This window comes from Canis lupus, chromosome 11 (genome assembly GCF_011100685.1).
Source record: "Canis lupus familiaris isolate Mischka breed German Shepherd chromosome 11, alternate assembly UU_Cfam_GSD_1.0, whole genome shotgun sequence".
NCBI lineage: Eukaryota > Metazoa > Chordata > Mammalia > Carnivora > Canidae > Canis > Canis lupus.
In genome coordinates, this window is record NC_049232.1 from 69591748 (window position 1) to 69663836 (window position 72089).

A 72089-nucleotide genomic window follows, 5' to 3' on the forward strand; every position below is an offset into this window, starting at 1 on the left:
TCCCCAGGGGGCATTTGGAAATGACTGGAGATATTTTTGGCTGTCACAACTTGGGTGGGAGTGCTACTGGCAACTAGTGGATAGAGGCCAGGGATGCTGTTGAACATCCTGTAATGCGTCCCATGCAAACCGAAGGCTTATGCAATACAAATATGCCAATAGGGCTGAGATTGAGGAATCCTAGTTTATACCCTCTAGCACCTCACACACATGCACATAACATGTACACATGCACACTGCACACAGACATGCTCACACTCACGTACGCCCCAAGTCCCTTGCCCACATGCAAGGAAGAGTGTGAGCAGATCTGAGCCCTGGTGAACTCCAGGATGATGTCATGCTGGGGGAGACCCACACAGGCCTGCGGTGAGACACATTACACGTGGGGGATCTCACCATTTCCGCACAGACCCCTTACCTCGGGATTGCCGCCGCCTCATATCCTGCTCTGGTCCCTCCTGGGAACATGGGAAGGCTCACAGCAGATGGGGTTTCACTTAATCACATTCTCTGTGGTCAGATCGGATTACATCCACAGCAGCTCTGGCTCTGAGAGACCCACAGTTGCCTTGTGCTCTCTGGGCTGGCCTATGACCTTCCAAACGCAAATGTATCCCAAGACAGGCAAGGAGAGGGGCTCATTTGCTGCTCTAGCTATCAAAGGAAAGAAAGGTGAGAAATAGAAGCCAAAGGATGCTGATATCCTCTTTTGAGGGCAGGGACTGGATGTTTTTCTTGTGCTTTCCAGGTGGCAAGTAGTCTATAATTAAAAAAAAAAAAAAAAAAAAAACAGAAATGTTACAAATTTTGTAGGAGTTTGTATTTCATAGGAAAGAGTAAAGATGGGTGCTAATTATTGAGTGGTTATAATATTACAAATATTGTTATGTGTTTAACAACTATTTTTTCATGTGACTCTGAAACAGAGATGTGTAGGTTAGCATCTCCACTTGAGAGCTCTTCTAATCCAGGGCAAGTGAAGCTGGCTGACCCTAGGGCACAGAGCCACTAAGTGACAAAACCAGGATTCGAGCTAGGTCTCACTCTCTTCACGGCCTGGGTCTTCACCATCAAGTTAGATGCCCCTCACTAGCGCAGAAAGCATGGCTAACCCAAGAAGAGTTACATGAGGAGTGATGGAAGGATCTAGGACCCCTCTTGGAATTGCCCTCTAGCAAACAGGTGGCCACTGCCACCTCTGTCTCAAGCTTTGGGTGTTTTCTGCCCTCATTGTGGCCCATCCTCTTAAAATCCTTGCTCTTATGGTTATCTGATGAATAGTGCCATAGGCTCAAGGGTAACATATGTGTAGGTAGAATTAAACAGTTGCTGTAACAGGAACAAAAATAACTTGCATAATTTCTGTGGCTTAACACAACATAAATTTCTATGTTGTCCACACAGAGCCCTGTTAGAGGGCTGACTCTCCATCAAGCAGTCATATCAGAATGTTTCCATCTATAGCTATATGTCCTTGACTTCCATGGAGATCATGCTTACTTGCAATAAGCCAGCAGAAGTAAAAAGGACGAGGAGGAATGCATGTGTGGGATTATGGAACAGTTGTAGTAGTGGCATTCCATTGGCTAGAATTATGAGTTTATCTAGGGGTCTTAGGAAAGTGAGGAAACACATTTTATGAAGAGCTAGACAGTCCCTGCCACCGTGGGGGATCAATGAACTTGTTCCTGAATGTGGAAGATCTTGGTCAGGGATATGGAAGAAATTTTGGTAGGTAACAGATCTGGCCATGCCCCTCAGATCTTACCTTTTAGTTGATGACTAATTCTTTCTATGTGTAGACCTCTCTCCTGGGTGGCAATATGACAGGGCGGCGAGCAATACTCCCCTGAGGTTTGGAACAATTTATAGGATGAAAATAGAACTCTTTAGGAATAAGGATCAGTGGGGCCCTCTTATCTCTCTGTTCCATGTGAGTCTACCCATATTGTAACTGGTTCATTGGCTCATTTATTCCACAAACATTCATTTGAGTATACTATGTATGATGCTAGGCAATGGGGACCTAAACATCCAGTCTCTGCTCTTGGGGCATGTACATTCAAGTGTGGAAAAGATGAGTAATGGGGCTGTTACAATCCAGCAGAACGAATCCCATGGCAGAGGTAGGTACAAGCTAGGGTCATCTAACCCAGGCTAGACAGAGGATTAGTTGACTTATCTCTACACTGAGTCTTAAAACATCTTGAGAGCAAAGCAACTGGGAAAGGATGTTCTAGTAGAAGACACAACACGTGCAAAGGCAAGGAGGCACGGAAGAATGTTCTGGAGCAGTGAATAATTCAGGAGGGATGAATATGGGATCCATAAGGGAGATATATGGCTGGACTAGATTATGATGAATACGGTGTGCTCGGCAGAGGACAAAGCATTTATTCAGCTTTGCTGACCTTCTGGAAAGGACAGTGTCTACTGGGGAATAGGGAGTTTCATGGAACTCAATGGATCTGCCCATGGCTGGCTCTGGTGAGAACTGGCTGCTTGCCTACAATGACTTGGGCACCACCAGCCTACCCATGTGCACCCCACTAGGCAAAGGACTTCCTGTAGTCACGTGCCCTTGCAGCTGTAGTCCACACACAGTGTTTGCTACACATGCTAGCCTTTTATAGAACTTATGCATGCCAGAGAGGCTACTGATTCTCTACCCACTTAGGGTACCACTCTTGTTTTTTCCCAAGGACTCTCCAATAAGATGATGTCCTTCTTTCCCTCCATCCCCAGGGGACTGATGGCTGTTTCCAGTCTCCGGAGAAAAAAGATTGAGTCACCGTATCATCACTCTGCAGCAACTTAACACCCTGTAGTCATTGGCATTCATGAAAGAGACAAATTAATGAGGATGCTCTGGGAACTAGAATCTCAGTTTCTCGTTTGTAATCTATTTTTGGATAGGAAACAGAAACACATGGAAAAGATTTGATAATGTTAACAAATGACACAATAGTAACTAGCTGAGCCAAGAAATGTGTCTTTCCTCACTCAAGTGATGTGCTTCAGTTACACAGACTTTTGGGAAGACAGCCTTGTCATCCTATCTAAAATGTCATTTCATTCTCCAATGCTCAGCCTAAGTGCCACCTGCTCTGTGAGTCATTCTTCGATAATCCGCTCAGAACGCCTCTCTGTATTTTACTTGTGTCTCTGTTCCCTGATCACTCCCTTTGCCAGGATCGTAAATAATCCTTCCATATGTGCCTCTCCCATGCGATTATAAAATAAGGTAACATTTACTATGAACTTGCATGTGCCAGGCACTGGCATAATTGTTTTACACATTTCTTTTTTCATGGAATCTTCTCAAATTGCGGGCAGATGTTACTAGTTCCATATTACAAGTGAGTAAATGGAAGTTCCTAGATGTTAAGCCCTGGAGGGTTTAAAACCGTGCATCTTTATCTCGCTCCGTATGCTCCGTCGGTATGGCATAACAACAGTTCCTGAAAGTGGTGGGAACAAATATCCTTGGAATTCTTTTCCCTACCCACGTAATGCAATATCCATCCAAGGCTTGTTTTATATTAGAATAGAAATACTCGGAAAGCTCAACAGTGGTGTAACCAAGGAGTCAGAGCACTAAATCTTGGGCTTCTGCCACAGGCATTTACCATAGGACGCGTATTGTTCTGTGCTTCATCATGATAAAAAGAATGTTCAGTGACGTCATGATATATTTTAGGATCAGATTTCCAAAACTTCTCCCAAACAGCTGTGTGTCACAGTGTGGAAAGAGCTTGGGCATCTGGACCACCCTGTGTCTGTCCTTTTTCATCTTCTTTCTTGACCTTTAGCCAGCCCAGTGTGCCTTTTCCTTGAAAGAACTTATGAGACACAACCCTTCTTTGGGTCAATCCTTGGTTAAAGGAAATCTTCAAATACCTGCTTCTCTTTCTCGATCTTTGTGTGTGTGTTGGGAAGGAGGCAAAAGTGAGGAAGTGGGTTTCCACTCAGTAGCCTGGGGCCCACAGTATTGGAAGATTTCCCCAAAAAAGGAAAAGTTGCAAGAACTCTTCTTCTGCAGAGCTTGGAGTGGATTCCTTTCTGTTTTTGGAAAAGCAGGTGTGAAAAATCCATTATGTTCTCATCCACAGTCAGAAGGTCTGCTCAGACTTTTAAAATTGTGGAGAAAGCATTTGTTAGCCTCTGTTTCCAATTAGCAGGATGAGTTGGTTCCCCTGCTAAGGGAACATGGTCTCATAAAGACAATGAAGCCTCTTCACCATGTGCAGAAGAGGGAGGCTGGGGTGGCCCTAGTGAGTTAATGACAAAGTTCAAGCTCATTTAAATTTTGCAATCACACTGTTTGCAAATACAGCATCCATTATGAGAACATATGATGTCCATTATGAGGTGAAGATGACAATGAGGATATTTAATACATAGATTCTGATCATTTGTTCTATATTTAGCTCTGTTCTGGGCAGTGAGGAATTTAGATGAACCACAGGGTTTGCCCTGAAGAGGCTTATAGCTCAGGGAGGAGACAGACAAAGGGACAGTTGTGATACAATGTGATGAGTGCCATGATGAAGCAGGTACAAGATCTACGTGGGTGGGAGTGGAGCAAGGTTGCTAGAGAGCGCTACCCCTGAACAGAGTCTTGGACATGATGAGTTATAGTAGAAAGGGAAGGAAAGAAGGATGGGAGTTGGAGAAGGGCAGAGGGATCAGCATGTGGAGGTGAGAAAGGGCATCCTGCATTCTAGAAAAGCTGGCAGGGAACAGAGGGATAATTGGGGTTGAGCTGGTGAGAAGGGCAAGGTGGTTGGTAGGTTCTCATGCAGGCCTTGAAAGCCATGTGAAGGATTTCGATCTCTCCTGCAGCCAAGTGATGAGAGGCCATTCCAGGATGCCAACAAGGCAGGGGCAAGGATAGATTCATTCATGTCTTAGAAATATCATCCTGGCTGCAGGATGAAGCAGAGTTAAGAAGGCAAATTGGAGTCAGGGAGACCACCGAGGAGCTGTCAGAGTCACGTATGCAAGAGATGATGGTGTTTTGGGCCAGGGTTGGAGCTGTGGGGATGGAAGGATATGGAAGGTTTTAGTGATACTAGAGACAAGCTTGCCAGGGTTTGGTGATCGATCAGATGTGGGAAATGAAATAGAGAAAAGCAGCATCCTGGAGGTGGAGGCTCAGTAGACAGTGATGCTATTTACTGAAGTGAGATTAGGAGAGGAACGAGGATGACCATCCTTTGGACCTGGCAGTTCCAGCTCAGGAATAGAAGCAATAGCAGTGAAAAGACTCTCTGTGACCCTGGCCTCAGCAGGACCTAGAGCTCATGTTCCTTTCATCTCCAGACTTGGCCTGTGAGCACATATGTGTAGAACCCCTTCACTTGCAAGGAGCCAAGGGCAGGCCAAATTCATCTCTAGAAGGGTTCTCCTCACTGGTTTGATGTGTTTTTATTCTCACAGTCCAGAACAGTAGAATAGTTCGTGTAAGCCAGGCTGCCCGGGTTTGCAGAGAGTCTAATTCTTACAGCAGTCTCACCTTGGCCAACTTACTCAGCCCACCTGTAACTCAGTGTATACGTTACTAAGGTGGGGCTCATAGTTCTCACTTGACAAATATATTGTAGAGAGAAAAACAATGTGTGGAACCACATGTAAGGGACGAGGCACTGATAAACACTGATAAAACAAATGAGTAGCTAACTTTCTGGTTCATTCCCTCCTCTTCTTAGTATAAAACATTTACTGGATGCACTGAATGCCATAGAATCAGAGCCTTTTTGAAGAAGAAGATGTTGTTGAGAGGTCAGCTAAGGGTTTCTGGAGAATCGGTTTGCATCCATCACTAGGATAAACATTAAAAAAAAAAAAATCTTTGAACCCATGAACACCCAGACTCATCAGCCTAGAATCCTGATCTAGTAGTCATGTACCTTCCCATTGCGCAAAGGATAAGGCTTTCAAGGCTCTCTGTGACCTCTCCCCAACTTCCTTCTTGAGCTACATCTCCTGTCCCTGCCTCCTGATTCTACCCACTGCATCAGCCACAATGTATTTTCCATTCTTCAGATGTCATGATGGCACATGCTGCTGCCATCTTACAGTATGTACTGTGCCTCCTGCTGGAACTGCTCTTACTTCTCACTTATTTAAAACCTGTTCAAACATCACCAGCTCTTACAGGATAGGTCTCTCCACCCTTCTCTGATCCCTACCACCTTGATGGTTCTTCTAATAAAATGCTTACTGCAGAGTATCTTAATTACTTCTTGACCTTTCCCTTAGTAACCTCTGAGCTCTTCAGGGCAGAACCTGCATCTTCTTGGCCTTGGGAGTTCCAGATCCTAACCCAGAAGTTGGCACCGACTGAGTGTTTAGGTAAAGTTACTGAATGAGTCAGTGGATAAATAAACCCCACTTAAAACTAAAGCAACAGCAGAGAGATGACACACATTTTTTCCTCCTACCACCTCCTTGACTTGCCTTCACCCCAGTTCAGCAATCTTCCCAGAAAGGAGAGCACATGGAATTGACCAAAGAAGGCAAGAGCATCCTAAAAAATGATTTTAAAATATTTATTCCTTTGCTTGTGTTCTCCAGATAAGGCATTGATTCCAAAGCGCCAGCATTATATTTTATAATTAAATATATATTTTTTTAATCTCTCAACAAAAGCCCTGGGTTTAAAAATCTTTCAATATCCTAATCAAGCTATGGTGCCCAGTTACAAAGGGTAACTTTGTAGTTACCCTTGAAGGTGGGTTCAGGTGTAGCAATACTGGACTGAGACTGACAACCAGGCCCAGATCTAGTCCGCTCTCAGCCCAACTTGACAAGCAACATTTATACTTAGAAAATGTGTCATTCTTACCGCCTTTACACAGATTAGTTTATCAACAAATAGAGTCCCTTTAAACACCTGCCATTTGATCTGTCCTGTTATAATTATTGAAAAGATGATAAAATACAGTAAAGGTAAATACAATAAATCTTCAAGTGGTAAATATAGTAGTCTTCAAGAGTTTGTTTTGTACCTCCTAAAGTAATCTTGGAAAACCATTTACCTTTTAAGTTGACAAATGCTTTTGTTGTCTGTTTAAGTAGTTGCAAAGGATATAACTTCAAGTATATTAAAAATACATTTAAAAATAAAACTCTTTTAAATAGATTTCACAAAATCTAAATTCCATAGTGATTTGGTGCTATTTATCCATTAAGAAATATGTGAATAAGATGTTTCTTAACAGTTGAAAACTTACATAGTTTCTTTTCCTCCTTGAATGTGTATTTCCATTCCACTTCCTCCATAGGAGTTTATTATGTGTATTTTTATATTTGAAAATCTTTCACTGATCACGTTATCCTCTTCCTCTAAAACATAAGATGTATATAAATCGATATTAATTTTTTTTAATGTTCTGTAAGTATAAGGCTCTAGCACAAGGCAATTTCTTCTGATTGAATTATTATAGCGATTATTAGAAATAATAAATTGATAAATCCACTATACACTTAATAAAATTTTGATGAATATTTGTGACATGAAACAGAGGCTTATTGGAAATGCTTGCTTGCTCTTGCTTTCTTTTCTTTCTTTCTTTCTTTCTTTCTTTCTTTCTTTCTTTCTTTGTCTCTTTTTCTTTCTTAGAAGCAGGGGAGGAACAGAGGGAGAGAGAAAGAATCCCAAGCAGGCTCCACACCCAGTGTGGAGCCCAACATAAAGCTTGATCCCATGATCCCGAGATCTGACCTTAGCCAAAATCGAGAGTTGGACGCTTAACGGACTGAGCCGCCCAGGTGCCCTTGGAAATGCTTTCTGAAAGAGATGGATTTTTCTTCAATCTTCTGTTAAGGAATATACATTATTGGTAGCATGAGATGGTATTATATAAATTCCATTCCTGGTTTTCATTTTTTCATTGTAAGCACTGAGAAACTCATTCACAGCAATTAATAGATGAGACAAGGAGAACTATTGTGATAGCAATGTTATAATCTTCTACCAGGTTGTATGCCAAAAATCATTCAAAATGCTTTTTAACTGACGTTCTAATTAGGTTGCCCTCTGGTTTTGTTGTAACCAAAGCACTGGAAATCTTCTGACTTGCAACACGGTTTGCTACTAGATCAGCAGCCATTCACTTTCTCAGCAATTAAAACAGAACTCTGAATTGTACTGTTGTTTGGTCTCCCAGAGAAATTTATACCCCAAGGCAACTCAAGATGAGTGAGAGGTGTGGCTTCCTTTCGTAAAGTGGGTGAAAGGTATTTATGAAAAGGAGACTCCTTATTCTCAGATTCTTGAGAAAGAGTGCAAATGAAAGTTGAGAATCTAAAAATTCCCTTAACACTATCTGCCAACTGGGGACCTTGGAAAACCCTTGAGTACCTCTGTGGGTATAGTGCAGTGGACTTTGAAAATTGCCATATGAGATAACCTTTCTATAATTAAATTAAGGCTCCCCAGAGAGGCAGCAAGGTTGTACAGGTCATGACAACGAGATAATAATGGAAAGCAATTAGAAGTCAAGTTCATATTGACTTACATGGATCGCCAGATTCTACAACTCAGAAGTGGGAATAACTCACATGTGTTTTTGCAATCCGGCTTGACTTCGTGAACAAGCTTGGATTCAGATGAATCCTTGAATTATGAAAACGGTATGTTAAATCTGGAATAAAGTTTAGAGATCATCTAGTCTGGAGGATGCAATGAACGTTATCTTTAATATCGGCTTGGAGTCATCCTTGGTGACTCCTTGGAGTTCTGTATCAAGAAGGATTCGGAGGAATCATCTGGGATCTGTTGGAGGGAATGCTACGATTGATTAGCCCTGTGTGTCAGTGCAAGCAGGGAGAGAAGTGGCGCAGGTGCTCTGTATAAGCCTCTCCCGGCATGCCACGGGACTGACACCCAGGGAGAGCAGAGAGCTCCATCAAAATTCCACAGCTGATTAGTGGCAGGGTGGGAAGAATGATTTTTTTCTTCAACATTTGGTGCTCATTGTGAATTTGGTCACATTTGCAACTGGAAAACGTCTGGATATTTTAAAGCTGGAAGAGGGAAAATTCTTTTTGTGCAAATATGAACTTTTCTTTCTCTTAGATTCCTTCACATTTGTTCTCTGTGCTATTTGGTGAGAGAAGGAAATGGGTCAACCATTATGATGATGCTGAAAGTACTCTGAGTGGTCTCAGTTGCTCATCCAGAAGGAGCTCAGAAAAAGTCAAAAACCATATACTCATCTCTACTCATCTGGCTGTTGATTCTATGTCATCCTGGCCCAGGGAAACCGACACACAGGATGGAGTTACAGAAGCTTGCAAGGCTTCTCACTCTACTGTTCTACCTACGGATGGTTTCCACTTACTCCCAGCATCTCACACACTCATAGGTCCCTACATGAGTCCATTTGCTACATGAGTCTTATCAGATCCTAGAAGTGGAGTGGGATTAGATGGAAGTATAAGCAGAGATACAACAGGACATATACACTGATGGAGGGATTAGCTTCATAGCTAACAAATGGATTTGACCATCCATACTGAATTGCACATTGCCTTACTCCTTTTTCTTTTGGACCTCTTTCTACATAAACCTATGTGTGCCTCATTCTTTTTAGCTATACCATAACATTCAGTTGATTCTAGACTTTTGCTATTGCAAACAATGCTGCAGTAAATATCCCTGTGACTTTATCTTGGTGGACTTCTGAGAATTTACTCAAAGGATAAATTCCTAGAAGTGGACTGGCTGCAACAAAGCTTTCAATTCCCATAGATATGGTCACGTGGGACTCTGAAGAAGTTACACCCATTTACCCTTCCAACTATGGTATATGGGATGCCGACTTGCTTACATCCAGCCAACACTGGGTATTTTCAGATGTGAATAATAGGATTTGAAGAGGTATAGCTTTGAATTAGACTTGAGGTCTCCCTCCTGGCTGCCCCAACCTGTGTCTCCCCAAAGCAGTACAGCTGGGTGATGGCTAATACCACAGACTCTGCTCAGAAGGCTGAATGCTCCTGCTTCAGTGGGAACAGGGGGTGTTTCTTCAGTTTGTGCCCTACTTGGCATCTGTCCCTGACAGACCCAGCCAATGTGGGGAGCCAGCCACTCTGACGGTAAGAAAGAGTGGATTGGAAACAAATTGATCTTTTCACAGCTGGCCGTTCCCTTCTTTCCCTTCAGCTTGAATCCAGCTCAGAACAAGGTCACTGATGTTCTGCTGCAACAAAGATGGCATTATTGAGGACTGCCTCTTTTGGGGGGAAGTGTCATTCCCCAAGAATTGCCTCTGTAGTGTCAACCATGACAAGCCCGGAGACAGCATAGCTACGAGTCTCCAAGGATCTCCAAAGCGACACCCAAACTGTCCATCCTGTTGACCATGGACTCTTCTATTGGTGTCCACAACTTTATTTAAAGGATGTCAGATGACTCAATTCAACAGGACTATAACCTCTTGTTTATCCTTCCTGGAGACCCGTGGTCAGAGGGTGGGAGACTTTGGGATTCAAAAAGAGAAGAACCATGTGAACAAAAGGAGAAAGAATCAGTGTTTATTTCTAGCACCGCCATCTTATCACTGTTCATCCTATTATTCTGCTTTTTTTTTTTTTTCCACAGAACTTGCTCCAGCTGAGAGAAATCTTTTGGTTTATCTTGTTATTGCCTGCTCCCCTACTATTGTACAGGATCCAGGAGGGCAAGGCATTATTCAGTTCCCAACTGTATCATCAGCCCCCAGAATACCTCCTGGCCCACTGGAAGTGCTTGATACATATTTGTTGAGTGAATGAGTGAATGAATGAATGAATGAATGAAGCTAATGAGTAACCCTTGGGCTGGATAATCTCATGTATGTCATGTCATTTAAAATTTAAACTTCATAAGATATGGATATTTTCACTTATGGCTAAGGAATTTGGGTTTCAGAGATGAAATAACACTTCAAGAACCATACAACCAGTAATTGGGTAATTGATAGAACTGAGATTTTCATTTAGGCCCAACTGGTTGGAAACCTATCTTCTAGGCCACTAGGATTCTGATTTTTGAAAGTTTAAATTAAAGAATATTAAAGGCTTCTGCAAGCAATGAGGGACACGGTTATCAAAGACATTTCCAGGTGAATACAATGTGTTCAATAGGAGAAGATACTCCTCATTGCACTCACCAAGGTGAGTGATTCCCGACATGTTAAGTGTTTATTAAATCTATATTCATTTGGGGACAACAGTAGGGCTAATTTATATGAATTTGCACAAATTTAGGACCTCTGAGCTTAGTAACAAAGAGATTCTCATGCTAACAGGGAGTGACTGTAAGGAAGGGTACTAATATTTTAAAAAGTTATGTCGTGTGCAAGGAATCATGCTTTAAATATATTATTTCATTTAGTTCCTGTAACAGCATTTTTCTTTCTCTCTCTTTCTTTCTCTCTCTTTCTTCCTTCCTTCCTCCCTGCCTGCCTGCCTCCCCCCACCCTTTCTCTCTGTCTCTCTTTTGACAGAATTAGGAGATTTAGTTTGGGTAAGTGATACTTAATGGTAGGACCAACATTTGAATCTGCAGCTTTATATCTATAGAGCCTCTACCCTTTCTCCTCACCATGCTACTGAGTGTTGGGCAGGGACTGTGGTCTCAGTTGACTAAGTACAGTCTTAGGCACAGAGGGAGCTGCATAAATGACCGATTGGCAGGGCCCTGACAGCCTGTTCTCAGCCAGTGACCCCCAGGGCTACTTGGGGTTTGGCTTCATGCCTGGTATGACTTTATCCTTTAACTGTTTCTTTTGTTGGCCAGCCCCCTAAGGGAGCCCTGTCTCCTCCTTGAAACGCTGTGCTGGAATGAGAAGTTCTCCACAAGGGTTCCGGAAGCCCACACTCAGTGCTGTGGTTTCTTCTGAGAGCTGGCTGTAAGGTAATGCTCTGAGATCAGTCCTTCCAGCTCCCGACTCAAAGATCCACAAACTCCAGGCTCCCGGGGGTTTTGAGCTGGCAATTATAATGAAATATTAGCACAAAATAAAATGACCTTTTTTTTTTCTATTTTGGATTTCTAATCAGGACAGCATGGCAATGGGATGATCTATGTACTTGTATCTTCAAAACGTTTATTTTAATGTTGTTCCTTCTCTAGCCATTTCTCTTATCACTTGGGCTCAGCTTCATGCTTCTCCAGAATTTGCCTTTTCCCCCTCCCATCTATAAAATGCCAAATACATTTCCCCAGTCTGGCTCCACAAAACTGAGAATCTTTGGAAAACTCCTTAGAAAAAAAGCCTTACAGATATAGACTGTGTTTTGGACAAAGTCAGCCCCAAAGAGATACTTGCAGTATTTGGAGATGAAATGCTCATCTGAAATAACAGAAACCCTTAAGACAGGGGGTGGGGGCATTTCTCCAGAGCATTCTGTTCTTGATTCATTATTTGTTCATTCAACCAATCATTTGACAAATTCTCATTAAGTGGTTACTCTGTGTTAGACCTGGTGTTAAGTTGAAAGAACAGAGTAGTAAATCAGAAAGAATGCCTTTCTTGGGGGCTCATGGTCTCTGATACTAGCCAACTGAGTACTGTGGCCTGGAGAGCATTCCCTGCTGGCCACTCCTACCTTGTGAGTCCATCTTCCACAGCTCTTCCCTCCTGGCATCACTGTTCTCCTCCTCTCATTCCCCATCTAATGCATAGCCCCCATTATAGAGGTGAGGAAACTAAGGTCAAGAAAAATGAAGTGACCCACCTGTGATCCCTTGAAGAGTCACTGTCAGAGTTTGGGCTTGAATTCCAGTCCTCTTCCTCTTCCTCTGGTATTTGTTCCAAGGGACCAGAGGGACGTTTGAAATTCATCTCTGAATCTCCCCTTGCTGTCTACCCACTCAAGCTCATGCAGATCCATGTTACTCCAACCATATGAGAAAGCTAAAGCCCTCAATGCCTCATGTCCTTTGCTGTCTTTGTGTTTTTACAACCGCTGTTCCTATACTACTACTGCTACTCCTAGAAATCGAAGCTAATCCCTGCTGAGGTCTATTCAATGTCAAGCACTACTTTCTATGATTGACTTACTCTTCTGGACATGGAGATAGGTTCTGTTGTTATTTCCATTTTATGATGTAGAAAACTGAGACTCAGAAAGATTAAGTAACTTGCTTGAGAGGCTAGGGCTGAAATTCAGCTTCAGAGCCTATATTTCTCTTAGGGGCTCTGTAAAGTTCTGTTGCATGACTGAGTGGAAGATTGACTGAAATTGAATTCGCTGTTGCTGTTTCTGAAATGTTATTTTAATCTGAAGTCAAAGGGAAATTATTATCTAGGAAAGATAGAAGTTTCCTAAATTAGATTGGCCAAGAGTCTTTATTTCAATCTATTCAGCCCTCACCTCTGCACTCATCATGTATAAGCATTAACTATATGAGATGAAAGATACAGTGACTTACTAAATTTGTTCGTAATTCATCACTATGAGTGCATGAAGGTGAGCATATGCTGTGCACACATTCTCATGTTACCTGAGACATTCATGTACCTCTTGAAGAGGATAGTGGGAAATGTTTACTTGAAGGACCCTGGCCTGTGCACCCACTGATCATCTGCCAAATAGAGTTCCATGTAGTCTATAGTGTGGTTTGTTCAATTCTTTAAAGGGTCTCTAACATTTATGAAGCATAGAAAGAAGAAACATCATTCCTGGCATTATGGGGCTGTTGATGAATGCAGTACGCCTATGGAAGGACAAACACCTTCATATGGTACCCATTTCCAAATCCTCTAGAAGCATATCTAAGAACTTCTCATTAACTCTACTTCGCAGTTATTGGATTTACTAACTTGGAATTTCTCCCGTGGATCCAGAGTCTGTGCTTCATCTCCTTGGTTCCTCGGGGCTCTGTCTTACATGGCTAGAACATTTTGCTCCCACAGCTGTTGGAAGAGACCCATTGATGTACCCAGAGGAGTTGCTTAGCATCTTAACAGCAGGACCAAAAGGAGCAAAAAGAAAAAAAAAAAAAAGAAAATGGAAATCATGGTTAGTAATTGATTGATCTCATTCTGTAGGAATTCTTTTTGGAAAGGGAGCTGCAGTGTTGTGACAGACGGTAAATCATCTGTAAGAATGTTTACCATGAAATTCTAGCAAAAGAAACGGCTCAAGAAACTTCCTTGGTACACAAACAGAGTCTGCTCTGAGGCCCAAAGGGGACCTGGAAAACTTTATCCTTGTGACAGAGAGGTTGTCTATTCTAGTGCTCCGGTCAGCTGAAGCTGCAGTAGCGCTTGAGATACACAACCTGCTAGGATGTTGTTTATTAAAAAAAGAAAAAAAAAATCTTCTGATTCTTAAATCAACTCCACTTAAAAGTCTAGTTGTGGGATGTATGAAGAAATGCAAAGCAAGCTCAGTCTCGATCTACTGAGTGTAAACCAGGAATTACTATTTCAATTTTACAGAGTTTTTAGATTGATTTTTTAAATTTCCTAAATTCACTAAGTTTGTACGTTTCAGAGTCAGAGTTCAAACTCCAGTGTATTTGGCTCCAAAGTTTGCATGGCTGCTTTGTTGAGGGCAGGGTCATGCATTCTACATATTTTCCTTACTTGATTACAATATTCACCACCCTAAGTATGTAGAATCTTGGAATAGAAAGGTTAGAAGAAGCTTAGACATCCCATGATCTAATTTTCTCACAATAAAGATAGGAATAGGCCCAGAGGGGAAAGGCTATCATCCTTGCTTATCTTCACGTAAAGACCACAGCCAGAATAGTGACTGGTTGACCCTCAGTTCAAAATGCTGTCTTCTGTTCAGTTGCATCAATTTGAATGGGCACTTAATATATTTTGCTGGTTGATTTTTTAAAAATATAATTCATGACATCACACTCTCTCCTTCTAAGCAAGTCATTGCTAAATCCCAAGAGTCCACCTTCTGTTCCACTTTTCTTTTTGTGGCTGGTGGTTACCAGTATTTAATGTATCAAATCTTTCCCTTCTAGTCCAGTGAACAGCAACACTGTTGGACACATTGAGGAAGGAAAGAAAAATCAGCTGTGAGCTTCAGGAACTTACTATGGACTGAGAGAGCCAGACATGAGAACTTTTTATTTCAATACCTTATATAATCCTCTAGGGGTTATTAAAGCAGAGATGAGGGGCTCCTTCTCCAGCCTGGGAAAATAGAGGGATCTTCTTGGAGGATTAATGAATTCAATTGATTAATTATTCTACCCATTCACCAAATACTTTGGTACCAGTATTTGATACTCTTCTGTGTTAGGTCCTCTTCTAGGGATTAGGGGATACAGCACTAAGAAGGTCAAGATTTTTTTTTTTTTCTGTCTAATGGAAGAGATGAGACATAAAAATAAACAAAATATTCAAAGTAGCAGTAATGTTGAAAAATATACCAGGCAAAAGTCTAGAGAATGATATGGGATTGAGGATCTATTATAAAAAGAGTGGCCAGGGAAGACTTCTTCAAGAGATATCTTTTGATCAGAGAACTAATGGAGAAGAACTTCAGTTATCTTTGATAACTGCTTCCCAGGCAGAAGGAAAAAGTAGGACAGATGTCTTGAGTCAGAGTCAGTTTGATATATTTGAGTAATAGTCAAAGCCATTATGGGTAAAGTAGAGTCAGTGAGGCTTACTGTCGGAGGAGATGGGGATAGAAATGTAGGCAAGGATCAGATCACAGGCTGTGTAGGTCACAGGCAAGTGGATGGCAGTCAAATGGAGAAGGACTGTCCAATCTTTTCCTTCTTGGTAGGCATCACTGACAATGCCATGACATCAACACAGAGAAAAGTAAAGTTAATAGCAAACAAATCATTCTGATGCCCATCCTATGATTATGACTAATACATTCCTGCCATAGATCAAATCCCATCAAAACATCTCTCTAGAAAATGTAGAGTTCAGAACCCCTGGCCCCAGCACTGCCACCCTCTCCACCAGGCATCCTACATTGATCATCTCTCTCTCTCTCTCTCTCTCTCTCGTTCTTTGTCATGTTGCTAACATCCCTTAAAGGAGATGGTGTAACTCCAAGTAAAGCTGTGTCCATAAATATTTAGACTGAATAGAAAATGTGCCAAAGATGCAAAGAATCTGTCCAGAGGGAGATGAGATCTTCTCTTTGTTCTCTTCAGGCTTGTAATTTAACTCATGGATACATGTCTTTGAATAATACATAACTATCAATTTACCTAAAAGAGTTACATAGAAACCTTAGCCTCTGTCTTTCTGCTGTGCCCTGCATGGCATTTTCTTCTCATCCAGGGATATACACTCCTCTTTATTTTTTCTTCTATCACCCTCTCTTTCTTCTCTATTCCCATGTCTCTGATCACATACTGTGCACCAGGGTCTGTTAAGCTTATCTCAGCAGAGTCTATACCCACTACCTCTTCTCATCCCATAATCACTTGTCAATTCATTTTAATCAGCTTCCTCCCTCCACCCCTCTTCCTTTGGTCTGCTCCCACTGAGGTCAATCTAGTCTTCATATTACTAAGCCCAGTGGCCACCTTTCTGGTTCTTATTTTACTAGACCTCTCCATTGCATGGGTCATGCTAATTGGTCCTTCCTGAAACACATCTTTTGGCATCTGTTTGCATCACTCTTCTGCTTGAACAATGCTGACCATTCCTTCTCTCTCTCTCTCTCTCTCTCTCTCAAATTTTCAGCTTCCCATGGAGTCTATCTTTGGCACTCCTCTCTCTAGCTCCATCTTTGCTTGCCACCATGCTGTCATCCATGCTGGGGCTTCGGTTCTAAAAGCTTCCACACCTCTATTCTCTGCCTAGACTTAATAGCCAGTTCCTATCTGTGGGCATGGAATGCTAAGCCTCAGCCAAACCACACTCTCATCTGATTAACAGATTTCAAAGTGACCCTGATGTACCTCCTTATTTTTATCCCAGACTGGAGCCTTCTCCCTCCAACTAGCTTGCTGAGTGACCTTGAGTAAATGCCTTCCCGTCCCTGGGCTTCAGATACTCCCAAGTATAAAGTGAGTGAATTAAGCCACTCCCAACTTCCTTCCAGCTTTAGATGGACATGATACATGACCATAAAAAATAAATAAATAAACAAACAAATAAATAAATAAATAACTGTTGTGGCTTTAAAATGGACAAAAAGCAACACCCCATCCCTCTCCCCAAATTCAGAACCAAGCGCATACTTGAAATTAGAGTCATATTTCAACAAAAGAAACCCAAAGTCAGCCTCATTAGATAAAAGTAGACCCATCTACTGGTTCCTCTTTACCTATTTCCAAATCCTCCTAGTAGATATTTCCTTAAGAAGGCAGAGAAACCATGCTCTCCTAGTAATTGCATGATGGAAATTATTCCTCTTGAATGTTTGATAATGACACATTTTGATTTAATTTAGGTTTTTCAACCTTGAGAGAAATTCCAAAGCTGGGGGAATGTTTAAACTCCTTCCAGCTGCCTATTTAGCATGAAGAGCTCTTCCCTAGACCTGGGGGTGAGAGAACTCTTACCTTCTCCTTTAATCAAATCAATTTAGTCTGAAAAGAAGGCCAACTTGACAGCTTGCATTTCACTAGCATGTTACCTCTCTAAGCATCTATAATTTTTTCCTGCTTTACGGAATGAGATGGGTTGCTTGATTTTAAGGGCTCTCAATCAACAGGCACCAAATGAAGTTACATATTTGAAGTCATACAAAATAGAAAGTACTCAAGGACGAACAAGGTTAAGAGTGTACAGACCTTTCAGTTGTCTACAGATATTATCATCTGTGATGTTTACAGATGTGGAAGAGGGTCAGAAGGCAGATGTGACATGTCTGAGATCACCCAACTACCAAGGTGGTACTATAAATCTTGATCTTGTAATTTTTAGTGCAGTGATTTTTGCCCGCACACAGCATACCAGATTATAATAAGCCCTTGACATTTCTTTAATAAAGATTGTAATCTTTTAAATCAATAACACAAGTATATGGTTCAGGGCAATGCCTAATTTAACATTGCTGTAATTTCAAAGACAATAATTATATGAATTCTCCTCCTGGTCTGTTTATTATGCTGCTCCACTGTAGACTAACACATTGAAAATTATTTAACTCTATTTTAATTGGAAGAGTGATATAATCATTTTTAGGAATTATACCACTCTTCTAGTGAATTGTCAAATCTTTTTAAAAAATTAATTAATTAATTAATTAATTAATTAATTTATTTATTTATTTATTTGAGAGAGGGAGAGAGTGAGCCAGAAAGACACAAAGGCAGAGAGAGAGAGACAGAGAGAGAGCAGGAGTGGTATAGGGAGGGACAGTGGGGAGACTCCCCACTGAGGAGGGAGCCCAATGTAGGGCTCAATCCCAGGACCCTGAGATCTTGACCTGAGCAAAAGGCAGACACTTAACTGACTGAGCCACCCAGGTAGCACTGAATTGTTAATTCTTATAGTTAATATAATAAAGCACAATTATAACAGTGTTTTTTTTTCTTTATTTTTTCAGTAAATCAATAAGTACTACATAAATAAGTCTCACTATGAACTCAATAGTAGTATTGTGGGGCACTCATCCCTCACTGCCTGTGGAGAAATACCTACTAAAGCTCTCCCCTCTCACACCCCCCACTACTCATGCTCTGTTGATCATGTTGATGATCAGAAGCTAGTTGATCATATTAATGAATTTGGGAGATGTTGCTGAGCCTATTTAGCTTATCTCAGTGTTCTCCATTTGGTCCCAGGACAGCAGCATCAATATCACTAGAAAACATACTAGAAATACAAACTCTTAGCTCCCCCTCCCCTCCCTACCCCCTATTCTCGACTTCTGAATAAAAAGAGCTCTGAGGGTGGGCCCAGTCATCTGTCTGTTGACAAGTCCACTGAATGATTATGATGGCCACTCAAGTTTGGGGACCTCAGGTTAGCTGATTTCTCCTTTCTCTCTTTGGCTCTCCTGTCTGCAGAAGAGCTATGTTCTGGTCTGCTTTCTGTCATTTGGTTAAAAAAATTAGTTTGTCCAGTAGGGTTGGGGGAGAACATGCAGTTAAGCAGAGTTACCCATGATGGAAGGTTCCCATATGCTAATTTCAGGTGCAATGTTAGAAAACCCATGATTTCCGATACCTACACCGTGTCCTCCAACCAAACTTTAATCTAATAAAACTGACATTAGGATTCTCTTGTTTAAATATGACTCTTATTTCAATTCTGCAGTTGGTGCTGAATTTGGAGAGAGGGATGGTGTATTGCTTATTGGGCTCTTTAAAACTGCAAAAATATTATTTATTGGTTTCTTAATGGGTACATATCATATCCATATAAAGCTGGAAGAAGATTTGGAATGATCCAACTTGCTCACTTAATAGTTGGAGTAACTGAAAGCCCAGAGAGGGGAAGACATTTACTCAAGGTCACTTAGCAAGTCAGCTAGCTGGAGGTGGAGGTCTTCCAGTTCTGGGCTCAGACCCACACATCTAGCCAACACAACCATGAGGTACCTTCACCATTTCCAAGTTGGAACAGAGGAAATGCGTATTTGGAATAGTTCATCTTACTACACTGAAGATTTCCTAATTTACATTTCAGTCTGGAAATCATGGATGTGTCTTTATCTACCTCATTCTCATGGCCCCCTAGTGAATATGGCCTCTGTCAGTGTCACATCCTTGTATTCCTGCCCCAGCTTCCTGCATCCCACTGCTTTGACAGGAATTGAAAATGCATTGCAGCTGTTCAGCATCTCTGTGGAAGGAACCAAATTCTTAATCCCGAACTGAGCTCATCCCAGGGAAAGCACGTTGTGTAATGAGGAAGTGCTCTCAACTACGCCACTGAGCTCACCCCCTTTTCCTTTTAGTCATTTTTGTTTCCAGACTGCCGTCTAATTATTTCTCCAAATTGGGTTGCTTGATCTGCTGCCAGAGACATTTCCTACGAGTTAACAATTTGGCCTTCAGAATTGTCTTCTGACTGATCTAATTTTTATTGACATTATGCTTTCCTCTTCCTTGATTCCTTTTCTTGGTTGTCTGTTTGCACGCATTTCTCGTATTCAGAAGCTTCACAGCAGCCGCCAGCTTTGATGCTAGAGACCAACCAATGTATCCCTACCTTTAATTTAATAATGCCACCTAGAATTTACTGAGTAATTGCTACGCACCAAACAATGTGCTAAGCATTTTGCATGTGTTGGCTTAACCAATCCTCTTACTGCATCCTATGGGGTGGGTACTGTTATCAGCCCCCCTTTTAGATAAGCAGCTGAGGCACAGTGAGGTTAACTTCTCCAAAGTCATAGCTATTAAGTGGTGGAGTCAACATTTAAGCCCTGGTTAGTGGAATCCATAGATTTCCCATTAGCCCTGGGTTATACCATCATCTCCATGCACAATGATCTGGAACATGTCTTTATACTCCTACCTTCTCGATGTGCTATTCCTTTCTTTGCTCTGTATATGTATATATTGTGGTAGAGTTTGAGCCCAATCTTCTCCAAGATCATTTTACACAACGAGGTGTATGTTGGTTTTCTGGGATGACTTAGCAGAGGTAGAAGGCAGTGCAATCTACAAGTTTGGCTGAAGCTTCACAGGGGGCACATTTGGTCCCAGGCCTGTGCCAAAAGGAAGAACTGGAGAGAGATGATTCTTGGGCAAATATTCAGGAATTTTCCAGGAGTGTACAAAAACCAAGAGTGATCATCACAGATATCTCTGGAGACTACCTATAACCAGCAACATGGTGTGATAGATGCAGAAGATCTTGCTGCTGGCTTGGCGTCCCAGGTTGGCCCCTGGTTACAGTCAAACCCCTTGCAGTTTATAGAAGAGATAGTCAAGTTCTATTTGGGGAAAACTTACAATGTGAAATCCAGAGAGAATGGATTCACTGGGGACACCCAGCAGACATCGAAGATCTGAGCAGAATTATCATTCAGAAGTGTAGGCATGGGCAGCCCGGGTGGCTCAGTGGTTTAGTGCCGCCTCCAGCCCAGGGCCGGATCCTGGAAACCTGGGATCGAGTTCCATGTCGGTTTCCCTGCATGGAGCCTGCTTCTCCTTCTGCCTGTGTCTCTGCCTCTCTTTCTTTGGTCTCTCATGAATAAATAAATAAAATCTTAAAAAAAAAAAAGTGTAGGCATAATACAAATAGCTCTTCATAGAAAATTTACGTGGCAAAACAATTCACTTAGAAATGGGCTTGTTTCACTGATGCAGGTAAGATGAATGTAGGGTTTATCAGAGCACAAATGAATGTAGGGTTTATCCCGCACGGGCGGGATATAGTGACTATGCTGAGTCTAGAAGGGTCGGTAGGAGTTAGATAAGGAAGGCAAGTTGATGTTTCAGAAATAAACAACGTATTTCCTTTACCAGCTAGGATATGGTTGGTTGACAGTGACAAACAAAACAAAACAAAACAAAACAAAACTAACAATGGGAGAAATACTCTGTGTTTACTTTTTTTACCCATCAGGCTATCTCACCCTAACACTGTCCAGGCTGGTGTTGGCACTTTTTCCCCCAATCTCATGTTGGTGGTAACAGTTCCAAGCATCTCACCCACCTTCAAACCAGGAAGAAAGGAGATGGGTGACATTATCTATACTTAATCCTTTTATGAGAAAAGCAAGAATTTTCCTATAATATCCAGCAAAATTCCACTTATGTGTTATTGTCTAGAACCAAATTATATGACTACTTTTGTTTGCCTTTCCAGCTTCTATAGTGGAGATGAGTAAGGGGGGATGCAACCAGGAATGTGTAGTAGGTTAGTCAACCAACAACATGTTCTATAGATCACCCCTGCTCTCCTGGGAGTTTTATAAAGGCACCATTGATACAAGTGTAGAGCCCAATGTTACACCCAAAAGAGGGAAAACACAAAATATGAATTTCAGGAATAAATGCATTCAGTTCATTTCAGTAGGCATTTCGTAAGTGAGGCCCATATGCTAGGAACTGTGTAGGTCCAGATCAAGCAACATAGTACCTGGGGATTAGTGGATAGATATCCAACAAAACCACATCCCAATTTGCTATGGTACATGTTGATATAGGATATAGGTACACTTGGCAGTGTGTACACAGGGGAGGGGTGTTGTTTCAGGGAACCTGAAGTAGAAGCACATGGCCCGCTTTAGTGGGTTGGAGAAGGAGAGCAAAAAGGGAGTCAGAGAAAGTCAGGATAGTTTAGGATATGCTTAGGTAACAAATGAACGCTAAGTCTCACTGTGCAACCACAGAGTTTATTTCTCTATCATGCTATGTGGCCTTTGGCTTAGCTGTGGCTTTGCTCCATCTTAACCTCAGCCTGGGACCTAAGCCGACTGAGCAGTTTCTATCTGGAGCATTAACAGAGAGAACAGAACACAGCCACCACACATGGCCTCTTACAAGCTTCTTCCTAGAAGTGACACGTCACTTCCATTCATGCTTCCTTGGCCAAAAATAAGTCACATGTCTCTGCCAAAATTAATAGGGTGAGAATGAATAATCCTCCACACAAGAGGCACAGGGTGGGTAAAGGGTAACGTTGCCTACCACAGGGGGCTAGGGCAGCGTCTATCTGTGCTCTCTGTGACTTTGGGTCTACTTCTCCAAACCTCTCTTCCTAGTGGCTAGTCATCAACCACACTGTGTGGGAGAGCTGTGGTCTGAGCTGAGTGGCCAGAGATGAGCTGGAAGAGCCAAGAGGCTGACTTCATCTCCACCTGGTCCAGAAAGGGAGACCGAGAGAAGAGGCCTATATCCAGAATCTGAAGATCCTTTCAGGATGTGGCTTTTGGGAGGTAGAAAAGTGAATTTTATCATCTGAGTCTTTCCTAATGTTGTTGGGATGGGAGCTCTCCCAGGTTAGAGAAGCTCATGGCCCACACCCCTGAGAAATTCCTGTTGGCAGCCAGCACTAGTTCAGCAGGTGCCAGTTGTGATGTGGACTTATGATGTATGTAGGGCTTGGTGTCTGCAGAAGCCAGGGAGAGTGATCCCAGGACAGTGACAATGACCAGACCCTTACTTGTTGTCAGTAGGAATAAACATGCATAAATATGGATTAAGCACACAAAAAGCCAGGTTAAAATTTAGTTTGACCTGAGTATTTGGAGCTTTGGGAGAGACCATCTTTGATTTTTTGTTGTTGTCGTTGCCTCCTTAGGCGTTTCAAGCCCTCTTGTTTTTCTCTGGCCTCCCAATTGTATTTGTATAGCTTGCATTCAAATCCTCTTTTAAAACCATGTCTGAAAAATAAGTTTCAAGATTAACTGACATTAGGATATTCACGGATTCAGATTCCTGTATAGAGGCTCCAAGAATTATGCCCTTGGACTCTAGCATGGAGGTAGGTGGAATAACTAGCTAAGACCACATGGAACTTAGTTTTGCTCCTGAGTCTGGAATTTTCTTGAATTATCAGGCACTCATTAACTTCTCTCTGCCTTAGTTTTCTCATCTGTAAAATGGAGATTCTGATCATAGCTCTCCTGCTTGCCTCAATGAACCATTTGGTGAATCCAGTGAGGGACTTTATTTATTGAATACCTACTGAATCGTTGACTTATCTGGGTGTAAGGTAAGTGAGAAGATATTGTTATTAATAATATTTATGTAAATGTAAGGAATTTTTGTTGCTGTAGTTATAATATTTGAGAAAATTTAAGTTTGGTCCACAAACGTATTATAATTATGAAAGATATACCATTAACTCTGGCATAAGAGTTTCTGCCTAGGGTTTCAGAATATTCTGAAATGTCTTTAATTGTCCAATTTGGATCACGAACCTTCTGAAACTTAAATTGCCTTAACTTAGGTTGCCAACATTCCTCCCTTGGATTATGGCAGGTGCTTTTTATCTTGTGCCTCTGACCTATCTCAACTCTTCCAGCCTGCTCTGTGTTATAGCAGGCAAGTGTAAAGGCATTTCACCTCTGCTGAAAAGCTTCATGGCTTTCTGCTCTTCCAAAAAGTCCATGTTTTCAGATTGTCCTTCCACATTCTTTAAAAGCTGGTCTCTGTCAGTCTGTCCAGCTCATCTCTTGACCCATCTCTCCCAGCCCCAACAATGCCACCCATTCCCACACATAAACCCACAATCTCTCTTACAGTCTCTCTGAGATGCATGAACTCATGAAGAGGTCCTTTGAACCTTGGCATACTTCTGTCTAGAACATCTTTGTTCCTACAACTTCTCAACTTCTATGTTCAACTGAAATGTGTCTTCTAGATTTCTGCTCGAAAGTCACATCACTGCCTCTGGGGAGCCTTGCATCTTTTTCTTCTTCCTTCATAGCCCACATTGCAACTGGAGTCTGATAATTGTATTTGCTATTATGCATTGTCTGTTTCATTTTCAGACTGACATCAAACTTTGGGCTCTTTGAGGACTGGGACAGAGTCTCATTTATTTCTCGTTCTCTCACTCCTTTCTTTCCTTAGGTAGTGCATGGAGTCCTACTTTGGGCCAGGCACTGTATTTTCAAGATTCCCACATCTTTAGGCAAGCAAGCAATAAATATGAATGATGGCATAAAGCAACCAATGAATCAGAAGTTCAGTTCTAACAGGCCCTGCCCTCCCTAACCATCTAAGACCACTTAGAGGCTCAGGAATATCTACACCTTTTCTATCCGTTGCTTTGTGCCATATTGTTATTGTTTTTCTGATATAGAGGCATCTTAGATGGAAACAAACTGCCACATTTTTCTATGAAATATTATCCAACTGGTGAATCACCCATACCCTTCATCTAGCTTATTATGTGGCTTTTTTTGTCTTCTTGTTAGCTTGATCTCTTGGGAAGTGGAAAAAGCATGAGCTAGAGTTGGGGGGGCTGTGGTGCTCCTATTTACAAGATGTGTCCTTTGGGCAAATCATTTACCCTCTTTGAAAGTCATTGTCCTTATCTATAAAGAATGATAGCATGTAGCCTTGTGAGGAATAATTTGGAAGGTGCATAATAAATACCTGACACAGTCTATGGTAAAGAATGGATTCTCTAAGCACGAGGCTGCCAGTGTCTATCACCCGACACCTATCCTATCAGTGTAAGCCTATAAAAATTGTGGAGGGTGACTGTAAATCACAAAAATGGGTAATATCCACTGAGAAGGTAGAGAGTTGGAACCATTGGGTAAAGAAGAGTTTCATATTACTCTTAGAATTGTTGGGCAAATTAATAAGGCTTATTGTTTTCATATATAGAATTGATATATTTCACTTTCTGTTGTGATTACTAACTGAAAGAATGAATGTAAAGTCCTTTACCAAGGCACTATCACATAGGGAAGCCTCAGTAAATTTTAGTGATGATGTTATTGTATTATCCATCTTCCTCCCATCAATTTGGACAGCTAAGCTGCACTTTAATTCTGAGATTCTTTAACTCTGACAGCTGGTCTAGACTGGCATAGATCCTGGGGGCAGTTGACAGCGTCCAGACGTCCTTATGGGCATGACCTGTAAATTAGGTACTTTGACAGAAGGTTGTGAGACAAGAACCAGATCACGCATCACTTTTTTTCTCAGGCCAACTGCAGTGTTTTCTGTCACTTCTGAACCTTCCTGGGATGGACTTTTTGTGCTGGGTTCTGGGATTGTATTGCTTTCCCTCTTGTGGGCCTCAATGTAAAAGCTCAGTCACTGTCAACAACAAAAATAGTGGTGCCAGGCATTTTTGAGCCTTTCCATGTATTCCAATTACACATTATTTCCAGTTATAAAAAGGAGTGTAGGTGTTGGGTCCTGTTGCTTCACCATGGTGAGAAGGTCCTTTTACCAGAACACATTTCTCAACATGGCACAGTGGCCAGTGATCTGTGGTATGACCTTGCGTAAGTCATATAACTTTGTGTGATCTTGATGTTCCCCACTGTGGGTAAAGATGGACACCATATGTGAGGCAGCAGCTCAAGGTCATGATGAGTGTTCAGGCTCGGGTGGGAGAGAATCAGGCCTAGATTGCAGTGCCACAGAGAACAGTGTGTGACACTGGGCACGTTATATGATCTTCCTGAGTCTCAGTTTTCCCTCCTATGAAGTAGACATGAGAAGTGGTCCAGTTGTATAGGGCCAATGTGAGAATTAAATGAGATCATGTATGCACAATGCTTTAGCTAACTACCTGGGACATACTAAAGGAGCAACCCACTTTTGCTACGGTTATTCTTGGGAATGCTTACTGAGAATCGACCATGCTCAGTATTATCTAAGTTCATTATCACATTCCATCCTCACAACAACACTGCAAGGGAGATATTATTCTAATAAGATTCTAATAAGAAAATAAGACTTAAAGAGGTCAAGCAACTCATTCAAAGTCACACTCAAACTCATTCAAATTCCACTGGCAGAGCTGGAATTTAAACTGAAACCTCTTCGATGCCAAAGTTTATTGATGATACTACAAGATACTGGCCAGATGGCACTTTCCTGGACACCGAGGGTAATGATCAATCCAATTGAATGAATTCATTTCAGATCAACAAACATTTACAGAGCACCTAGTGTCTGCCAAGTGTTGTTAGAGAACAAAAAGGGAGATAGCTTAATCCTTAGCCACAGTTTGTTACTTATTCGAGGATGCAAGACAGGAATATTGATGGGAGTGGGTAAGTACTGCATAAGGCTCTGGACCCTAGGGATTCCTGGGATGACAATGTCTTAGTTAGTTCAGGCTGCTGTGACAAAAATACCATAGACTGAATGGCTTAAACAATAGGCTTATGTTTCTCGCAGCTCTGGAGCCTGGGAAGTCCGATGTCAAAGAGCCAGCAGATTCTGTATCTGGTGAGAGCCCACTTCCTGATTCATAGATGGCTGTCTACTCTCTGTGTTCTCACACGGTGTAAGGGGCAAGACAACTCTTTGGGGTCTCTGTTACAGGGGCACTAATCTTGTTCAGGGGAGTTCTACCCTTGTGAACTCATCATCCTCAAAGTCTCCACCTCATGATAGCATCACATTGGAGGTTAGGATCTCAACCTATGAATCCCTCAAAAGTGGACATAAACATTCGGTTCATAACAGACAGTAATTTCTGGATCATGTGGTCAAAATATCTTCCAAGAGTGGTTGAGGAGCTTGTTGGGGATTTTAGGAGAGTCAGGAATGCTGCTGTGTGTGGAAGGATGGTCACCCAATCCTTGGTGATATGAACTGTAAAAAAAAAAAAAAACCTCCAGGAACCAGCTCAGGTTCCTCTTCTCTGGGAGGTCTTCCTTGACACTCAGGTCCATGCTTCCAACATCTGTCTCTTCCACATGCACTGATCTATCACTGGCACTTTACTTGACTGTTGCTTCACTAGCTGTGAGCTTCCTGAAAGCAGTTGCCAGAAAAGCAGTTTCTTCTTTGCCACACTCTCTCCATAGCAAGCTTCCTGGCACATAGCAGATGCTAAAGTCTTATTCCCACAGACTGTAGGGAGGAATGAACATCTGCTTGGCTGGCTGGATTGCCCTGATCTAGGCTGGTGATTTTTAGGAAGACGTTTGCCAGTCATCCTTCTGGCAGAGGGATGACAAGTGCTGGATCTTAGAAGAAAGAGTAAATTGAACAAGTCTTGAGCTTTCCCTATGCTCAATGAGTAGTGACCCTGCAACTATAGGTCTTGCGAGCATTGCCCCCACCTTGTCATGCTTCCTAGGTGATGCTTCCCTGTGTAGCCAGACAGCTCCTTGCTTCGGGAAGTTCTCTGCTTGTCTTCTCCCTGCAATATCTCTGGGCCTATCAGAGATACAGACTTCAGTGTGGTTCAGAACTAGGAGGTAAAAATATAAGCCAAGGTTAATGCCCATCTTCATTTTCAGAATATGCTGTTTGTTCTTGTTCACAGGCTATTTCTCCTTCTCCTCCTCCACTTTGAGAACTCCGACTGCCCTTTTGAGTTCAGAATAAATCTTCCTTTGGGAAGCCTTTGTGCTCTTGTATGTCCCCTCTTTGGGCCTCCCACATGATAGCCCTACTCATGTTGTAGATTAATTGTTCAATTATCTTTCTTTCTACAATGTCTGCCACCTTTAGCTTTAATTAGTTTACCAAATGAGTTTATCACCTGTAAGACTCTGGAGACATGAGAAAAACCTTTCACAGGACTCACAGTTCTTGATGGAGAACAATAGGAAGTAGAAGGAAAGTGTGCCCAGTGGGGGTCTCTGAGCCTGATAGCACTGAGCAGCTTTATGAATAAGACCCAGAAGGAGAGTCTAGAGGGAAGGAACGCAACAGTGGAAAACTTTACTCACTTAAAAACTTGTCCATGAGCCAGTCCTGAAATCAAATATGATCTCATCAAAGCTTTTCCTCCTTGATCATAGCCCTATATTCTTGTGTGTGCATGTGTGCGTGCCTGTCTTTGCTTTTCAGACTACAAAGTGCTGTCATACAGTGTTTCAACAACATTGTATATTAAGCACAAGAGTCCCTCTCATTTATAAATGGTGAGTCCAGGGTGTGAGGAGAGACTTGTTGAGTCCTACAACATCAACACACGCTCTAAGCCTTCTGACTTCCATGGCAGCTGCTCTAGTCCCTATTTCATGCCCCCATTCTGAAAGGTCTTCAGATACTAAAGAGATAAATACATGACTTCACCTCTTTCCTCAAAGAATTCAACGTGGCTTACTGTCTTGAATTTTACCATGAAGGTTTGCAATGGTATTCCACAGTAAGACCATATGGTATTCCCTACCGTGGAAGCAGACGGCAAAACCCACCCTAAGAGACTGTAATGAAAAGACTAAGGGAAGAGAAAACACAAATATGCAAACCTCATGTATCCCCAAAATTGGTATATTTGAGCCTCACTGGGGGTTCTGGCTTTCCCAGCAACCAAAGACAAAAGAGAGACAGGTTCAACTATTTATTCTTAGGAAGATAATGGTTCCTGAACCAAAGAAATCATTTACAAGCATTTAGATGTCAAAGCAGTCTTTTCAAGGGGTTTTAGCATTTTTTTTCAACAAATAGTTATTAACTAGTCACTATGTACCAGGCACCATGCTAACATATGGGTACAGAGGGGGGCAAATCATTGTCCTTGTGCCTGTGAAGCTCAGTCCAGTGGGAGAGAGACATTCAAAACCATGCTCTTTATGTACAATAAGGGCAGTAACAGAACAGGATAAGGTGATGGGAGAGAGTATGAGGTGATCTGGTGTATTTTGAGAGTTCTGGAAGGTTTCTTAATAAAGTGTTGTTTCAGCTGAGAAGGGAAGGGTGACTAGGTTTTTACAATATGGAGCATGTAGAAGAATGGGTTCATTCTATTCAGCAAGAACAGCAGGCTCTGAGGCAGGGCAGACGGAGCCTGATGGCATCCCAGAAGATAAAGAAGAGCAGTGTGGCATCACAAGCCTCGGAGGGCAAGGGGAGAAGATCCTGAGGTCAACCCTGAGAGTGGGAGGGATGAGACCCCCGGGGTCCTGTTGACCTTGGTAGGGCTTGGTCTTTATCCTGGAGGAGCCATTGAAACTACAGAAAGATTTTTAAAGCAGAAAGTGACTGATCAGATTTGCATTTAGGACAATCCCTCTGTGGCAAGAGAAGCGGGTGGGGCAGGAGTAAAATTATGGAGACTAGGAGGTTGTGGAGACATCCCTGGCCAGAAATGAGGGTGGTCTGGTAATACAATGAGAAATGGTTAGACTCAAAACACATTCAGGAGATAGGAGCTTGACACAACTGGATGCAGCCATCTTACATCAGGCGAAGGTGTTTACTGCCCGGAGAGAAATCAAGGACAGTGTCCCTCAATCTCCAAGTCCTAGAAGTCAGGATCTATGAAAGATGGGGGAAAAAGTCCAACCTTCATTTAAATGATTAATAATATCCTTCCTGCCTCAACTTGCTGGCCAATGGGAGACATTTAGAGAGAATATCCACACTCAAAACCCAAATGTGCTTACCACACAGCCATTGCTGCTCACATCTGGGAGTTTTCAGCAAGTAATTGAAAATAAGCTATTTTGGGTTCTTTCATAGTTCTTTCTCTTATAAGTGGGGGTTCGGTCCCACAGATGCAGTGGCGAGAAGCAGGCTTGACAGCTTCTGGCACAGCGAAGCATAAACACTGCCCGCAGAATTTTTCCCTGAGTAAATGTGTCTCCCTCTGAGGGCAGATGCTGACACTCCTGAGTGACTCACTTTTGAGGGGCTCAGTCCCATAGTGGGTTCGAAGAAAGGAAGAAGCCTGGCTCCGGGCCCAAAGCTGGTGACATCATGGCTTCTTGCCTGCCTTTTAGTAGTTGCCCCAGTGGGCACATCTGTGCCCGGATTTGTTGGCTTGTGTCAAAAGACAATGAGGTTTTGTAGCCTGTATCGGAAACGATGACTTCATGGTTCTTTTGAGGCAGAATAAGCAAGGATGGAGGAGGTGGGGGACTAATGGCATTAAAGGGGGGCACATTACAACATTTGAGTTTTGCCTTGGATAGGATCTGGAAAGCTTCCTATCTGGGAGAAACTGTAAAGTCCACAGCATTAACTGCGTTGGCAATAAGGACTCAAATTTCCTCCCATTTAGCTAATTTTATAAGAAATTATGAGTCTCCAAGTCATTGAGGTGACGTGTGTAGACCGATTCTCCTTCTCTATGCTGAAAGCATGATGTAGAACAGTGGCTTTTAACATTTTTTGACAGTGACCCATAGCAAGAAGTCCATGTTATTCTGTAACCCTGAGCATACATGTGTCCTGGAAACAAGTCTCATGAAAAATACCACTACAATGTGGAATACACAAGGACAGTTTATATTATAGTTCAGTTGTTAAGTCACTTGGTTTGTAAAAATCTGTGTGTGGCCCAATACATCGGTCTCATGGCACCCTAACCAGATTGTGACTTGCAGCGGGAACATACACATGTAGACAAAAGACCCCCCCATGATGGGGTATTGGAGGTCCAGGTTCAAGGCCTAGCTCCCCACATCAGTGCTGTGAGGGTTTTCTGAGCCTTGGTGTATTGGTCAGTGTGGTCCACATTTTGCTTCAGTAATAAGCCGCTCCAACATGTCAGTGGCTTAAACCAACAAGATGACTTACTCTTATCGACACCTGGGGCTCTACTCAGTGTAGTGACCCAGAGACCCAGGTTCCTAGGACCTCCATGTCACTCCACTTCCCCATATGCTGTGAAAGAAATGTGACTTTCAACCATGACCATTTCTTGCTGTATGAACCTGGGACAGTCATAGCAGCAGGGCTGATGGAACGAGTGTGTGACTTGTGTAGTCCACACAGGGCTTGGGGCACAGACTGCTTAGCTCACTGCTCTATTGTCACTGTGTTTAAGTTCTTAATAATTTTTGAAGAAGCCCTACATTTTCATTTTTCAGTAGGCCCCACAAATTATTAGCTGATCGGTATACATTGGTCTGAATCCTCATTTCCCCATCTGTGAAATGGGTTAACAGTACAAAACTCATAGGACTCTTTTATTTATTTTTTTTTTTTAACTCATAGGACTCTTAAAAGGACTTAAAGAAGGAAGGCAAAGAGGTCATGTACGTCATGCATAACTGTTGCTTTCAACTTGCTGACCTCATCTTTAGTCATAACACTACGGAAAACCTCTACCTCACCTTAAAAACTGGTACTTCCTTATACTTCTCTCCTCCTCCCTTCAGTTCATCTGAGTTTTGTTCATTATTCAACACTCAACTCTGATGGCTCCTTGGGGCTCTGGTCCATGACTTCCCAAGCACCTCTCAGCATCCCTACACCATTAATTATGGATCCTTCTTTCCATCCCCCTTCCCAGCATGGGACCCCCTCACTTCCTGCCCAGAACATTTAGCAGCCTCTTAGTTGGTTGTTTCATCTCCAGTTGGTCCTTCTATGTCACTCTCCACCATGCCAGGTCATTTGCCCATTATTATTAAGTGCCTTTTCTATCATGCCATTTCCATATTCAGAAAACTTCAGTGGCTCCTGTCACCTTAGGATGACAGGTCTTCATCTTGCCTTCAGGATCTGTCTCTGAGGCCTCCTTCTAGCCTGCTCCCCTCATGAATGCTATCTCTCTGTTCCACACACTGTCTCTGGAATAGAGCTTATTCTCCTATCTTTGGTTCTTTGAACATTCTCTTTCTTCTACCAAAGTGACCTGCCCCCAATTCTTTCACTGGGAAGAATTAAACACATATTTCACTGCTCAGCTGAAATCTAGCCTCCTCAACTTCTTATGGGCTCCAGATAAAAAGATGTTGTCCTTACTCTGAATTCCTACTACGTTTCTTGGAATTTGACATATATCCTGATGTGTTGGGCAGCTCAGTTAATTGTTTTGGTTGCCATCTCAGCTGAGTCTGACTTCCAGAGAATAGGGATAATACCAAGATATGCCAAGTGTGTCAGCCACATTTTATGAGAGGCCCCTGGAGTGAAGGGCTCCTGCAGAGTTTGCCTGTGGCTTTTCCTGATCTCCTTAGCTGATCTGAATTATCCTTCCTCCTCTGGGCCCTCTTGGCACTTTGCATAATCCTCTGCCACTACACTTACTACTTTCCATTTAAGCTACTTCTTTTCTTAATTTTAATTTAATTTAATTAATTTTTTGAGAGAGAGGGAAAGAGAGGAACGGTGGGGAGGGGCAGAGAAGGAGAGAGAGAATCTTAAGCAGACCTCATGCCTAGCACAGAGCCCAATGAGGGGTTTGATCTCAGGACTCTGAGATCATGACCTGAGCTGAAATCAAGAGTTAAACACTTAACTGAATGAGCCACCCAGGCACTCCTCCATTTGAGTTATTTCTTGACATAACTAACTCCCCCACAAGGCATGTCTTATTTATTATTGCAGCTCTGATACCTCTTACCTGGCCTGGTGTCCATTCAACACTCAATGAATGAATGGATGGATAGAATGAAAGATAGAAAACCAAGCAGAAACAAAAGTTGCTGGCTACTATGGATGTGTGTGGTGGGGAGGAACCTACATGTATCTCTAAGTATAAGATCGGTTCGGCTAAGATATCAATTGATTCCAAAATGTTCTTGACTCCCAACAACAAATATTTATTTATCATTCCAACTCATGTCCATTGTGGGATGACTGCAATTCTACTCTATTCTTTCTTCATTTTGGGACCAAGGCTGATGGAGAAGCCCACTCTGAGATACGACGTTTCATGGCAGAGGAAAGGAAAGAGGCTAGAGGCATGCAATGGCTCTCAAAGTATCTGAGGAGAAATGGCTTGTACCATTAAAACTCACATCTTGCTCACCAAAGCAAGTGTCATGGACATAGGAAAGATAATGCTCTCAGAGGGATGAGCCCAGTAGAGAGGGGCAGTGAGTATTTTGACAAAAACATAATTTGCTGCAGTGGAAATAATATTCAATGTGGAGGGAATTCCATTGGCATAATGTTTATGGGCTCTGAACCCACACTCATTCTTATTGGGGGAGAGGGTATAGGTGCTCATCCACTTGGTGAATTTGGATCTAGGAACTGAGTGTGCAGAGCTTTACATGTGCCTCATTCTTTCTCACTGGGCATGAGCTGTCTATAGGGATTATTTCTATCTTTTTCTTTCAGGGATGGAAGGGGAGACTCACAGGTGCAGAGCTGTGCATACCTTGGTAATCTTGGGGTCTCATCTATTCGTTGATAGAAGCCACATTCTCCAACTGCAGAGGTACAAGTAACAAAAGGGATGCTTTGGCTTCCCTTAGCCTTAATTTTTTTGTCTTATTTCTCAGTTGGTTTCAAACTCAGATGAAGAAGAATGCATTTTTGAGGCTGCTCTCATACCCCAGCACCAGTACCAGAGTTTGCAGAGATACTGGGTTCTGATAATGATGTGTTTGTTCTGTCTGGCAGGAGGAGAGGCTTCAATGTATTGTTTCACTTAAAGAACTTCTCCAGGTACAGAAGACTGATATTCTCAGACACAGTATCTAACATTCTCCTTCCTGTTCCAGGGTCATCTTTTGCAGAAGGCACTATATTCATCCTGGGCCAGCCTAGTTCCTTTACAATCAGAAATCAGAACACAGTAAAGAATGGACTTGGTGAGGGAGGGAGAGGGGGGCGGGGAGAGACTGGGAAAACCCTGAAACCTGAGTACTCACATTTATCTTGGCAGTGCATATGGCACCCAGAGGGTCCCTGTGAAGGGATGTACTCAAAAGCAGAACATGTCTATCTTTATGGAATAAGATGTTTTGCAGAGGCTGGACCTGGGATTCCTATGCTTCCAACATAAGGATACCCCCTCTCAACCCATCATTTATTTGCATAATTTGTTATACATGGATGAGGCTTCAGTTTTTAATCAGAATAAAGAGGGAAACATTCTGATATGGGCAGGGGAGGGGCAAGAAAGAAGGGGCAAAGATGAAAGAGGAGATGTCCCGAATCAGGAGATGTCATGGGAGTGATATCTAAAGCTGGAGGAATCATGTTTGTGAAAAACTGTAAGATTCTGGGAAGAAGCAGTGCAACTTTGGGAATAGGGACCAAATCTGGCAATTTTCTCCCAAGGATCTCTCTCCTTAGTTCCAGAGCTCAGCGAGAGTGTTGGCAAGGCTCATGAGGGAAAACAGCAGTAAGAAGAGAACCAGAGAGAAGCAGGGCTCTCAGCAAGTGCACCTGCTGCATCCGTGGCACTCATAAACGTTCCTCCAAAAACTGCTCATAGAAGATTTCAAAGAGAGACTGGGTGAACATCATCCTGAGAATGTTTCCAGTAACGAGAGAAAACAACAACAACAAAAAACAAATAAAGGCTATGTTATGGGGAACTAATGGTGGTGCTGGGGACTAGTTAGGAATTGTTACATTTGCCCCTGGATGGACTTGTGACCTCAAGTGTTCTCAGGATGCTGGCTCTGGGACATTGGGTCTCACCTACTCATCCGATGGTGCAGTTATGCCCTTAAGGTGAGTGTTTTGCTTGTGATACTCCCGAATGCAATAGTTTCCTCTTGCTGATGTAACACATTAGCACAAATTTGGCTTAAAAAGTGATCCTTTCATGGTTTGGGGGGGTCAGAAGTCCAAAATCAGTCTCATGGGGCTACAAAGTGTCAGCGAGCTATGTTTCTTCTGAAGGCTCTGGAGAAAAGTCCCTTTCCCTGTATTTTCTAGATCCTGGCAATCACCCACGTTCCTTGGCACGTGGCTTTCATTGATTGTCACAGCCAGTGAGTTAGTACCTTTCATTCTCTTTCCCCTGGCTCTCACACTCCTGCTCCACATCACAAGGACCCATGTGTAGATATCTCCATCTCCGTATCCTTAGCTTAGAAGCACAAACTTCTTTTCGCTGTGTGTTTAGCCCACTCTATCCTCCAAATAGTTTTCTTTGGCTTGGTTCAACCTTATCAGGAGGAGACAGATTCGACCTTTATTAAGCACTTGTTGAACTCCTTTTCTCCATCAGTAACACTTCATACTTTATTTCGATGAAGCCCCACTGTGACTCTGCACGGGAGGCATTTATGATGTCTGTTCTATAAATGACGGAGCTCAGGGCTGCACACGTGAATGACTCACTCCTTTTGTGAGAGATGGAAATAGGGTTTGAGTGCAAGTCGGTCTGGCTTAACAACTCACTCTTCCATACAACTCCAATGTTTCATCTCCAGAGCTGTTCTTTTTTTCATGTTTGAAATGACTGAAGGAGCAATGCCAGGACATTTCATGGCTGTACTCCCCTGGTGGCTCCCGAGGAGCACTTGAAGGGCCTTTCAGTACTTCTTGATAGACAGCCCCTTTCTCTGCCCCTGGAGTAGAGGAGACTCCTGATTCCTTCTGTCTTTCTTTTGGGACTCTGCCCAGGATACCCTGGCTTCATGGAAGAAACACACCCAAATGCCCTGGATGAGTCACAGACTCTGCCCAGAGCTAAAATGTGACGAGGAGGGAAGGCTTTTTCTGCCCCAGCCTGCGAGATGGTTTCCATTACAGTGTTTCTGCCTAGAGCAGCAATTCTGTCCTTTGATCCTCCTCCCCATGACTACAGAGCCTTCGGGCCAGGGGCTGGGGAGGCTTGCTTCAGCATTACCACTGACTGGTCCTTGGACGGGGTAAGCCACTCCCATCTTTGAGTCTTGGGTCCTACTTGGACTAAGTCTTGGGCCTTTTCTTCTCTTACAATTTAGAGTATTACTGCTTGGCCAAGGGATATCATTCTTAACGGAATAGGCAATATCAGAAAGACTCTGGATACCATACATTCACAGATAACTTTGCTATGTGCTGCACTCTTTTTCAACGGGCAAGACAGCGGAGTGGCTAATAGCCTGCACTCTGCAATAGAAATTCAGCTCTGCCCATACTGGCTGATTTTGAGGGGGCAAACCTCACTTTCCCCATCTATAAAGTGGGGATAATGATCATCATAATATCCTCTTCCTAGTGCTGTGAAGATTGCAAGCAGTTAAAACAGTGCTGGCAACTGCTCAGTCCTCATACTTCCCTCTCCATTCTTCTTGAAGCTCCAGTAGAGAAGGGAGCTTTGGCTCTAGAAGCAGAACCACTTGGGTTTCCTACTGGACTCTGCTACCCAACAGCTGAATGACCTTAGGCAACTCAATCCAACCCTTTGATCCTTGGGATTTTTCACCTGTAAGATGAGGATAACATGAATAGCAACTTCTTACTGGGGAGATGAGGATTAATAAATAGGCTAATACATAGAAAGTTCCTAGCAGAGTGCCTGGCATATGGAAAGTGTTTATTCCCTTTGGATGCTGTGTTCTTGTTGTATGATGGACTCCTTTAGCATTTCTAGGATGGTCTGAATTTAATTCCATTTTCTAAGGTGTCAGGAAACATCCTTAATAGTTTGGACAAAGTTAAGCTTTTATATTGAGCTCATACACTTGTAAATATGTGTACTAAACTATGTGCTGATGCAGAACAAGTGGCATGGATTTTTCTAGCACCCTCCACCCCCTAACTCACAGCCTCAATGTCTGCAAATAATTAATGCAAAGAGAAGGTTTACAGTTGGCCACCCAAATGCATCTTAAACATTTAATTTAAAAAACTAAAAGGATGAACCCAGCAAGCTGTTATAATCTTCAAAGGATCTATTAAGGACTGAGACATATGGTGTTACAAGATATATTCAAGATTTCTGGCATTTGGCCTACTAGAAAATAATGGAGTGGCTGCTCCTGTGAGCATATCAGGAAAAGGCCACAGAGGTACTCCGTATGCCCCAGTTTCTGACCTGGACTGACCTTAAGAGTAGAATCAGATAGTGGTAGACTTTGCTCAACTCTTGACTCTTCCAGATGCAACAAAAATTCAGAAGGTTTAGGGCAGTGAGAGCTGCCAAGAACAGAGGATAGATCAGATTTGCTTTGTATTTAGGTCCTTTCTACCGGGAACAGAGGCAATGATAACTTATGGCAACTAACAGTGAACAGTTGTAATTTACTGGATGGCTTTATATGACATTTAATTGTCATCGTATAAAGAACCTTAAAGGAGGTACTATTATTACTCCCATTTTGCAGGTGAGGAAACTGACACTCAGAAAGTTTATATAATTTGCTCAAAGAGCTCATAAATGCAAACCCAGAAAGTGAACACAGGTCTATTGGATGGTGGACTTCTTCTGTGAAACTGTTGAACATAACACCTAGTATGAGTGCTTCAGCCACCGATCTGCTTAAAGGCCTAACAGTGGATCAAATGCTTTCCCGGGCATCTAAGATTTGGTAGTCTAACACTCTCTTTTTCTGAATTGAAGACGTTTTGCCTCTACATGGCTCCTTCCTTTCTGCTGCTCTACATTGCTGGTCTATCAATTTTATGACCATTGTCTCCCCTTGAAAGCAGGGCAATCATCAGATCCACTCAGAAGTTACTTGTCTGCTTACTAAAGTCAATTTCCTCTTATACCAAATTTGTACAAAACTCTTAAGTACACACAGGACCCAAGACATGTTTTTAAATTTGATATCAATATTTACTGAGTTTTTATTTTCCTGATTTTGATGAAAGGAAGAATAAGAATGCTTCTATTGATCTTATACATTGAGTATTGCTACCAGCGTGATCTCAGGCCCAAAGTTGGGGGATGTGGTTTTTGCCCTTGGTCTTCCTGGTTTGTGATGTTCTCTAAGATGTGGCACCTTTCCCTATACCACCACCACCCTCCATCCATCCATCACAGTCCAAATTACCGCTGTGCTTTACCTAAAATATTGAATGACCTCATTGTTCCCCCTGCCTAGAACCTTACCCTCTCTAATTTACTTCATATTAAAAGATTTTTGTATTGTAAAGTAAGCATCAAATAGTCTAATGAATAACTGTGTCACTTAATGTTAGCAACTTTTAAAATGACATATATGCTGCCACAAAAGGAATATATAGTATTATTTTACATGCATTGAAACTTGACAACTATATGTATCCTTTTGTAAGTTGCCTTTTTCTCAATACAACACTGTGATCTGAGAATTAGCCATGTTGTTACATGCAGGTAAAAGTCATTCACTTTGAACTGAGCTAGGAAGAGCTCTTGTGTGAATATCCCACAACTTAATATTATCTACTTTCCTATTGGCGGACATTTCGGTTGGTTTCAATTGTTCCTAATCACAAGCAACACTGCAAGGGGCATTCTGTACACAGAAGTTCATGTCGAATGAACCTAGATATGGAATTTCCAGGTCACATAATAGGCCCAGGTTTGTATTTGCCAGATAATATCAAACACATTGCTTTCCAACATTGTACCAATTTAACTTTTCAATAGCACTTTAGGGAGAATTTCCATTTTCCTACATCCTTACCCATAATTGATATTGTCTGATACGTGACAATCTGATGGGTCTGACAAAAGTGTTTTGTTTTCTATGTCTGCATTTGTTAGGAAACTATTCAAATTTATTTATTACATTTTAACTTACATTTGTTAATGAGAATAATTTTCTTTTTCTGTACTTATTGGCTGCTGAGAGTTTCTCTCTCATGACTTGCCTGTTCATGCCTTTACTATTTTGTCTTTAATTTTCAGTATTTATTTTATTGATTTGTGGAAATTTTGACCTTGTGTAGTCTGCATATTAATATTTTGTCAGTCAAAAACTAAAAAAAATTGGAAATAACTTCTCCAAGTCTATGGCACATTGTTTATTTTTTTGTGATGTCTTTATCATGTAAAAGAGTTTTAGGTTAATGCCATCAAATTGAACAAACTTTTTACTTTTTATGGCTTGAGCTTTTGTGTCTGGTTCAATAAATCCTTGATTCTGAGTATTTTTTTAATCATTACCTTATAAAAATTTTACTTCTTAAATTGTGATCTTCAATCTACCTGAAATTTATTTTGTTCTAGTGCTCTAATTTTGTTTTGTTTCCAGATGGAAAGCCCATTGTCCTTGTACCATTGAATATTGAATAGTCTTTCCCTCTATATTTATTTATAATGCCAAGTTTCCACAAGTCTGTTTCAAGGAACTTGATTCTATTACATTGATTTGTTTGTTCCCTCTTACATTAATAGCACATTGTCTTGAATGCTATAATGTTAGAATAAGGCTCACTATCTGGTTTTGGTACTCTTAATTATTTTCTTCAAAAATTTTTTATTTCTCGATTCTTCCATATGAGGAGTATAAGCTCTGACCTGAGATTTTCACTGATGTTGGAACAACTATATAGACTACTTCGATGGGAGAACAGAGACTTTAATACTGAATCTTCTCTTCTATAAATATTTATCTATGCTTCCTTTTATATCCTTTAAAAATTCCTTACAATTTCCTCCTAAAGGTTTATTTACATTTTTGTTAGAATTATTTATAAGAGTCCTAAAATTTCTCTGGCTATCATGAAAGTATCTGTAATTCCCACTACATTTTTTTAGTTGGTAGAACTGTTTTCTGGGAACACTAATGGGTTTGTGAACGGGTCTTACAGCTTGCAGAATTCTCTCTTTTCTCATATTTTATCTGTAATTTTCTTGAATTTTCTAATCATGTTGTCTGCAAGTTAAGGCCATTTTATCTCTGGTTATTTTTTTTTTTTTAATCACATGTTTATTTTTCTTATTGCATTGGCCAGGGCTCTTGGACAATGTTGAATAGTAGGGGTGACACAAGGCCTCCTTGGCTCCCTCCAGATCTTAAAGGGAATGTTTTTAGTGTTCCATCATAGAGAGGCCATGCAGCATAGTGGTTAAAAATGCAACTCTGAGATCAAGTGGATTTGAAATTAGGCTCTATCAGTTAAAAGTTGTGTGACTTGGGATATACACATATATATATATCCTTTCTCTGTGTATCTAGATAGATAATATTCAAACAATGCTTATTACAGATTAAAGGCTGTATAACTACTAGATAATAATGAAAATAACATTTATTGCATATTTTTTGATGAAGCCTTTATATACTTGAGAGTACTTCTTTATATTTCTGGGGCTGCCCTCCAAAACTGTGTTTTCTGACAACCGTTGGAGATTCCTGGTCCACAGACACTGTGGAGATATTTTGGTCTGGTTATTGGAGGGAGCACAAGGCCAGGTTCAGCTGGCTTCCTGGCTGCAGGGATGGATCCGCACACTCCAGCCGATTTTGTCAGGCAACGGTCGCATCACCGGTTAATTTCAGTCTCTTCCTAGTAACAGGGGACCCTGGTCTGCCTTTTGCTTCGGAGCACAGAGCCTGACTAAAGTCTTGAGTGTTTCCTCTTGTGGAGCTTTATTCTTGGTTCTTCCCATAGGAGTAGAAACCCTGAGTGCCGCTGCTGGTTTGGGATGGAGGGCCCAGAAGGCTGTAGCTTCCACCCATTCCTTACTCTGCTTTTATTCTGTTTCTCAACAGAGATGTTTACGGTGGGTTTGAGGCCAGCTCTGAGTTTCATTTCCTACCTGTCAGGACTCATGGAAGTCCCTACACTCCAGCTCTGCCTGTCACCCCACTGGTGATAACATTTCACTGGGTCCCCAATGAACTTAGACTGAATGAAAGTGCATTGCCAAATATTTTAAGACCTTTATTCACCTGGCCTCTGCCCCCTATTTCTATGGAGTTGCTTCTAATTCCATAAATACACCTTAGTTGCTCTCACCAGCAGGCTTTAACTCAAGCTCTTTGTCCATCTGATGTACTTTCCCTCCTCTCTCCGGTTGGGATGGTTGGTACTTAATCCTTCTCATTTTTCTCATCTTCCCTAAGGTCCCTTCCTCCCCTGCTCCTCATTCCATCCATTTCCATTCCTCTTCCACTTCCCAGATAATAACACTCATCTCATTTTTCATCAATCTCTCTCCTCTACCAAAGCTTCTGGTGAGGAGGGCTTGTGTCTCAGTTATTTAGGCCTTAACTGCTGCATGGAGCCCTGTAGACAACCTAGCTAATATTAGAATGAACAAGTGAAAGGAGATACAATTCTCCACTTCATTTCATTCCTTCCTCACTGCCCAGAGGAAGCCCTGGCTTGCATGTGACATGGAGGAAAGAATCATTCTATCTGTACCACCACTAGCTGACCAGGGCTCAACCTTGAATTCCATGGAGGAAATCCGGAGCCTCTTGGTGGAGGGGGAGGGGCTGAGATTCCGGTGTGGAAGGTGGGGGCGGTGTGGGAGTCCAGAGGGATGAGTCAGAATGTCCAATGCTCTGTGACAAAGACACCCCCTCACTATTGCCTTATATTGCTGGAGAGCTGCACACAGACTTCCTAGGTCTGCTATGACTTGTGGCTCTGCGGTGGCGGTCACAGTGCACCCCCATCTCTTGATTCGTAAGTGAAAGCTGATCTGAGCTGGGGGGCCAGGGGAAGCAAAATCCCCTCCTAGTTCAGTGCATTTGGACACAAGCCCGTGACCTTGGCAGAAGCCAGTTGGTGCTGGGGAATCTGAGTTCTCTGTATTGATCACCAGAGCAGCTGTCGAGCCTGGCTTTCAAGATCATCTCTCACAGGGAGCTCTCAGCATGCCAAAATCTCCCTCACTCTCTCTCCTCCACCATTTTTATATGCAATTTAGTTAAAACCCTTGCCTTTCATGTGTAGGCCAAGATGGTGACTTCATAAACGTCAGGAAATGGGGAAGCAAGAAACTTCCTTGAAAGATTTAAAATAACTTATTTTTAGTAATAATAAATGGTAAATTGAAATATTTAAGATGAGGAGCCTGGTAGTTGGATAGGCTGGGATCAGTGATGTGTAGGGATTGTTGCCAATTGTTTCCCAGGACTTAAGTGGTTTTGTCCTTGCGTTTTCTCTATCTATTATTCTTTATTTGCTATCCTTCCTTTAGAATGGAGGTATGTGTCAGTTTTCAACTTTTCATTTTTATACTGTGGTAATGGGTTGGAATTGAGCTGTACATTTTCCTCTTCCCTGAAATATCCTTCATTCAGCTGTGCAATACGAGACCCTCTTCAGGCTAAAAGTACAGTGAGAGGAAGAGAGTCATGTTCGCTGAGCAATCTAGAATATCCTGTGGGTATCTTGAAGCCTATTTGTGAGAGACACAGAGGAGTGTTTTGGGAAGAGCATCAGCTTAGGTAGGAAAGTAACTTGCCATGATCTTTACCCTACTGCTTAGCGGCCATGTGGCCTCAGGAATGTCATTTAATAGATGTAAGCCCACCAACTGTCAAGGTGTCAGATTAGCTACCTGTAAATGGGAGAGTTGAGTTAAGTCAAGAGTAGTCAGTTCAATGGCTTGTAGAGAATAAGAAGGGAATTTAAGAAAGCAGACGAGTGGCAGGTACCACGGTGAATAAAGGATCACATGTAGCTTAAACATAACTCCGGCACAGGGCTACTGTGCAGAAAAATAGACCAGGCATTGTCAACACTTCTGATTATTTCAAGGGAAACTTCATATCTAGATTTTTATGTGAAATATCCTGATTTCACATCTAATTAACAACTCATTAAAAAAATAAAGCAAACTAGCAATGCCTTGTTTAGTCCAAGCAGACTTATCTGTGGCTGAACACAGCCTGTGTATAGTTAGCTTACAACCTTGGGGTGGGGGTGAGGGTAGATGATCTTTGACCCCAGATTCACTATCTGTCTTTAAAATCAGCTAACATGCCCGGACCCAGACCCAAATGGGATGTCTGAGGGCCCAATAATTGGCTACAGCATCAGCTCCCTGTTGGAGGCTGGGGAGAAGTCTTGCCCTGAGAGAGGGTTGGATTTCTCCTAAAGTTTGGAAGGCCAAAGGTAGTGTCTGCATGTGCAATATGGGGGTGGGGGGCTATTATACTGTGCTGGGGACCAGGCCCTCTTGATCCTAACCTTCACTCTGCCAAAAATGCTTGGCTGGGCTTGGTTACATTATCTCTCTTCTCTGACACTCATTTGTTGCCCTCTGTATAAAATTGTAACTTTAGTTGGATCAATATTTCTCAAACTTTGGTCACTGATATATCACAGTGTGGAAGCCTATCACTTGAGTGATCTCTGTCTCCTCTTATCCACCCCTCGTGGGGCTCCTCCCCTACTGAATAGGGCTGATTTGGGTGACTAACTGGACATTTCGGAAGTGAGTGACTTCTGGGGCCAGCTTCATAAAAGACACTGATGTTTACACCTTGATTTTTCAGGTCACTTGCTGTAGGGGTATGCAAGCAGACATACCCATGAGGACACTTGAACAGACCGTGGAGAGCCCCATATGTTGAGGAACAGCCAGCACTGTCTTCCCAGTCATGTGAGTCAACCGCCTGGGAAGCAGATCCTCCGGCCCCAGCTGAGCCTTCGGATGACTGTAGGTCTGCCTGATATCTTAACAACCTCACGAGAGACCCTGAACCAGAACAGTACCCACCCCCAAATTTCTTACCTACCAAAACTATGACAGGTAAAAACATTTATTATTGCCTAAGCCACGGAGCAATAGATTAACTAATACACAGTCATGTGTGCTATTCCTGCCTTCCATCACTTCTATTACATATTTTTTTTTCAGTTTTGTGGAATTACAACTAATACAATTATAAGAATGCAAAAGTGTACATAGTGGTGATTTGATAGACGTCTACATTGTGAAAGTGTGTATACTATCTAGCACATTAATACCATCAGCTCACATATTTATATCTTTGTGTGTGTGAGAACATTTAAGTTCTAGTCTCTTATCAAATTTTAATTACATAATATAATGTTTTCAACTAGGGTCACTACGTTTTATATTCAATCCTCAGATTTTATTTATCTTCTAGCTGGGAGTTTATAACCTACTAACTTCTCCCTCTTTCTCCCACCCCCTCAGCCCCTGGTAACCACTTTTCTACTCTCAGTTTCTTTGGGTTTAACTTTGTTTATTTGCTTTAGATTCCACGTGTAAGGGATATCATGCAGTATTTGTTTTTCCCTATCTGGCTTATTTAATTTAGCATAATGCCCTCAAGGTCCATTTATGTTGTGACAGATGCCTATTACATATTAATGCATTTCTTGAAATGGTTTATTCTTTTTATTTGCATACATTTATTTTAAAGGGTAAACTTTTTATGCTGTAAATGGACAATAAACATCTCTAGTCAAAAAAAAAAAAAAAACACAAAAACCTCAAAATCTAATTTTCTTTCAACCTAACTTCTATCTAGATAATGTTGCCTGTAGAAAACTCTAAGCCTTAGGCACTTTGTTTCTTTGTTGATAAAGGAGATGAACAAGAGCTTAAGGGATGTTAAAGGCAAGCTGACACCAAATTAAGCCTGTGTCTTTGAAACAAACCAAAGGACTGAAAGGAAACTCAACAGGGAATAACTTTCTCATAGTGAGATTTGATATTAAAATGCCCCTCTCTCCATGCCCCCAAACATCTTTTCAGCCTGCAAAGGAATGTTGTTGTTGTTGGCTTTTCCTTTCTTGTAGGAAAACTGGACAAGAAGATTTGTGCTTTTATCCAGTTCCAAAACATCCTAAGATAGCACATAATTTCTATTTGTATAAAGTGAGATCACTTATGATAAAGTCCTAGAAAACAGACTGCCCTAGTCTTAAACTGTTACTATCAATATAATACCTTTTGGTTATTAAAAGATGTACCATTTTGGGGCACCTGGGTGGCTCAGTAGGCTAAGCACCTGCTTTTGGCTCAGGTCATGATCTCTGGGTCCTGGGATCAAGCCTTGAATCAGACTTCCTGCTTAGCAGGAAGTCTGCTTCTCTCTTTCTCTCTCTCTCCCTCTGGTCCTCCCCACCACTCATTTTCTCTCTTTCTCTCCCTCAAATAAATAAATAAAAAAAAAAAAAGTTGTACCATTTTTAAAGCCCTACTCCATTCATTGAGCTCTTGCAGTAGCCAGGATAGTAGACCTGTGCAAAGATCATTATCCGTAAGTTGGCAGTTCAGGAGGCTGAAGCCCTGAGAAAGGATGAAAAGCATCCACAACTTCTCAGCTAGTAGTTGGCAGGACTGGGGTCAGAACCTGTGTCTCCTGACTCCTCTTGCCTTATGCTGTCTATATAGAATCAATTTACCAGCCTCTTCCCATGTGGGGTTTGCACCTCAGCTGGATCCTTGAGCAATTATAGCACATTGGGACCTGAAGAAAGGGTGTCATGGCAGAGTCAGGGATGAGGCTGGGCAAATGGCTGTAATGTAAGGATCTCTGAGGGATCTGAGACGGTGAGAAGACAGCAGTGCAGGCTGGAACAAAGGAGACTAGAGAAGCAGCTGCCCCTGCAACATGGAGGCTATGGCAACTCAGTGATCACGTCTGACACTTCACAAAGGAAAAAGCACACACAAATGTGTACGCACACACACAAACACACACACATACTTTAGTACCCCTGCGATATAATATGAGCCCCAGACAATGCTACAGCCCCCATGGAGATGCTAAACTGTGGCCTTCAAATGAACACACAACTCTCGGTCTCTTGAACTCCTCGGGCAACATCCCAGTCCCTATGTCACAACTTGGTTGTATGATGCTTTTCAACTTCTATTAAAACAACAACAACAACAACAACAAAACAACTTCTGAGTCTTCATACATCTTGGATTTGTCCAGGACTAAAGAGAGAAAAAAGTATATTTTGATGTACAGGAATGCATGGAGTTTTGTTCTCTACCCCATCAAGCAGAATTTTTATGAGTACTGGGTGACAAAACAGACCAGATGGAAAGCAAACATGCTAAAGCAGTTTGATGAAATAGTGTGGTAGCTATTTCTGGATCTAAAAACACGCCTGCTTTCTCAGTTGTGTTCTTTGTCCCGTTTAAACACTGATCACTAGAGCTAGTAATTAATTGCAGTCTCCTAAAACATTGTGCAGGTCCTGGAATGCAACATTGAAACCCTGAAAGGCTCTGATCTCCTTCTACCGGAGGGGAGACCAAGGCACAGAGAGGACCAGGCACAGGGCAAGTGATGGCAGTGAGTGCGTGAGTCATTAGCAGACAGGAACTAGTTGATTGTATAAATGAAGTCCCGTTTTGCAGACGAAGCACATTTTGATTGTTTTTCTTTTCTTATTAGTTTTAAACTGCTAAGTGGATCCCTCCACCACTCCACCTCCCTTCAAGTTTGGAAACCAATTACATTCCAGGGAGGCAAGATTCTGTTGATAAAGGACTTGCTTCAGACTTGAATCCATTTTACAACTTGCTTATAAAACTCTGTGAGTTGGCCTCTAATGGTGAAAGTTTGATGCTGTCAAATGTCAAGGGAATTCAGATCTCTCTGAGCCCTTCTTCTCCTCCTGCAACCCAAAGCCACAGGTCTTTCCTGGAAGTGGAACAGTCTCCTCGCTACCTTCTGGGGTCAGCATATGGATCTTGTTCAGCCAGTTGTCAGACCCAGTGAGTCAGCAGAGCAAAGTGGCTGGGCCAAGACTGTGTTAACCACCGAGAGGAGACAGAAGCAGGGCTCGTGTACTGGCAGCCAGGGAGCCCGAGTCATGCAGAACCACGGAGATCCTAAAATGTCATCTCCCAGAACCCAAATCAGAGACAAAGAACCAGGGACATCATTTCACAGGTTATTTCTGCTTCTGCTATTCTTCTGTCTTATTTGATCTGATGCTTAATCAGTTGAGCATGGAGAGGGAGGTTATGAGAATAGATCTATTACTTGTAATATTTTTTTCACCAGTTTGGGGTAGAAAAGCTAGCTCCGATTATAACACTTTGCCTGACTTAAACTTATTTCATTATAACACTTTGCCTGACTTAAACTTATTTCAACACAAATCGGGGTAAAGTGGTAAGTCATTAAATTCTAGCCAAATCCTAAAGTCTGTATGGGTCTTACTCAACTACTCTGTTACACAGTCTCTATCAAGAAAAATGCCTTTCTTGGTGACAGCCAAGCTCTAAAATAGCAAAACTTTTGAGGGTACCATTTTTAAGGTACTATTTTAAATTTCAAACATGCATAATTATTTCAGTGGAATAGTTAAATGTAACTATTTACAAATGTTCTAAACATAAAATGTTCAGAAACATTTATGAAGAGAGGATAATGATAATAAGAATAATGTATTTATAACAGCTAGTATTTATTAAGTATATACTATGCTATGTTCCAGCCACACTGCTGAGAAATTTCCTGGCCATGGATGCGACTTCCATGGTCCCATCAATTCTAAATGATTTTTTTTTTAATTTTCAGGGACTTTTATAAGTAGTTATGATCATCTTCAGAAACATTTATTAGTTTCAGGAGATATTTATTGAATGTCTATTACATTCCAGGCATGATTCTAAGCCTTTGGGATCCAAAAAAGTTGGATAAGACTTATATGCTTCCTGTCTTTGTGCCTATAGTCTTGTGAGGAGAAAACATTAACTACAAAATGATAATGTTAGAAAGGATACAAAGTGATGAGAAAGAGAATGATGAGGGAATGGAGGTCTTCAAAGAGGATATGGAGGGAAGGACTCTCTGTTAAATGAGTATGCCAGGTGAAAAAAAAGGTGTGATGACTGCCCCAGGCCAGCCTCTACCGTGGGCAAGATGTTGGCATGTTCCAGGAGCTGAAAGATAGTCTGTGTGATGAGGTGATGGTGGACAGAGTAAGAGGTGAGGCTGATGAGGTCAGGAGGAACCAGGCTGACTAGGGACATTCAGATCTCTCTGAGCCTTTCCTTTCCTTTCCTTCTAGCCTCTGATATGGAGTCTTATGGGTTCTAGGGGGGAATGGACATGAGGAAACTGAGTCACAGAGGCATCAAATCTCTTTTCCACAGCCACAGAGATTATAAGAACTAAAGCACAAAGCCAGATGAGGATATCTATTATCTATCTATCTATCTATCTATCTATCTATCTATCTATCTATCATCTATCTATCTATCATCTATCTATATTTTAATATATATCTTTAGTTCTCTTACCTCTCTCTATACCTCTATTTCTCTTTCTATGCATTCACTACTATGAGTTAGGAATTCTAGGCTGAAGATATGTGACAATAAACACAACTGTCCAAGTTTTCACTCTCATGGATCTTCCTTCAATAAGTGCAATAATGCAAACTAAAGCAGGGATAAGAGGTGTAGAATGAAGGGGGATCTTTTAGATAAGGTGCCTTATACAGAGGATACCTCTTTGAGCAGAGGTATGAATTAATGAGGAAGCAACCAACATGTCTATGTTCTGCTTTTGAGAGAGCTTTGTAATTAGCACTTCAAACTAAAGACAACATGATTGTCTTCATGGGGTAGTTTGAAACACACCATGACTATTGTGCATGTCTACATGTCTTTGTGTCTATATCTTTGTTGGTTAAATCCTTTCCCAGATCAGAGACAGCAGGAAAAGCCTGTGTGAGCAAGGATTATTTGGAGACTTCAGATTAAAATTTTTTTGCTAGTTTTAGAGAGTTCACGAAGGGAGAGGGCCTAGCTGGATGGAAGTTCATGTATGTTTGAGATATGAAGAAATTCATCCTTTCATGCATCAGTTATACCTGGACAGACTATTATGGCATTTTTAGTAGAACATTCTTTTTCCTCATTCAGAGCAGATTTCTACAAAAGAGTGACACAGATTGATGAGCCCACCAACAGCCAACAGAGATTCATGGGGAAAACCAAAAGTTGAAGCTGGCTACCATGGGTCAGGGTAACTATATATTGCCATAAAAGATTGAAGATGAAGCCATATTTCCTTCCCTCTCCATTTCATTCTCTCTCTCTCTCTTTCTCTCTCTCTTGATAGATATCTCTTTCTCTCTCTATATATATATATAGATATAGATCTCTCTCTCTCTCTCTATCTATTTATATATATATATATCTTTTTCTTTTTTAAAAAAAACTTTCTGTTGCTTAAAAAGATTTAATATAGAGTAGAATGCTGAACATGGTTAAGATTATCTTTAAAATATAAGGTGAGTAGGAAGGTACTGTTTGTCATGTTAAATCTTTGGAATGCCTAGATAAAATGAAAAATTAAAAGGCACAATTGTTCTTTTTTATGGCTGTCAAGAGAAGTAAACTATTCAGGATTAAATTTGACAATCTACAGGTCAATTCCAACCATTTTGAGTTTCTTTAAGGCTATGGCCAAGATGTTTCAGAGGGTTCTAGATGATTTATTGGGTCTTATGCAATTATTATTCAGAAAAGAAAGATGGTGTGCTTTTGACCTGTTGTTCTGGAAACTGCTCATGCATCTATCCATGCTTCTGTCCATCTATCCTGAAGCCATTTATGGAATATTATGAATGACACACAGATTAATAAGGTATGATTTCTGTTCCCCAAAAGCTCACAGTCTAGTGGCATACAAACAAATAGGAATTTAAAAAAAAAAAAAAGTGGAATAAATGCAGAATGGCAGTAAAGATCACATGCTTTGGCACTGGAGGGGAAAGAATCTCAAATAGGATTAGGGTGGTTGAGGACAGTTTCTTATAAACATTGATGATTATGCTCATCCTCAAAGAAGAATGTGCTCAGGTCATGATCTCAGGGTGGGATGGAGCCCCGTGTGGGTCTCCGTGCTCAGTGGGGAGTCTACTTCTCTCCTTCTCCCTTGGCTCTCCTATGCATGTGTACTTGCTCTCTCTATATCTTTCTCAAATAAATGAATAAATAAATCTTTAAAAATGATTTGTAAATGACCCAAACCTAGCTATGAAAAGGTCCATTTGAACATTCAGTGAATTACATGTATTAATTATGAGGCATAACAGGATTAAGAGCAAAAGTAGGTGATAACAGCAATATGGCAACAGCTTAACAGATATCATTTCCTGGGGATCCACTCTAAGCTATGGCATACATAGACTCTCCATACATCACCTGACTTCATTTTCACTATTTCCTCACTGCTCAGTATTGCTATCCCCCTTTATAGATGGGAACACTGAGATTGACCATGGTGACCGGTGACCCAACACTCTCAAAGTTACACAGGTAAAGAAGAGAAAAGTAGGATGTGAACCCAGGGCTACTTGGCAGTAAAGTTTATGTCTTTTCTCTCCTGTTGCTATTTCCACATATTTCCAAGTGTTTCTCGTGAAAGGGGAAGCACATTTGTTCCCCTGGTTCCAGAGGAGAGAAAGCAGACCACAATATCTTCCATGATAGGAAGGAGGAGGGGCTTTGCAGGACTTTATGACCACCATGGCTCTCCGAGAACAAAACTGACTTTTCTGTAAGATTGTGGCCCGTATCCCTGGAGATGAGACCTTGAATGTGAAAAATGGACAAACATCTCCTTAGAAACCTGTAGAATAATTTCTATTCTGGCTGGTTTTATATATATATATATATATATATATATATATATATATATATATATATTCTCCATATATACACCTCTAAAATCTTGAGATACTCTTTGGATAGTAACAACAGTTCCCGATCTGGATAATATTTCACATTAGACAAAACACTTGCACAGAGCATTTTGTTTGATGCTCTTATTTGATCCCAAGTGGCTTTCATTTGAGGATGATGTAGCTGCTCCTCAGAGAACTAGTATGACTTGCCCAAGGATACACAGAATGAGTGGAAGATGTGGAAAACAGACCTGGCTTAAATAATTCCAAGACGAGTGCTCCTTCCCCCATGAATGTTACTGCATTGGAGCAAAAATCCAGGTCTGTGGTAAGTATCATACAAAGTGTTCACTCCTTTTCCATGATGAACATGGGCTACACTGAAGCTATTTCTGAGATACTCGTCCCTTTCTATATGGGTCAATATCCCCGAGGTCTGGACTTCCTCTGGGACAAAGCAGCCTCAGAGTCTCCCTTAGCCATCTTCATCAGTGTAATATGTTGCTTCCTGTCCAACTGCCCCATTTCCATTGGCAATTTATGCTTCCAGCGATGCCTGAGTGCTGATTCTGACCCCAATTATTCCATGTCTAGATGATTCTTCCTGACGTGTGAGTGCAGAACAAGTCTAAGTCCCCCACTTAGGCAGCCCAGAGGGGCCAAGCTCTGCTCGGCCAGGAGCACACTGACTTCTAACTATGGAAACTTTGTGTGCTAAGTGTAAGCAGATGTCTCCAGCTGCCAGATCATGTGGCCATATGAAACCAATCACCCACTCTGCACAAACATGTGTCATCAGGTCAAAGTCTGAAGGTGCAACCAACTCATCCTGCTTCCCATAAAACAGTGGGTGAGTAAGGGGTTGGGGGGTTTGAGGAACTGGCCAGAGCAATCCATCTAAGGGCAAAATGTGTATGGTTTGATGGTATAAGAATGGTGAAATGGAGCCAAAGGAAGTGCTGCTCAAAGTTATGGTGGACACTCTGGTCCTATGCCATCATCTGAGCATTCTCAAGCTATAGATATGGGGGTACCAAGGTTTGGGGATGGAAGTGACTTCCTCAATATCTGATAGCAATCTAGTGGCTCAGTCAGGGCTTTATCAAATGTCAAAATGCCAGCCTAGCATCTGTCCCATTCTGTCTGGCTGCCTGTGCCATTAGCTTTCTGGTGGGCTTCTGGACACACAGTCTTCATGGTCTCTCTTACTTTGAATCCTGGTAGCTTTGGGGCTAACTTCTCTAAGCCACTATTCCTAGAGAATAGTGAAAATTAATGCCATTTACTGGGGGTTAATATTGGGTCAGGCTAAATAGTCCATGTACTGTGTTGTGCATAATAGTCCCCAAATACTAAGAAAGGTCTTTTACTCTCGTATTTTAAAGGATACTCAGAAATGGAAAGAAAGTTGCCCACACAGTTTGCAGATGACACAGCCTAGATTCACATCAAGATGGACTCTAAAGGCTTAGTTTAAAGGAAACAGCAAAGCCATATTGAAGCACTCAGTTGATTAGCGGTGGAAGATGGCTGGGTGATCCACATTTATTTACTTGAAAGGAACTTTTTCAGCATCTATTATGTGCCTGGCAGCAAATGTGGTTTTAAAGTTGCCCATAATGCTTTTCCATCCCTCTGAGAAAACAGACTAGTGTTGGAACCAGAAACACAAACAAACCCTTACTTTGTGGTGTTAGGGAGATGACAGATTCAGGGACAATTGGAATAGAGTAGAAGGTGCACACAAATTTGCCCAAAAGGTAAGAGACGGTTTATCAAAGGAAGTGTCACTTTTCTGTCAAAATGCAGTTGACATTCAGAAGTTGACAATACATGTAGAGAGATGGGTAGGAGAAATTGTGAATCCTTAGGGAGCTACATATTTTTAGGTATTATTGCTGGCTTGTTGAAACATGAGTGGGAAGCTTAAACTATGATATCAAATATACTTTTAATGTTTTGCCAAAGGTTGGGGGTTTTTGTTTGTTTGTTTTTTCCTGAAGCCAATTGGGAACCATGGGTAGGTTTTAAGCAAAAAAGGAACAGGACTGCCATTTCATTTAGGATTAGGCTTGACAGCTAATAATGGAAAACTCCAAATTAATACCAGTTTTAAAACAATGGAAGTTTATTTTTCATGTAAAAGTCTGGAGTTAATGTAGTCCAGGACTGCTATAGTGGCTCTTCTCAGGAATTCATGGTCTTTCCAAACCATCACTATCTGTGGCTTTCAAATTCATATTTCAAACTCAGTTTCGGCAGCAAGATGGGAGGAGTCATAAACAAGGAAGGGAGCTTTTTATAATAAAATACCAGAGACTGATGACTTATGAACAACACACACTTATTTCTCACAGTTCTGAGGGCTGGAAGTCCAAGGTTCAGGGTGCCAGCATGGTCGAACTATGATAAAGGCCCATTTCCAGATTGTAGACAATTGACTTCTTGCTGTATCTTCACATGGTGAGAGGGTTGTGAAGTTCTAGGGGGTCTCTTTTATAGGAGCAATGATACCATTCACAAGGCTCCACCTCAGGACCCAATCACCCCCAAAGGCCTCATCTCCTAATACTATCATACTGGGCATTAAGATTTCAACATATGAATTCTGGATGGACACAAACATTCAGACTACAGTAGAAAAGCTTAATCACTGTCTTAAGGAAGAGCACCAGAGGCTTCATCAGAACACTTCTATGATTTTATTCCATTATCAGGAATTAGCCACATGTCCCTATCCAACTACAAAGAAGATTGGAAAATGTTTTTACATGGACAGCCATGGGTCTACATAGAAATCAGGTTTTGTACTACTCTACTAGAACTGGAGAATGGATATTTAGGAAAGTTAGTAATCTATGCCACAAGTAGATCTGAAATTTAAAGATCACTCCGTTGTCCTTGTAATAGACAAGGATACAGGCATATATATGAAGGTACAAGACTAAGATTGCTGGTATCCATGGGACTGGAAAAATGCTCTTCCATCCCCTTCCAATTACTTAGGCTTTGACCAATTAAGGAAATAGCTGTCTTACCTTTATTTCCCCACTATTGAGTCAGAGGTGGATATATGCCTCTTTCAGCAAATGAGTCATGCTCAAGGTTGGGCAAACCTGCCTGGATATGCAGAATGGACCATAATATGAATGTGGCTTGGATTGTATCCTTCATTGACTTAAAATGCTGCTCATTGTACTTTTGACCCCAAATAGATATATCAGATTTCTTATTCTGATTATGTACAGAGCCAGGATATAAAAGAGGAAGTTTCTTCATTCATGTTATTCAGGTTAGCAGTGTCAACATGTTTTGTCTTAGGGATATTCATAGAGTTAATTGGTTAAGAGCGTGTGTTTTAGAACCAAAAAACTCTGAATTAAAAATTCAGCCATGGTACTCATCTCAGGCTGATTTTAGAGGCAAACTTCTTAATCACCATGACATATTGCCTTCTTTCTGAGTCTTTGTTAATTTTGGCCCCTTCCCTAAATTGCCTTCAAGTAAGGTGAAGGAAGTGGTCGTAGCAACTTTGATGAGTGCTAGCTACTAAGAAGTATTGGCAGACCAATGGACTTGAAGATACTAGAATGTAGCTTGGGGCCCTGACTGCATCCACTTACCTCTTTACCTTCATATAGCCACTTTAGGAATTGACTCCTTTCCTAGAAGTATGTCTAGTGCTCCACAAAAGAAAAAGCACAGATCAATGTTGGCTCATCCAGTCCTCACCATCCTCCATCCACCTGTGCTTTGTTTCTCCTATTTTCTCCTAATGTCCTTGTGCTCCTTTTCTTTCAGAGTCCTGTCTACCATTTTCTAACTTATCATTTTCTCCTGGTCCTACATCATGGCTTGATTCTTAGCTAATGTTTTCTTAGAGATATTAAATACTGGGCTTCCTCACAGAACAACAAGGTTGAGATACAGCATCATGTTTGACGACTGCTGAGATTAGACTGGCCTGACTTTACTTCTTTCCTCCACAACTACTAATTCTGGACATTGGGTAATCACATAACTATCCCAAGTCCTTGTTTTCTCATCAGTAGGATGGAGGGTAATGACAATCCCTATTGTATATTCAATAATTTAATAAATAAATTAATATATAAATATTTGGTCTAGTGTTTGGGGTACAGTAAGCACAAAGCAGTATTAGCCACTCATGTTATTTTGGGGATTAGAGGATTAAGACATAAGATTGAGGAGTTGCAAGGTCTATATCATGAAGAGCTATTTTATGATGAAGCAGCTAGATTTTGGCTGCAGGGAAGAGGGGTTCCAGATAGGAGAGTGTATTCATTTCCTATCGCTACTGTAATGAATTCCACCAAATTTTGTGTCTTAAAACAACACAGATTTGCTATTTTGAAGTTCTGGAGATCAGAAGTCAAAAATGTATAGACAGTGCTGTATTTGTCCTGGATACTCTATGGGAGAACTTGTTCCCTTGCTTTTTCTGGTTCCAGAGGCTGCCCACATTCTCTGGCTCATGGCCCCACATCACAACAACCTCTGCTTCCCTCATCTCATTTCCTTATCTGACTCTGACTTTCCTGCTTCCCTCTTATAAGGACCTATGTGGTTAAGGGGGATCACTCAGATAATCCAGGGTAATCTTCCCATTTCAAGATCCTTAATTTAATTATATCTACAAAATTCTTCTTGCTATGTAAGGTAGCACATCTGTAGGTTCTGGGGATTATGGTGTGGACACCTTTGGGGAAGCATTATCCAGCCTGCCACAGAGAGTAGCATGGTTATTTGGGGATTTTTCCAGATTACTCTAGTGAGAATAGAGTTAGGGACACCAGTTAAAATGCCACTGTAAGATGGAGGAGAAGGGATATGAACAGAAGCATTAGAGGCAGTATGGATGCTGAGGAGAAATGGGTGTGGAGGAAGGAACCAGGCTCCCTAGGACTTGGTCAGTACTATGGAAGGAATGTCTGTATCTTCCTTTCAGGTTCTTCTGTGCAATCCTAATCCCCAATGTGATACAGTATTAGGAGGTAGAGACTTGGGAGGTAATTAGGCCATAAGAGTGGAGACTCGTGAAAAGGATTAACATCCTTATAAAAGGGGTGGCCATGTGAGGGCAAAGGGAGAAGTGGGCAGTCCCTAACCCGGAAGAAGGTCCCCACCAGAACCTGACCGTGCTGACACTTGACCTCAGACTTCTAGCCTCCAGAGCTGTGAGAAATAAATGTCTACTGGTTACAAGCCACCCAGTCTGTGATATTTTGTTATAGCAGCCTAAGCTAACTGAGATTGCTAGTGAGGATAGAGAAAGAGATGGATTCTGGATGTCCAGCTCTAGGATCAGAAAGGATGGTGGAATCTTTATAAGTTGGCACAAACAGGGGTGGTGGTGTCTGACAAACTGACCAGGGCTTTCTGAGAAATCCTGCTTCCTCTAGCCTGTGGCCATTCTTTATAAAAGACAGAGGGCAGCCTGGCCTAGAACGGCATTTCCCCACACTCTGCTCATTCTTTACAAATTTTTCCATATCTGTTTCAAATTCTGAATATTCTTTAAATGGACTTCTGGTAAAAGTCTCTTTGTCCAAAGCAATTAGTTTCATGAAACCACAACTCCAATATTTCTATGTATTTTGATACACATACAATTCATAATCACTGAAATGGGAATATATTTTTCCACTCACCACTGAGAATTGTCTCACATCTTATCAGCACTAAGCTTGCCACATATAGACAAATACTGTTGTAATGATAAGAACACAGACTGAGAAATTCAAATCTAGACTTGAATGAGTCACTAGAGCTCCTGATATATGAAAAGAGATAATGCCTAACTTACAATGATTTGATTAGACAGTATGGGGAAAATGTGGGGAACCATGCCTCATAGTAGGCACCCAAGCTATGTGTATTTATACCATAATCTTCTGATGGTTTTTTCCTCATATATTTTAAAATTCCAAGCCTTTTCATGAGGTCTGCCAGTTAAGTCTGATGAGCCTGCTAGAAAATGTGTTGTCTTTGCAGCCTAGATGGCAAAGTTGAATGTAATGCTATTTATTGTCTCATGAGTCTTCTTTACCTTTCAGACCCTTGGGGTCAAATATTTTTGCCCCCAAATATTTTGGGGTCAAGTGTGGGGCTGAGGGAAGCAACTCATCCTTATTTGACTGTTCTGGGAAAACCTTAGGTCTGGCTCTGCTGGACTGCTGGGTGAAGGAAACCTGATTTTCTTTAAGATTCAAAGCAAGAGTTTGAGATGGGAAGCCCTATTACTTTCTGGACTACGTTGGAATCATTCCTCTGCTTCTGGTTCTGAGGCTTTTTGCTTACAAAGTTCTGCTCTCATGACCCATTTGGGAACATCACTGAAGGTCCACAAGATAGAACCAAGTGAGTTTTTCAAAACACCCCAGGATCTCTCTCCACTGTGACCCCAGCCAGTATAACAGAATTAGACTCAAAGCAGCATTTGCTGAAGATAGCACTGTTTGCATGAACTTTCCATTGATACATCTGGTTTTCCTTTTGAAAAAGGCCCTCAAACCTCATAAAACTGAAGTCTGTTGAATCAAACCACAAATTCCTTATAGCTAACCTCAGCAAAACTCCCTACACTCTGTATACTCAGTCCCTCCTAACCCCATTTCTCTTTTCTCTTCCATCTTCATTAACTTAGCTGGAGCCAAGCTCACAAGGATAAATCAGAGTTGTTGTTGTTGTTTTTAAATTCAATTCCTATTAATAAAAATTATGGGTCATTTTTCTGCCTTAGACCTTTGATTTAGAATAGCTGCCATTTATTGAGCTCTAACAATGTGCCAAGTTCTTTACGTAGTATCCCATTTAATCCTACAACGGTCTTGCAAGGTAGGTGGTATTTTTCCAGTCATTCCAATGAGGAAAGAGAAACACAAAGTCAAAGAACATGCTGGTCGTCTTGCTCCTGCTGGGTGGTGGATTTAGTAACTCTAATCTCATTTGTCAACTCCAATGTCTTCATTTCCCATAGCTGTCTCTCTATATGACACATCCCTAAGACTTAATTTACAAATATGATTTGATGGTTAAAATAACTCCTCATTTGCCTCAGGCAATTATTACCCTGATTATTGACTTCATGGTGGTGATGATTATTGCTAGGACTAATAAAAGCTGCTGCTTTCTTTTTTAAAATATTTGTAGTTATTTGTTTGAGGGAGAGACAGAGACAGAGATAGAGATAGCAAGAGAGAGAATGAGCTGGGAGGAGAGGGAGAAGCAGACTCTCTGCTGAGCAGGGAGCCTGATGCGGGGCTTGACCCAAGACCCCAGGATCACCACCCAAGCCGAAGACAGACACTTAACCAACTGAGCCACCTGAGCCAGGTGTCTCCTGCTGCTGCTTTCTGAATATCATGGTAACCACTTACCAAAACTTATATTCCTACAATAATCTCTTGAAGCAAATACTATGGTCCCCAAACTATAGATGTGTAAACTGAGATACAGAAAGGTTTGTTAACCTGTCCAAGTCACATAGCCATCAACTCATAGGAACTTCAGATATTAATAAACACAAACCTGTGTCTATGCCAGCACCTTTGAAATGTTTCATAGGGTTAACTCATTCAGTCCCTGTGATAATCATGCAAAGTAGATAGCATTATCTCATTATCTTCTATATTGCACAAATGGAGAAACTGAGGCACAGAGAAAGGAAGTGACTCCTGAAAGCCACACAGCTAGTCTGTGGGATGAGGGGCTCGAATGGGAGACAGTACAGTCCTGGGTCCTGACTCAGAGCTCGTCACCACATCCCTATGCTGCTTGACTGTCTGATTTCAGAACCTCCTTGCTCTGGACAGGTGTCTGTGTGAGTGGATTTAAACTGTATTTTTCATCCATTTCTTTTAGTCTCTGGTGACCTCATTGTGTCGAAAGGACGGGACTTGATGCATGCTCTGTCAGTGGTGATCATAGTTACTGAGATGGGTCTGCACTGATGTCTGGGAGTTTGGACTGAATCTTAATGACATGTGAAGGCGACCTGCAAGAAATATACTGCTCTGTTGGAAAGCTGGTGCTCTGCTAGGCAGGAGGAATCCTCACAGATTGGCGGTTCCCCTTCTGTCAGGCCCTGTTATGGACAGTGTTCATGTGGTCAAAGCTTATCTAAAGGCTGAACAAGTCAACACTGTAATCTTCTGGAATGTTGGAAAAGGGGAAAAGTAAGTGTTGGGTGTGAGTGGTGAGGTGGGGGAGGGTCAGCTGCAAGATGGAAAATTCATTAGAACAAAGGGGAACTGGGCACTGGCCAGCTGTCTGTTCAGGAATGAAGGGCCAGGAATGGTAGGCAAAACAGAGGGACTTTTCTTTAATTGCAGGCATGGAAATCGAGAAATCAGCATCCAGAAGAATCCCAGTGACAAGCTGGGCTCCTAGGTAGGTATTACCCTGTGTTTGATTTTCAAACTTTTCCTCCAGCATGTTTGCAACACAGTAAGGCCTAAAGTGGACCACAGCACATTGGGAAATTTCTTTAAAACCACATGTTTTATTAATCAAATACCTGCCAAGTGGGAATTCACATTTGTGTTTGTTTTAATACTTGTTTAAATTCCCATTCAGTTCAATTTCTTAACTTATGGTATTTACCTTTCTCAATCTGACTTATTTCACTTACATATTACCCCTTAGGTCCACCCATGTTGTCACAAATGGCATGATCTCATCTTTTATTATGGGTTAGTAGTAGTTCTGTGTGTGTGTGTGTGTGTGTGTGTGTGTGTGTCTGCATCACATCTTCCTTATCCATTTGTCCATCAATGGACACTTAGGCAACTATGTCCTAGTTACAAAAATTAAATCAAATAAATAAAAAATAAATTTCTTAACCTATTCTAATTTCCAGCTAAAAAAGATGCCTGATGTTTATCCCTGGATATGAGCATGTCCAAGAACACTATTTTATATCAATGGTCAAGAAACATCTTCCTATTCTGGAGTTATGGGAAGGTACCCTTCAGCAATACAGAGGTGGAAGGAAGAATATTTGAAGGAGACTGATATTTATGTCACCTATATTATACCAGGTACTATGTTAAGTGTTATATATACATACTACCTCATTTAATAATCATAACAGCTATGCAGTTGTTATTATTAATCCCCTTTTTACAGATGAAAAAACCAACCCAGAAAGGTAAGTTCAATTATTATGGGACACAAAACCACAAATAATCCAATTAAAAATGGGCAGAAGACATGAAGAGACCTTTCTCCGAAGAAGACATACAGATTGATAATAGACACATGAAAAGATGCTCAACATCACTGATTATCAGGGAAATGCAAATCAAAAGTACAACGAGATAACACTTTATACCTGTCAGAATGGCTAAAATCAACAACACAAAAAACAAGTGTTGAGGAGGATGTGGAGAAAGGGAAACCCTCATGCAGTGTTGGTGAGAATATAAATTGGTGCAGTCACTGTGGAAAACAGTGTGGAGGGTCCTCAAAAAGTTAAAAATAGAATCCAGTAGTCCCATCATTTGATATTTACCAAAAAGATACAAAAACACTGATTCAGAGAGATACATTCATCCCTATATTTATTACAGCATTATTTATAATAGCCAAATTATGGAAGTGGTCCAAATGTCCACTGACAGATGAATGGGTAAAGAAGGTGTGGTATATGTGTGTGTGTGTATAAAATGAAATATTACTCAGCCTTAAAAAAGAATGAAATCTTTGCAACAGCATAAATGGATCTAGAGAGTATAGAGATAAGTGAAATAAGTCAGAGAAAGACAAATATATGATTTCACTCATATGTGGAATTTAAGTAACAAAACAAAAAAAACAAAGGAAAAAAAGAGTGAGACAAACCAAGAAACAGACTCTTAACTATAGAGAACAAACAAATGGTTACCAGAGAGGTGAGTAGGGGATGAGTTAAATAGGTGGAAGGGATTAAAGGGTACATTTATCTTGATCAGAATAGGTAATATACGGAACTGTTGAATCACTACGTGGTACACCTAAAACTAATATAACACTGTATGTTAACTATACTGAAATTAAAACAAAAAACTTAATATAAAAAAATTTATACCAAGTCATATGACTAGAACATCAGGAGCCATATTTGAAGCTCAGTCTGTTTGACTTTAAAACATATGATGTTTTGGGGCCTCTGGGTGGCTCAGTCAGTTAAGCATCCAACTCCTGATTTCAGCTCAGGTCATGATCTCAGGGTCCTACGATGAAGCCCTCCTGTCAGGCTCCCTGCTGAGTGTGGAATCTGCCTGAGAGTCTGTCTTCTTTTTCTCTGCCTTGCCCTGCTTTCACTCTCTCACTCTCTCTCTAAGTAAATAAATAAATATTTTAAAAAATAAAACCATAAATAAAACGTTTTCCTCTTTTGAAGAGAGGAAGATGGTGGCAAAGTAGGATGACCTAGGCTCACCTCATTCCACAAACATAATTAGATAACTATCAAATCATTCTAAATGCTCCCTAAATTCACCTAAACATAGTCAGAACAAACTACCCATCTAAAGGGACGGAAGAGGCCACACTGAAGAAGACACTTTTGTAAAGGAGATATACAGATGGCCAACAGGTACATGAAAAAATAATCAATATCACTACTCATCCAAGAAAAGCTTTGTGCAGGGGCAGTATCATAGTCAATAAGCTTATAGGAGGCATGATTATTGATGATTAAGAGCTGACCATAAGAGATATGGAAATCAAAACCACAATGAGATACCACCTCACACCTGTTAAAATGGCTATTATAAAAAGGAAAAGAAATAACAAGTGTTGGAGAGGATGTAGGAAAAAAAGGAACGCGTGTGCACTGTGAGTGGGAACATACATTGGTACGGCCACTAAGGAAAACAGTATGAAGGCTCCTCAAAAAATTAAAAATAGAAATACCATATGATGCAGCAATTCCACTTCCGGGCATGTATCTGAAGGAAACGATAACACCAAATCAAAAAATATATATATACCTACATCCTCACTGCAGCATTATTTATAATAGCCAATATATGAAAGTAACCTAAGTGTCCACTGATAGATGAATGGATAAATAAAATATGGTACATATGTAAACAAAACATTACTCTGCAAAAAAAAAAAAAAAAAGAAAAAGCCAACCAAACAAAAAACAAACAAAAATATGCTCTTTCACCAATCATTTTATACTGCCTCTCACGGCAAAGCAGAGAACCAACTCTATTAATTTAGATCCATGCAGAAGATTAGGTCAGGAGATGCCCCCCCCCCCCCTCAGGCCCTCCCCCAGGAAAACCAAACCAAATTAAAAAATAATGAACTTCAGTATTCTGATTTGGAACATCAACCCTTTCGAGTCCTATGTTCTGGCCTTTGCTGCTTGTAGAATATGGGCCATCTCATGCTCTCGATTGATAACATCTATCCCCTTTTCCCAGATTAGAAGGTAAGCTATTTATGAGGGAGGCATAAATTTTAGTGAGAAACTAGATCCTTTCTATCACATTTTGATATGTCACGCATTTCATTCATCACAGGTATTTTGTGATAGGTTGAAAAGAAATGGCCCTCATTCTCTACTCATCCCTTATTCATTGCAATGTGACACTGCAACTCTCATGAAGAAGGCCATCCATTTCCCCATGCTTTCCATTTGGGCTGCCCCCACATCTTGATTCATCCAACAGAATGTGACAGAAGCTGTAACGTGCCAGTTCTGAGTCTAGGCTGCAAGAAACTTCACGTGTTTCCGTTTCTCTTGCTTACTCTTGCCTCCCTCTCATGCCATGGGAACAAAACTGGGCCAGAGTGTAGGAGGAGAGACACATGTGGCCAGCCTCACTCAGAAGCAGAGCTGCCTCGCTGAACACAGCTAACCGCATTCTCCAGAGGAAGCCCAGCAGAAACCAGAAGAGCCACCCAGCCATGGCTGCCTTAAATTGCTGACCCACAGAACTCTGAGCTAAATACATGGTTGTTGCTTCCAGCCACAGAGTTTTGGAGGGGCTTGCTTTGCAGCATCAGATAACTGACACACATTTACTCAAATATGACTGAGTGCCAACTTCGTGGCATGCCATAGGGACACAGAGGTGATGAAGTGATGGTCCCCCTTCTGAAGGGGCAGCCACCACTCCAAGTGGGAAGTCAGACATGTAAACCAATAATCGCACACACCAAATTATGTGATTAATCAAAGCAACTTGTGAGATCCTTTCGGTGGGAATAGTCCTATTTCCTCTGTAAAGAAGCCACCACTCCAAGGAGCACGATATCCGCTGGTTCCAATACTTCTGTGATAGTGTCATCCAAACCTCAGACTGCAGCAGTGGTCTCTCAGCAAGGAGCCTTAAGGATTACCCAATGCTATTTATATCTATTCTAGGATCCCCATTAAGTAACCTCAAATGGGAGCCAAGAACTTAGGGTCAGAACTTTTTGGAAAGACTGCTTTAGAGGGATGCTATCCTCCGTTTAAACTTGGAATAGTTATATATTGGGGGGATATGAAGCAAAAATGTCAGTCCCTCAGACTTTTAAATGAATGAAAATATTAGCAGAGCTGTCAGAGAGTTTTTGGCTACCTCTGACTTTTCAGAAAGTCAATCAAGGCAGAGGCAGGGATAGGTTAGTATAGGGAAGCTGAACCCGGGTTTGAATCCAAAATGGAGGTATTCACTATCTGATCTTTAACTGGTTCTGGAATCTCCATGAACTTCACCTGGCTTGTCTTCTAAGGTTCTGAGGAGGACTAAATGTGCTTGGTCATTAATTAACACAATTAATGTTAATTCCTTTTCTAGTTTCTTCGCTTAACTCCCCTTTTCTTTCTGTTACCTCTTCCTTCTTTTTCCTATGGCTCTAACCAGAGTCCCAGTTCATGAAGCTCAGTGGAACTGGATCCTAATTATCAGCAGATTGGGTATGTTTGAAGGCTTCCCCAATGTCTGCCTGTAAAACTGCTTGAGTAATTGTATCTATTCATGAGCATGAAGGGCTGAAACAAAAGGCAGAGACAAGTCTGCTTGGAACAAACTCTTTGCATTGAATGCAAATGCACAGATTAGGAGCTGGCCTGTCATGTTGGTCCACCGGAAGAATGGCAGTTTCAAGACATCCTTGGCACCACAGTGGATAACTCTCAATTGGCTGAGACCTTAAATAAGACCAAGGACATAACAAGATGGATGGTCCTAGAATTTTTTGCTTCAAATATAGCACATTTGAGATTCTTATGCAAACCAGAAAGGAAGTAGGGGAATTCTTCCCTCTTCTTTTTCTTTGCTCTTAACCTCAATCATATTCTCTTGCTTTAATTTCCTTCTATAGAAAGAATGCCTAACAGAAAGCACATGTGAGAATTACATAAAAGTAGAGCAGAGTGAAAACTGAGTCTGTGGAATATATTTATATATATAAAGACTTGATCAATGAGGAGGTGAATTGACAACCTCTTGGATGCATAGTTTCCTCATCTGTAGCGTGGCAAGAATTGCTTCTGGGGTTAGCATGGGATTATAGAGATTATGCTCCAAGGTAATGGATGTGAAAAAATAGTGGCATCTCTACTAAAACACTTTCTAGGACCTTTGCACTTACTGTTCCCTCTGCCTGGAGACCTCTTCCTTTCCTTCAGAGGTGTTTGTTGGTGCACCCTTCAGTTCATTCTGGTCTCCGCTCAAATGCCACCTCCTTAGACTTTCCTTGATGATCTTATCCAAAAAGTAGTCATCCCGTCACTCTCTATCTCCTTATCTTGGTTAAGTTTTACTTCGGAGCACTTACCTGACATTGTATCATATATTTACATGCTCCTTGGTTAATTGACCATCTCTTGCAATAGAATACCAGCTTTGTGAAGGCAGGGATTTGATCCATTTTGTTCACCTTTGTATCCCCAGCACCTATAATCCTGCAATGTGGTAAGCATTCAAAATAAACTTTTGGTGAATGAATGAGTAAGTTAGTGACTGTGCAAGATTATGTTTCCATCCAAAAACACAGGCACAGAGTGGGCATCTTTGTAGGTGTTGGCAGAATTAATGAGCATGCATACTCATGAGTGACCAAAGTGGGGAAGCAGGATGCTCCAAGCAAGCCCATGTGTCCCTTACTGAGCACCCCTGTAGATTGCGTAAGGAATGTCCAGACGCCTTCTCTTTCCAGCATGACGTAATGTGGAATGAGAAAACTTGCAGACCATGCTGCTCGCAGACGAGACAGATGATCTCATTCCCTTCCTGGGCATTCCCAGGCTTTGCTGTTAAAAATTAAATAAATAAATGAGTAAAATTTACAATGTTCAGTTCACAGGTGGTTGTTTCAGCCCTCATCGGTTGTTGGCAAAACACTGGAACTCATCTCTTAGCTCCCTGGTGGCCACGGGGAGGAAAGATATGTCAGATATTGTCTGGCCTGTTCCCTCGGCCTAATGGAATGGATTTTGCCTGAGAAATGAGGACATAAGTGGGGAGAAATACATTTCAGCAACAGTCACAGGGGACAAGCTATGAGCAACTAGCTGGGGGTAATGAGAGTTTAAAAAACCAAGTATGCAAAGTGTTTCATTGACACCAGAAGGCTGAGGTTGTTCTTGGGGCTGTTTCAAAGGCTTAGGGCCTGAAGAAAGAATGTGCCCAATGTCTCTTACATGGTTCACTTTCATTTACAAACTCCTTTGGTTTTGATGTCTGGGCATATGTTAAAATGATCATAATTCTAATTTATGAATATTTATTGCTCTACAATTTGCAAGCCCTTGAACATGCAGATCTTCACCAAAGCTTTGAAAGTGAAGGACACAGAATTATCCCCATGTATGGCTGAAGCTTAGCTTCAAGAAGGAAGGTGAACAGGGGTGCCTGGGTGGCTCAGTTGGTTAAGCGTCTGACTCTTGATTTCTGCTCAGGTCATGATCTCAGGGTCATGAGATTGAGACCCATGTCAGGCTCCTGTTTAAGATTCTCTCTCTCCCTGTGCCCCTTGCCACCACTTCTCTTTCTCTCCCTCTCTTAAAAAACAAATAAACAAAAAAGGGAAAATAAACATGGTCATGCAGTTGACCATGAGTTGCAACAGAGCTGCTAATGGAACCCAGACCTGATTATCTGGTTGTCTTTATGTCCAACTCTCTACAATGGAAACTTCCAGATTTAAAAGGTGATCTCTGTTTGTCAATCACAGAGTCTATATTCACCTGATTGTTCCATATCCTTTTCTTTCCTCCTCAGTCACTAGATAGCCTATTTCAGACACTAATGTGGTACAGGTCAATATACAAACCAAACTGAAGTCCACCTGGATGTCTCATGAACAATTAACACACCCAGATGGAGCCGTCGACTCTGCCCTCCAAACTTGCTGCCCTGTCTCTTTGCTATCTCCTTCCTGCCAATCTATTTCTTTATCCAGAAACCAGTACCACCAGTTGCTTGAGTTGTAAATATAATAAAAGTTATCCTTGGTTTTTACCTATCTGTAACCACTATCTCCATCCAACCCATGATAAAAATCTTCTTTAAAAAAAAAAAGATTTTATTTATTTATTCATGAGAGACATAGAGACATAGGCATAGGGAGAAGCAGGTTCCCTGCGGGGAGCCTACTGTGGGATCCCACGACCCCGGGATCACACCCTGAGCCAAAGGCAGATGCTCAATCACTGAGCCACCCAGGCATCCCTGTCCCTCTTACTTTTTATGAATTAAGTTCAAGTTGATTTGAGTTTACTTTCATTTGCAACAAGATATTCCTGGAGTTTTAGAAACTCACAGTCATGTGGGGGGTAAAGTTGACATGTGAATAAATTCTTTAAAGAGAGATGGTTGGTATGATGTAGGGAAACACCAGGGACTTTTAGGCAGCCTGGCAAGGATAAGGGCCATGGGAGTCTTCCCTGCAGGAGACAACATCTGGTCTGAATCTTGAAGCATGTGAAGCATTTGACAGGATGTATCTACCAACCAGAGGATGGTAGAGAGGTATTTCAGGAATCAGGGAAAGCCTGACTCAAGGCATGGTATGGTTCAAGCAACCACAAGTAGTACAACGTGACTTTGATGCAGCATAGGAGATGGAGTCAAGGAAAGAGAAGCTAGAAGGGAGAACAAAGACCAGACCAGGAAGTGGCTAACAGGCTATCCTAGCAAAATGAATAGCATCCTAGAAGTTTTGAGCAGAAATTTTCTCCACTTTTAAAATGGGTGTTCTGATCCCTGCCCAGCTACCCTAAAAGATTATGGTGGAGATGGCTCCATAAAATGACTGTGAAAGTGTGCTATGAACTAGGGATTAATTAACTAATTATATAGAAAGGAAACAAGAAAACTGGAATCTATTGGGGATTTTCTCTGGACCAGCATTTTCTCTGGACTCAGAACAGGCAGGAGAAGCTGAGGAGATGCTTAGTGGGTTTGGTGTGTCCCCTGAGCAAGTCCTTCACGTCCTGGTAGCAGATAGAGAGAGGGTACCTGTGGGAGGTGGGAGCTAACCCTGAAGGGAGAGAAGAGGAATACTTCTTAAGAACTTGGCCTGTTTCACAACTGCCCAGAGCAAGAGTTGCTCCCTTCCCCTCCACACCCCCCTCTCCAGTCCCATCAACCCGGAGTTCCTAGAATGGCTTTTCAGATGTTGAAGTCCAAATAACATCAGCAGTCACAAGCTTTGTTTCCAGAGACTATGCCCCCAACTTCCCTTCCTGTCTTACTTCCTGTGTATGTTAACTCTAACCCAGCCCCGCATCCTTACACAGTTGAGCAAAGCCGAGAAAATGCCCTACCTGCAGGCTCTTACATAGGCGTGCCAGCTCCAGGGTGGGGAGATGACTGGGTTCTTGGGCACTCGGAGGGCTGGAAAGTAGGGTTTAATTGGCAATGTTTAATTGACAATTTAATTTGTTCTTCTGGTAGGGAACTCGTCCATAAGACCAGGAACTCTCAAGCCACATTCTTGGGATCAGCCCTCTTGTATCATTTACTATGGCCACTAGGTGTTGGACTGGTTATGGGCTGATTGCTTCCACTATTTTAACTTTAAAATGGGATGAGCTAGGATGGGTGAGCCTGCACTCTGAGATATGGCAATCTGGATCTGAAAACCACAGAGGATTGTCACAAGAAATGAAACAACGTGCTTCTTCAGTTTAGATTTACTCACTAATTACTGAGAAGCTATCTGCTGTCAGGTAGGGTGCTAGCACCTGGATAAGATAAAGCACTGCCCAGCCCTCTGGAAACTTGTAGTCCATTAATAGCGTTGGGCAGTGGTATTAACTCCCAACCAGAAGCCAAAGGATAGCACTCCCTCCCAAGCTTTGCCACAGAGCTGTGCATGCCCACTTATAAGGAAATGGATTTTTGACTACAAAAATTCTCTCTTGGCAAAGAGGGGCCATCTTATAAACAAGGTCTGACAAGTCCTGCAGATTCACAGACAAACCTCTTAGTTGCTTTATTTTTCATAACAAAAATATTAGTCAGGGAAAACACATTAACCAATTAAAATGGATGCAAAGTTTGTATATTTATAGAGATTATCTGACCAAATGGTAAAACAGAAGGCAAAGCTATCTATTACACTTTGTGATTTTTCCCTGATGGACTGTTTGTGGTATTCAAGAATATACATGTCTACAGAATAAATTTCAAAAGAAACAAATAGTGCTCTATTGTTAGGCAAGTCAGTCCTTGTGGTTTGTGGATTAAAAAAGAACAATCTAAAAAAAAAAGAAAAAAAAAGGGAGTAGACCTTGAATGAATCAGATAAATGCAAAGGTGATGGCTCTGAAATGCTGTTAAATGACCTTAAGACAGACGGATCCATGTCAGGAGCTTGTGTAGAACACGTTCATGGAAAGTGAATTGGAGGAAAAAGAAATAACTGAATATATTTATCATTTTAGGACTTCGAAAATACATAATAACTTAACTGACAAATTCAATAGTGTATGTAGACATTTTAGTGTTTCATCCACACCTCTAATGTTCAAATATCTAAACTGGCCAAATAACTTGTCTCTCGGAATCTTCCTGGAAATATGAGACAAGCCTTGATTAGACGCCGTCCTATGCCTCAGCACATATGGTAAGGGGCTGATGAAGCTGCTTGGTTTTCACAAAGGTACTTCCTTCCACCTCTGAGCCTCAGTCTCAAGATCAGTGAAGTGGAAGTGATGAAGTGCTTACTTCCTCCCCTCATTGGAAATCAGGGCACTCCTCGAGGCAGAAAGCTACGGCAAGCCATACGCATCAGCATGCTGGCTTTATTTTGCATTTGAGTCCCAGCTAATTGAGTTGGAGAGCCTCATTCAACAAATACCCCTCTAGAACTTAACATTCTCTTCCCCAAGACTCAAAATGTGAAAAGTGAAGAATTTCCTTTCTCTGATCTGTTGCATAAATTTAGGAATTATAAGACACCTCAGGAGAAAGGAAGTGATTGTTGACTTTATGATACTTGGTGCCTCTTTCTTGGCCCCATCCAGATGGACCACAGCCGTTTAGTGTCATGTGAGGAGCATGAAATGACAGTTATGGGAGAGAATGTGAGAAGCAAGTAGTTTTGCAAACTCACTTTGCTAAATCCAGTTGATCTGAGACATTAGCTATCCCATAGGATGGATCATTCCAGAGATTTTTGAGTGTTAAATGGTCTCTGATACTTCTAAACTTACTTATTTTATCCTAAGAGCCTGGAAATAGAGTTCAGCTATATTGGTGGGCTCTGCATAGCTATACAGTCTTTATATAACTTGATTGGATACATCTACAGAAAGGAAGGGAGGCAACTGTTTTTCCTTCGTGTAAAGTCTTCATAACAGAACTTTGGGCATTCTGGATTTATGTATAGCTCATAGCTGCTGCTTCTCTCTGGAGAAGGAAAATCGTGTTTAATATCTTGGTTTAAAGGCTTTTGCTTGTTCCAACCTTGTTGCTGTAGAGCCTAATTCAATCTGTGTGTATTTAAGAAAGAGGAAATAGGCTGGGAGCAAAACTGTGTGCTGCTCTCTTCCCAAAACACCCTTTTTTTTTTTTTTTTTTTTTGCAAACCCTGAAAGCCTTTAAAAAGCTGCTTTGATTAGCTTCCACACCACTCCCCCCACAAACACAGAGTGAGATGCTAGTTTGTGGCCCAGGATGAGAGAAAGAGAGGAGCCGCGACTCTCACGGGACAGCCTGGCCACTCAAGTCTTCCAAACCCAAGAGACTTTACATAAATTGGAGATGCCCTGGAAGGGGACCAGCAGCCTTTTGAGCTCTTTACCCATCACTAATTCTGGCTCCAGCTGGACTCCGGCTCGGGTGATGAAAGGGGCTGAAAGAAGCGGGCTCAGCGAGCATTCTGGATGGGATCTATTCAAGCTGCATTTACTCACTCTGCATTATGGGGTTTCCATGGCAACAGGTGTATGTTTCAGTGTGTTACATGTGGAGGGGCTGTACCTTACAGACTCCCCTCTCAGGAAAATCTGATCATGTGCTACTTCCTTCCTCGTTGTCTGAATGGGCTCTACCATGAGTCAGTGCTTCTTTCCATGAGATACGCACAGAGAGAAATGCCCAGGGCCAGAGTCCAAGATCCTGAAGCCACGGATCCCACTGGAGACACAGGAGAATGGAGTCTGCTCTAAAGACACTGGGCATGATTGTGGCAGATCAGAAACTGAGGCCCGGCCCCTTCCCTCTTCTCACTTGGCTTCTAGCCTTGACTGGGTTTTCAGGGCCATGAAATGAAAAGATCATCTGGACATTGTTCATCCTGATTCTTTTATAAAGAGTGTGTTTTATGAGGGAGCTGGTACCAGAGAGAACTCTGCATTAGGCTTGGATCAGTGTCCTCTAGGATGTCTATTTATTGGTCATTTAACAAGCCTGAGAACTGGTTGTTTGCAAACAGTTCATAGGATCACAGAATTATATTCAAAAGGAATCCAATTTAATGTCATTATTATAGGAGGAAACATCCTCTCTCTTACGCTCCTGTTCCCACCCATCCTGGGTCATGAAATGAGAACCTCTCCCATCTGAGAACTTTCATTGATTCTTATTTCTATCCCCTCACTTCCCCATCCCCACAGGAGACAGTAATGTTTGTCTGGTGGTGACAAGGGCCTGCTTTCTGTTTGTCCGTATTTCTCTGTAGGGTGGGTCTATGTGTTAAAGATGGTGTGCCATGTGACCTCTCTTGAGTTCTCATGTGTCTTGGTGCCCATCTCCTATAGTAGACTTCATTGTAAATTTATTTATCCAGCTTAGTAACTTTATTTATGAATACTTCTAATTCAGGGTTGAAAAATCATCCCCTAGGACAAATCTGATCTTTTGATGCACTATTGTTTCACTTGTAGAATAATTGTGGAGGGACGTCTGGGTGGCTCAGCAGTTGAGCACCTGCCTTTGGCTCAGGGCGTGATCCTGAAGACCTGGGATAGAGTCCCACATCGGGCTTCCTGTGTGGAGCCTGTGTCTCCCTCTGCCTGTCCTCTGCCTCTCTCTCTCTCAGTGTGTCTCTCATGAATAAATAAGTAAAATCTTAAAAAAAAAAAAAAAGAATAATTGTGGAGTTTTGATTTAGACCTTAAACTTTGAGGACTGAGAAATTGTACAATTCTGAACTTCCAACTGACCTTGGAAGATCTGGCACTGTGGCCTCTACATGGCAGTAATCAACAAGCAGGAGACAGTCAAGTCTGACCCTCTAGGTGGGGCCATGGTCTTCTGTTTGCCAGAGGGCCCTGGACACCCAATCCATACACTTAATATCTCACACTCCAGCGCATGTTAGAGTGTGTGCCCTCTACTAATGCGAGGCTTTACACTAAGAGAGAATTCCTGATTGTCCAGGGGAAGAGATCATATGTTAAAGTTTGTGCGACATGTGACAGGTGTTTCAGAGTGTTACTGGGGAGTGTGTGGGAAACCGGGATGGCCCCCATGGCTGACTGGGTTAGGGCTTGCTCTCTTCATGTCAAAGTGCTGAGGTCTGATTATAACACCACCTGTCTTCGGTACTGAAGAGCTAGCAGAGAGGAGAGGGGAGGCAGCTTCACCTGGGAAGAGCACAGCTGGGTTCCAGAGAAGGAAGAGGATTTCAGTAGGTAAAGAAGGAGAGAAGCTTTCTGAAGGGTCATCATGAGGGGCGGGGGGCGGGGGGAGGTAATTATAAAGCATATTGTAAGCTTAAAAGATTATAAATATTTTGGTGTGCCTAAAATGTAGGATGTGTGACAGGGACCTGGGGAAGATAAGACAGGGACCAGGTGAAAAAGGGTCCTCCCTGATCAATGGAAATCTGCTGAAAGTTAATTTTTAATTTAATTCCATAAGTAATGCATGATTACATTTTATTTGAAAGGTCTAGAACATTACAGATAAACTTCTTTTTGACATCTGTCCAATCCTTAAGCCCCGTTTGTCTA

At 41.6% G+C, this 72089-nt stretch overlaps 2 long non-coding RNA genes across 5 annotated transcripts; both read left to right on the forward strand.

Moving 5' to 3' along the window:
- Positions 1–22615: 22615 nt before the first annotated feature.
- LOC119874050 lies at positions 22616–44149 on the forward strand. 4 transcript variants are annotated; one of them, XR_005366445.1, is made up of 7 exons: positions 22616–22785; positions 23436–23564; positions 26726–26776; positions 33527–33626; positions 33812–33856; positions 34490–34873; positions 43525–44149. It is a non-coding gene; the product is annotated as an uncharacterized LOC119874050 (long non-coding RNA). The 4 variants fall into 4 exon arrangements; XR_005366446.1 differs by lacking the exon at positions 33812–33856 and adding an exon at positions 33913–34002; XR_005366447.1 differs by lacking the exon at positions 26726–26776.
- A 14417-nt stretch (positions 44150–58566) lies between these two features.
- On the forward strand, positions 58567–59727 carry LOC111097962. The gene is made up of 3 exons (XR_005366449.1): positions 58567–58869; positions 59026–59083; positions 59553–59727. It is a non-coding gene; the product is annotated as an uncharacterized LOC111097962 (long non-coding RNA).
- The last annotated feature ends 12362 nt before the right edge of the window (positions 59728–72089 follow it).